Source organism: Hydra vulgaris, chromosome 02, assembly GCF_038396675.1.
Source record: "Hydra vulgaris chromosome 02, alternate assembly HydraT2T_AEP".
In the NCBI taxonomy this organism is placed as follows: Eukaryota; Metazoa; Cnidaria; class Hydrozoa; order Anthoathecata; family Hydridae; genus Hydra; species Hydra vulgaris.
This window is the reverse complement of record NC_088921.1, coordinates 35706661-35778749: the sequence shown is the minus strand read 5'-3', so window position 1 is coordinate 35778749 and position 72089 is coordinate 35706661. Positions and strand designations below refer to the sequence as shown.

General features: G+C 27.9%; 5 protein-coding genes and 1 long non-coding RNA gene across 11 annotated transcripts; all 6 read right to left on the bottom strand.

The window, feature by feature from the left end:
* Positions 1-11893: 11893 nt before the first annotated feature.
* On the bottom strand, positions 11894-14713 carry LOC100209288 (T-box protein 2). The gene is made up of 5 exons (XM_065789862.1): positions 13195-14713; positions 12831-13098; positions 12578-12724; positions 12305-12428; positions 11894-12199 (listed from the first exon to the last, which is right to left on the bottom strand). Exons 1-5 carry the CDS (start codon positions 13215-13217, stop codon positions 11973-11975), a joined length of 789 nt encoding a protein of 262 aa, XP_065645934.1. The 5' UTR covers positions 13218-14713; the 3' UTR covers positions 11894-11972.
* Positions 14714-23554: 8841 nt separating this feature from the next.
* Positions 23555-39963, bottom strand: LOC100207048 (ruvB-like 2). The gene is made up of 14 exons (XM_065790731.1): positions 39835-39963; positions 39648-39703; positions 39301-39369; positions 34051-34123; positions 33815-33944; positions 33259-33325; positions 32800-32906; positions 31944-32037; positions 30170-30293; positions 27876-27970; positions 27508-27626; positions 24281-24400; positions 23909-24038; positions 23555-23802 (listed from the first exon to the last, which is right to left on the bottom strand). The coding sequence occupies exons 1-14, from the start codon at positions 39893-39895 to the stop codon at positions 23659-23661; spliced, it is 1389 nt and encodes a 462-aa protein (XP_065646803.1). The 5' UTR covers positions 39896-39963; the 3' UTR covers positions 23555-23658.
* Positions 39964-53327: 13364 nt separating this feature from the next.
* Positions 53328-54077, bottom strand: LOC136076031 (uncharacterized). The gene is made up of 3 exons (XM_065789492.1): positions 53941-54077; positions 53776-53841; positions 53328-53694 (listed from the first exon to the last, which is right to left on the bottom strand). The coding sequence occupies exons 1-3, from the start codon at positions 54075-54077 to the stop codon at positions 53328-53330; spliced, it is 570 nt and encodes a 189-aa protein (XP_065645564.1).
* Positions 54078-54558: 481 nt separating this feature from the next.
* LOC136076030 (uncharacterized) lies at positions 54559-56404 on the bottom strand. Its single transcript, XM_065789491.1, has 3 exons — positions 56335-56404; positions 55619-55952; positions 54559-55231 (listed from the first exon to the last, which is right to left on the bottom strand). Exons 1-3 carry the CDS (start codon positions 56402-56404, stop codon positions 54559-54561), a joined length of 1077 nt encoding a protein of 358 aa, XP_065645563.1.
* A 4550-nt stretch (positions 56405-60954) lies between these two features.
* On the bottom strand, positions 60955-63034 carry LOC136076497 (uncharacterized). 4 transcript variants are annotated; one of them, XR_010636314.1, is made up of 5 exons: positions 62617-63032; positions 62073-62167; positions 61783-61948; positions 61516-61662; positions 60955-61411 (listed from the first exon to the last, which is right to left on the bottom strand). It is a non-coding gene; the product is annotated as an uncharacterized LOC136076497 (long non-coding RNA). The 4 variants fall into 4 exon arrangements; XR_010636315.1 differs by lacking the exon at positions 60955-61411 and having other exon boundaries at positions 61418-61662; positions 62617-62727; positions 62816-63034; XR_010636313.1 differs by lacking the exon at positions 60955-61411 and having other exon boundaries at positions 61418-61662; positions 62617-63029.
* A 2305-nt stretch (positions 63035-65339) lies between these two features.
* LOC136076904 (uncharacterized) lies at positions 65340-69931 on the bottom strand. Of its 3 annotated transcripts, XR_010636671.1 has the most exons (7): positions 68250-69931; positions 67884-68096; positions 66679-67693; positions 66257-66447; positions 65872-66132; positions 65692-65763; positions 65340-65530 (listed from the first exon to the last, which is right to left on the bottom strand). XR_010636671.1 is itself a non-coding variant. In XM_065790730.1 (3 exons), exons 1-3 carry the CDS (start codon positions 69844-69846, stop codon positions 66696-66698), a joined length of 2808 nt encoding a protein of 935 aa, XP_065646802.1. In that variant the 5' UTR covers positions 69847-69931; the 3' UTR covers positions 66557-66695. The 3 variants fall into 3 exon arrangements, 1 of the variants encoding a protein (XP_065646802.1); XR_010636672.1 differs by lacking the exon at positions 66257-66447 and having other exon boundaries at positions 65348-65530; XM_065790730.1 differs by lacking the exons at positions 65340-65530; positions 65692-65763; positions 65872-66132; positions 66257-66447 and having other exon boundaries at positions 66557-67693.
* Positions 69932-72089: the final 2158 nt, after the last annotated feature.

The following is a 72089-nucleotide window of genomic DNA, read 5'->3' as shown; positions in this document are numbered from 1 at the left end:
ATCTGTTTTCTAATCTTTCACCCCATCACCTAAACAAAAATATTTTTATTTTGATACAAATACTTTTTGCTAAATATTTTCCGCATTAGTAAAATATGACTCGGATGAATGCTGGAATAAATATATGATTGGCATATGTTAACAGCTCTAAGGTAGGTCGATATACTCGCTCACTGTATTTTTATTTTTTTAGTTTCTGCCGCATTATTAAATAAAATAAAGATAAATAATAGAACAGAACCAAGTTTAAAAGCTTATAGTTTTAAAAAACACACGCACACATGGAAACAAAACTTTGATGTTTTAGGCCAAAAAATTAAAGTCAACTTTTATATATATTGACTTTGTTATGCTATATGCATAAATTTTTCGAACAACGCAAAAGCAAATGTTAAACTAGATCTCTAATGAAGGTAAGATCATTACTTTCTACCATTTGCTGTAACACATTAAAAACGAGTAAAAAATAAGTGGAAGGTGTGAGTCAGACCTCTCATGACCCGTTTACGGGTCCGGACTTTCTACTATCATATGATAACCTAATATCATTAATACTTCACGTTATAAGTATAGATTTTTAGAACACATGTGTTGTTATAACTTTTATCAATGCAATGAAAACTCAATCAATCAATATATTTCATACAAAAAAAAGTAGAGTAAAACCGCACACTTATCAATAAAAATTAAATAACTTTTTTATTTTTTATTTTTTTCATTTTTTTTTTATTAGATAGATAGTAAAAAACTACATAAGATAATATAAATATATGTTTTAAAAATTATTGAAAATGTTAAATGTAAAGAAAAAAAAATTGTGCGGTTTTAGGCAACCTTTTGATAAAACTGCACACTTGAGAAAACATTGAAATTTTTAAATTATAACTTTTTTTTAATTATTTTTTTTAACACAACTTATATTTAGGAAACTATATTAAAGTTTATACATTTTTTGCAACTACAAAATTTAGTTCCAACCACATATTTCTTTGGTAAACATGTTTCTTTGCACAACCGTTACCGACACATCGAAATTTCGCATTGCAACATTTCTGTGTGTAACTGTGCTCTACACTTTTTAAATTTTTCAACTTTTAATCGTTTGGCTGCTGGTACTTGTTCTTCATTATTGTTTTGCTGAGGTTACTCAGCCTTGTTATGCTCAGGCATTTGAGTGCATAGCATAGAGAGTCTACGCTTTGCGTTAAGTTTAGCAACTTTCACGGCTTCCTTTGTTGCTTTTTCTTCATCTTTTTGTTTGAGGAACTCAATCACATTTTTTTCGGTAATACACTTTCCGCCAAGTTTTGACATGTTGCACTGCTTCAACTTCTTAACATGCGATTGATTTCTTGATTGAAAAAACTGCTTCAACTCTATCTCGATACTGTTTTTGCAAAGCTTAACACATGCTTGATACCTATCAAAACTTTAAGCTGGTGTAGTTGAGAAAGATGGTAATCGGTGTGTAGTTGGAGTAGGTGCTGCGGCAGCTGTTGAAGATGATGAAGCTGTGTCTCAGCAAGATGGTGTAGGTGCTGCGGAGTTTGCTAAAGTTGATGAAGGTAGATTAAACGTTTGTGTGATTGCTAATGCCTTATGATTTATGTTGAGTTTTATTAAGTGGAATTAAGCCAGTGTACTGAAACCAGTGATTGCATGAAAGCGTGTGAAACATTTACCACTCTCGTACAGCAGTTTGAGCAACGGTGGAAAATTTTGTTTATCTAAATTCTTAGATTTTTGAGTCTTTGTAATACTATGTAAGAATTTCTTTCCATACTTGTTTGACATGACAATAGACACCTCTATCCGATGGTTGTAGAATATGTGAAGAATGCTTTGGTAGACAAATCAAGATTATATCGTGTTTTTTGCACAGCAATACCGCTTCCAAAGCTATGTGAGTTGTATGCCCAATATAATATAAATAATAAAATATAATAACAATAAATATAATAAAATAAACAATAACTAAAATATAAATACCACTAATTTGCTCAGTTTTAGGTATAAGCACTTCTTCCAGCCATTCAATAAACGTATCCATCTGCTCCATCCAACCTGATTTTGAAATTGAATATTCGGTACCAACTGGACCACCTCTTGCCCAGTCAGGACGAAAGTTTCTTTGGCTTTGTATATCACAAATGGCGGTGCAAAATGTCCATCAGCGTTGCAGCAGTTGTTTACAATATAATGAACTTTTTTCATTGTTGCCAGTAAGTTTAAATGCACGTCTTGTCCCTTTTCGACACACTACGGTTGCTTTACCTTGATCACCCGAAAAACCTGTTTCATCATAATTCTAAATATGCGACCTCTAAGTTATAACAGTCTGTTGATGTTGCTTAGCAACGCATTCAAAATAGCGATCAATTATTTCTAGTGTACAAGAATTTTTTTAAATGCTCTTTTAAAATTTTAAATTAAGGTATCCGCTTTTCTTGTTTAAATCTCTTCATAAAGGCATAAAACCAGTCTTTACCAGGCTTGCCATTTTTGAATAAGTGCAAATGATCTTCGCGTTTAAGGTAGCCACATACAAATTTTAGGATTTCATTTCGGGTTAAACCATGACCCCGGTCACCAAATAATTGGAACGCATGCACCATCAATCTTTCTGTTTCATTTGAGAGTACTGTTGTTGTACCTGAGCCATGGAAGCCTTTGTTGTTTTTATTTTTGCAATCTTTGAGCGTTGAGACTATGTTTGAATGCAGCTTTTCTCAAGTGATGTTTTTATCTTTCATATTAGTTAGTGCAGCTAGTATATCGTCTTCCTTATATGCTTTTGCTTTTTTAATTGACATGTTAAAGTGAGTGAGTTAAAATGAACTGAGTGAGTGATGATTATATCGAGAAATAATATAATAGTTGGTTTTTAATGAGTAAGGGATGATTATGTTAACAAATAACATTATAGTTCATTTTTGATTAAACCGGAATTAACACTAAGTTGATTAGATAAAGATAGTTTACGTCACTTGTGAAAAACTAAACTAAGTAATTAATCGAGTGTGCGGTTTTATCAGAAAAAATAGTGTTTTTTTACTTTTTTGATTTTTTATTTAGCTTTTTGTTCTAGCTGCATAAAATTTATAATATCCGATTTAAAATTAAATTTCCAACAAGATAGTGCTAAAATTATTTTTATATCAGTTTCGGTTCAAGCGCTATTTTGTTAGATGAACGATGTAAAAACAGAACAGAGAAATAGATTGACAGATGAACACCTTACTAATACCCTTCGAATTGCATCATCAAATATAAAAGCAGACATAGATCATTTATGCAAAAAACAGTGTCAAGTTTCACATTGATCGAACTTTTGTATAACTTCACTTTGAACCTTAACTATGAGTGTAACTGTTTATTTAAATTTAAATAAAAACTTCAAATTTAATAATTTTTATTTTGGGTATTTTATGTTTGTGGCCCTCAAGTTGATTTTGAAACGAATTAATGGCCCTTACTGTAAAAAGGTTGGACATCCCTGGACTAAAGAATACGCAAATAATTTTGGGCAACATAACGCTAAAAACATATTTTATTTATCTATATCTAGATATTTATATATCTATATATTTATATATTTATGTATATAAATTCTATTTAAATAAAGTGGTTTCAAATACAAGATTTTTTTAATCAAACAAAATTGAAATTGAAATTTATTTACTTATCACTTAATACAAAATCATTTATTTCAAAGCATGTAAAACATATGTGAAATTGGTGTTTATTATGCGCTTATAGGAAAAAAGAATCTAAAAAAATGGAGGTGATCTTGAAGTTAAAAATAAATTTTTTAAATGTATAATCAACTATATAAATAATGATAATAATAATAGTAATAATAACACAATCAGGGGTGGATCCAGACCATCGAGTAATTTGGAGGAGGCAATTTTAAATTTTTTTTGATTCGGCCCATCTTGACCATTTAGGAAAAAATGGGGGGGGGGGTGATTTGGTTGACCCTAATTATTAAATAAAGGGGGGATGCACTTTTCAGAATTTTTTAGTTAATTTCTTTAGAATTAGTCTTTATCTATGTAACTATGAAATTACATTAAATATCAATATTCTACGGTAGATGATAGAATCAAAAACCTATTCCAACGTTTGAAGTTTTGTGTAAATTGATGACCCCATAGTAAATCATTGTTTTAAATGATTGCGTAGCGTAATAAAAAAAGTACATACTTATAATTTTCTACTTAACAGATATGGATCGTGTAACGGTATATAATTTTGACTTGTCGCCCGGCGACGCGGGATCGAATCCTCTTGAGTGCATATGTTTTTGTGTATACTTTTATGTTACATTTTATTATGTTATATGTTTTTGTGTATATTTTTATGTTATATTTTAAAGTATTTAGCTCTAGTTTTATGTCTACGATTGTTGTTATGAAAAAGTTAGGTTATTTTTAAAATTTTATTTATTATAAAAATTAGGAAGTGAGCACACTTAGACTGACTTAAACATTTTGAAGAGGCAGGGAGTGTACATACATCAACTGACTTAAATAGGTAAAACATGCAGGGAGTGTACATACATCGACTGACTAAATAGGTAAACATTCAGGGAGTGTTCATACATCGATTGACTAAATAGGTAAACATTCAGGGAGTGTTCATACATCGATTGACTAAATAGGTAGAACATGCAGGAAATGTACATACATCGACTGACTTAAATAGGTAAAACATGCAGGGAGTGTACATACATCGACTGAATAAATAGGTAAACATTCAGGGAGTGTTCATTCATCGATTGACTAAATAGGTAGAACAATCAGTGTGTGCAAATACATCAACAAAGGGTTTCGGTTTAAACACTTAAAAAAATAGTTTGTGTTAAAAAGTGTTTAAAAATCAAGGCAAACAGTTATTTCGTTATATTACGGTCATCAATTTTTACAAAACTTCAAAGGTCGGAGTAGGTTTTTGATTCTATCATCTACCATATTCTATTAGTCCGGCTTTTTTGCGCGAAACAAACTTATTAAAACATTTTATAACATGTAAACAGCCTGCCTAATTTACTTTTTGTTTTCAAACAATTCCTAAGTTAAATATATAAATTAACAAAAAAAAATTTTGGTCATCTTATATATTCATAACTAATTTCTATTTGATACCAAAACAAGATTTATAGTTTTCTGCAGTTTTTTACATATTGCTTTGAATTTTTATAACGTGGTTAACATCTCTGATTAATAATGACTAAATGGATTCTATTATTTTAAATATTTATGGTTAGAGTATCCAAGCCTAAAAATAAATATGATTGGTGTATCAAAGCCTTAAAATTTGGCATAGAGTGCTTTCTACTCATTATACTTTTTAGCTTATTATAATTAGCTAAAATTATAATAAATATTTAGCACACTACGTCAGTTTTTAGGCATTGCGCTAACCCGCAATAGAATTGTATTTAAAGAAAAAAAGGGCCAGTCTAAATTCTAAGTCTACTTAAAAAAAAACTTTCAATTCTATTGAACTTAGTTGCTATTTAAGTTCAAAAAAAAAAAATAGTGCATTTTTTTCTAATTTTTATCTTTTTTTTTTTTATCTAAAAACATTCTACAAAAAAACGATTATTTATAGTTGAATATTATTTTTATCATTTCTTTTTTTTATATAAATAATTTCTATTTTTTATTTACAAAATAAACTATTATTTAAAGCTTTAAATAAAATTTTATACATATTTACATAAAATTATTATAAATGTAATCGCATGTGAAATCTGGTCTTGCAACTGTTTGATTGAAACCACAGTAATTTGAGTTAGGCTGGCAAAGAATTTCCAGATTTTTTCTTGCAGTTGATCCTGGAATGGTGAGTTCCTCAATTAACTTTTCAGCAGATAATTCAAACGTTTCCGATGAGGGTAAGATTAAACGTGTAAAAATAGATCCCTCTTCTGCAATAGCAAATTCGTCTGCAATAGCAAATTGTTTAAAAATATTTATTTTGAATATTTTAAAATTATTGAATTTTTGTGAATTTGTTGAAAGTAAGTTAACGAAAATATTTTACAAAATTACAAAAAAAAATAAAAAATTAAAAAATGGTTCCACGAAATGAAAGCTAACTAATAACTATGACATTATGATAAAAAATGGTTAAACGTTTTTATGCCATAATGATAATTTTTAATTCTCTAATGTCGGTTAATTCCTAACTTAATCTAAATTAATTTTAATCAAAGATTAAAATTAAGATTTTTTTAAATTTGATCTATCTATTTCTATGAAGGTATTAAGTTAATTAAAGAGGTTTCATTTTATTAACTGAAGTATAAATTTGGTTAATAATATAAATATACACAAATGCACACAGACATATAAATAAGCTCTCGAATATGAAATAAACAAATAAAAGACTTTTTAACCTTCTTTTTTTCTTTTTTTTATAATTGACTGTTCAAAGGAAGACACTTGTTGTATTGGGAACTTTCGTTTTCTTTGATCGCGAAATCCTTTTGCAAAAGGGTTGTATTTAATTTTTAAGTTTGTAATCTGAATTTCGAGACAAAAAATATTTTTATTCATTATAAGCTCATTGGTTTATCAAAAAATTATAGTTTTATACTTTCATTTATTATTTAGTTATCAAAAAATCAATTATTTTGTACTTGTATATAAATAGCTTCTATTTTCATAATTAAAACAAAATATCTACCTTCGGATTTTGATATGCTGTAACAGCGATAAATTGACATTCTGTAAAAACAAAAGTGCTGATGGGATGAGAATTATTCAAATACACATCGCAATCTGGTATAACGTGAACACGAGGCTGATATTTGTGCATTGAGCTCAAAACAATCTAAAACAATTAGAAAAACTACTTTTCAAAACATTTTATAATACATCCCAGCAAGCACACAACGTTGAAACAACGTTGAAATAACGTTGATCGACGTTGATCAACGTTATTTCAACGTTGTTTCAACGTTGTGTGCTTGCTAGGATCTAATTGATTTAAATTTAAAATATTCCACATGCAAAACCTTATTAACAAAAATATTACATTTCCAAATGAATTTGATGTACTATTTGTGAGCTTCATTGTCTTAAAGTTAACTATTTTTTTCATCCATTGCGCACCAAAAAGAGGACTTTCTGGGTGAACGAAAGTATTTGAAGACCAATCATTATCCCTTTCACCGAGCGAAACCCAATTTTCTTTAGACCATTTATATTTTGCATTGTCAGCTGCAGTAAAATCTATAGCCACATAATATAATATATTTGGATCTAGTCCTGACAGAGTAATCTCAGGTGATGGAAACATACGTCTAAATAAATAAAGTATTTATTAATTATGTTTTCTATCAATGTTTTTTTAACTAGTTTTTAAGTTTGAGAATAAGAAAGGAAAAAAAAAATAATCAAGCAAGTAAGAAAACACAATATTTAAACAACATCAATAACACTTGCTTGGATTAAGTTTACCTTCCTTGTTTAGTCACCACCATTTCTGTTGTGTTTTTTTCAAACTGCTCAAAAATGCAACGATTTTCAAGCACAGCTCTTACTTTTAAATGACTTGCATTCTTATTTACACATACTTCATTATTTATTGGTTGATTAAATACAAATTCAGCTTCAGGCTCTAATAAATATAAAGAAACTAATAAGCCAACCCATTTACTTTTTTGTAAAACAAACTTTGCAAATGTAGTATAATAGAGAAAAAGTTTCTAAGTCTTACCATATATAGTGTCTGTCAAGTTATAAGACATAATATTAGATTTAATAAACTCATAACATAGATTTTCGTTTTGAAGTTCGCTTTGTTTTGCATTGCACATTTTGTACAAGTTGTTTTCAAAAGCATCAGAAATCAATTTTTATATTTGAATTAGTATTAACACTTTTTTCAGTTTGAAGTTCAGAAACGACAGAAAGGCTCTATTTAAAGCAAGTTCAGAGTCGTAAAACCCCTAATGTGTTTATTTTTATAAAAGCAACGGAACAAGGGTTGTATCACTTCTGGTAATTAAACTTCACTAATTTAATGCGTTTTTTTATTTATGCCGTTTATATCTTTAATCCGGAAACGAATATTTATTTTTAGTATATAGTCTTTATTTATAGTATTTTAATTTATATTTTTAGGCAAATAGCAGGGTTTTTTATCTACTTATTGAAATTAGATTTTTCTCATTTTTTTTAATTAAATTTTGAATCAAAGCATAATAATTTTGTAAATAAACATACTTATAATTTGAGTGAAATTGTTTGCAACAATATTTTTTTGTGGAATAAAAAAAATGTTGTCAGAGCTCCTTAAAAATAAGACTGATTTTATACTTTTAATACAACTGGAGCTGCTATAAACTCTAAATATAACTTTTTACTAATAGTTTATCATTCTTTCATCCTCTAGTTTTATAAATAGAATAATGCCATAAAAATTATAAAATTCATTTAAACAACAAAAATGTTTTAATACATATATATCCTTTATACTCTCTCTGTGTTTTAAAGTTCATTTTTAAATCAAAATTAATTTTTTTTGTATTTCATTACTTTATCAAAAGATTAAAAAAAAAAAAAAATTAATTAATTATTTATTATGCATCACATTTGTTTTTACCAGTATATTAATATCTATGTATCTATGTATTTATATCTGTATTTATATGTATCAATTATATTTCTATACCTTCGTACTTGTGATCCACCTATTTTTTTTTTTTTTTTAAAGTTAGTTTATGGACAAAAGAGTATGTGCGTCAGTTTAAAAGAAGCTTTTTAACATTTTAACTGTGTTTTTGCAATGTTGCAAAAGATTAGTTAGAGGTTGTTGTACATGCCGAATGAACAAACAGTTAGTACAAGAGCTTCTGGTTGTCCATTTTTATAATGGCATCATTTAATAAAATCTCTTTATTATTCAAATAGAAAGATTTTGCTCCAAGAGTTAAACATGATGAGCTTCATTGGAAAGTCTTCAGAAATTTTGTTTGTTGTTGGGATTTTTGTGGGTCTTCCGGGGGTTTTACAAGATTTTCCGATACCTTGTTGTTGTAACTTTAGGAACTAATATTAAACTGAAGTAAAAAAAAATGTAATGAGCTAATGGTAAATATTGTTAAGGCATTAATGCCACTTAAAGAAATCTAATTTGAGATTATGAAACAATTTGCAAAGACTCTTCACATCAATTTGGAGCATTAATTGAAAGCGTGCGAGGTTTTTAAAGTACTCCAACAATATTGTAATGAAAAACCATAGTACAGTATTTAATGAGGAACGTTTTATCTGAGAACAAACATCAACAATATTAATCATCCGAAAATTACAGGTGATGACATATTCATAGACATTGGTTAACCCCATCATTCAGCTACTCAACAACCTCACTTATTTTGTTATAATGTATTATATACCTACTTTTGTTTTTACAATTTGACATGGTTTATACGCATTTTTTAATAGAACTATGAAAATAAGTTTTTTATAAGATATTTAAAATGTCATGATTTTACCATGTTATCTAATATCTAACCTTAACACTCGGTGTTTAGAAAATAAACCTCCAAGTTTTTCAAAATTACTTTCAACCTGCTACGGTAGCAGGTGAAATAGCAGTTAGTAACTGTAAATCCGCTATACCAAGCATATAAAAAGTATATATTTCTCCGTTGTATATACCATGCATATGCAAAGGAGAAGAAATTTAAAATATACTTTTATTATGCTTTTTATTGCTGTGAACAACAACAAAAATTTTTTAGGCGTATGCACTCTTCTCCCTACCCAATACCCATAGTTTTTATGGAAATTGCAGGCTTCAAACCCCAACCAAAAATAATTGTTCTTGAAGTTTTATACTTTTAAGACAAAAAAAGAAATTTCTATTAATGTGGATTTCTTGACTAATTAAATAGGACAGAAACTAAATAAAAGAATGCTGAAAAATGAAGGAAAGTATTTTCCAGGACTTTTTTTTGGTGGTGAGGGGGGGGGGAAGAGGCCTTAAACGGTCGAAAATTGCGTGACGTAATTTGTGGACGACTCCTTACGCACTTTCTGACCAAAGTAAAGAAAACACTGAAACATATAAATATAGACGTCAAATTAGATATTTTAAAGCAAAATTCAGTTTAAAATGTTAAATATTTTGTTGAAACTCCTTTATAATAAAATTTCATTCCAATTGTAAACAAACCAGTAAGAATAAACATTTAAAAGCATAATTTAATAATAGCATATTTTATACATAGGTGTTTCTCACACTGTACTAATACAAAGTAATATCTCTACATGGAAATGTAAAAATTATTACAAAATTTACAAAATGATTACAAAATTTTTAAATATAAGCTTTAGCTTATAGTTTAGTCTAAGCTATTAGGTCTTTACTTTAATATGAAGTTCAAATTTTAAGTCAAATGCAATTGTTTTGGGTTTGATAATATTTGTTCGAAATTTGAAACGAATTTTGAACAAATATTATCAGAAAAACTAAAATTTTTCTTCCCGGGATTACTGAGGCTAAACGGTACAAACATACATGAGAACTTACATTAACTACGTTAAAAAGGCAATTTTTACCAGACGTTACTAAAACACAAAATTTAAGAATTTCATTTTTGAAAATTTTTTTCCGTTATTGAAACAGATGTCAAACATCAGTGACAAACTTTTCAACGTTAATACGTTATTGCTAGATTTCGATATGGGTTGCTTAGACTAAACAAGAGCATCAATTAACTGTTAATGACATTGCAAATTTTCCTAAAAAAGAAAAACTGAGAACGATTAGCAACTTATACTGCTTAAAGATTGATTGAACTTATATCACTTAAAGAGTACAGCATAACAGATAGAGGGCCTAAGATACGGAACAGTATTAAAAATAACTATTTCACAATATAGTGAAATCAGTAAACTCATTTGTTTCCCATAAAATGCAAAATTTAAATGAAATCAAATGAAACCTCTGAAATTTGATATATGCACTTTTTTTTTAAACCTAATTTCTTATATTACATTTTATTTATCATCCTTTACTTTATATATATATATATATATATATATATATATATATATATATATATATATATATATATATATATATATATATATCGGAGATGGTTATTTCATATTTTAATGGAGTTTTATAATTTTTTATAACAACTTTATTTTACTTTACACATGTTAAAAGCCCAAATAAAAGTTCTATGAAAAGATTGTGGTGACTCCGGTCATCCGTATCTTCTTTGAACCCCTATCTATTTATATAAACTTTTATTTTATTTTATGATTATGTTTATTTGTATTTGAAGACGTTTTTTTGTATTTCATTTTATTAATTGTATGAACAGCAAAAAATATCTTAAAGAAACAAAAAACTGTAGCCAAAAAAGAAGTAAATATTTATATGAAATGCATAACATTATCAGCGAATAATAATATTCATGGATGTTGTTTTGCAAGAATCCAAAATGATGTTATGATGTTATACAAGAATTGCAAAACTGCGATTCAGCAATAAAACATATTTGATAAAGAGAATTTTAATGGTTTTTTATTATTGTTGTTGTAAAAAAGGTAAAACTTAAATCAACTTTATTCCTGTAGCTTAAAAAATATATTTCAGATAGTTATCTTATAAATATTTTATCAAATAATAATGTTCTTTTGCAAATTAATACTTGATAAAATAAAAATGAATTCGATGTCGATTGTGAAGCTTTGCACCAACTCCAAAAGCTTCGGTTGGTTTTTTGTTTAAAATTAGACCTCAAGAAAATAACTATGAAGTTGTATGAACAACGGGTGAACAATATCTAAATTTTTTTTAAATACTTTTTTATATTCACATTATTTACATAACTATTAACTGTTAAACTATTATTTAAAACTGTTATCGTTTATCACTTTTCATAAAAATATTCAAATAAAATTTTACATGAAACTGTTATTATAAATTGATTCTTATGTGAAACTTGATTTTGCAATTGTGAGATTGAAAGGGCTGGAGTTAGAATAAGGCTGGCAAAGAAGCTCCAAGTTTTTTCTTGAAGTTGATCCAGGAAGGGTAAGTTCATCGATTAACTTTTCAGCTGACAGTTCAATCCCTTCTGATGACGACAAAGTTGTTAATTGTTCAATATTTGGTACCAGTTCTCTTTTTACTAAGGTTTGTTTTATGTTCAACTTGTCTGTAGAAAAAAAAATATTTAAAATTAAGAATGAAGTTTTCTAAAAAAAAAGAAATATAGTAATAATAGTTTTAAGTTATTTGAATACAAATAGAAAATATTTACCATCGATTTTTCGTTTTTTCGTAGACGGCTTTTTGGAACGCACTAGTTTGAAAGGAACCTTTTTATTGAACTCATCTCGAAATCCTTTTGCAAACGGGTTGTATTTAATTTTTAAATCTGTAATCTAAGTTTAAAAAAAACAAAGATAGTAAAGTTAAGCATATTTTTATTTATTATAAATTTTTAACTTATATTATATATGATTTTTTAATGATCGAAAAATAAAGTTTTTTAGATGATTTTCAAATAATCTTAATACGATGACTAATCCACCTTAGGGTTTTGATATGCTGTAACTGCTATGAACTGGCATTCTTTAAAAACAAAAGTACAAAAAGGCTGAACATTGATTAAATGCATATCGCAAGTTTGTGTAACATGAATACGAGGTTGATACTTGTGCATCGAGCTCAAATGAATCTGAAACGTTTAAGCAAATAAAGTATACTTATCGATACCGTTTATTTTTCTTTTAAACTTTAACTTGATAAAATAAGTTTAAATGTATAATTTTAAAAAATATTACATTTCCTTTTGAGTTAGATGAGTTGTTGGTGAGCTTCAGAGTCTTGAAACTTATTGATTTTTTAATCCATTGCAAACCTAAAAGAGGACTGTCTGGGTGAACAAATATTTCTGAAGACCAACAACTGTCGTTTTTATCATGCATTATCCAACTTTTTTTTGTCCATTTGTACTTTGCATTGTCAACTGGAACAATATCCATAAAAATAATATATGACTTATTTGGATCTAGTCCCGATAAAATAATCTCAGGTGCTGGAAACATTCGTCTAAAAAAATTATAAATTAAGAGTTAAGCTAGAGAAACCGTTTCGCTAATACAAACTCATTCACATTTAAAGAAATTAAACTCAAAATACAAAAACCTTCCTTGTTTTGTCACAACCATCTCCGTTGTGTTTCTATGGAACTGCTCAAAGATGCGAGAATTTTTTAATACAGCGTTGATATTTTGATGCACATTCTGATTTACACATAGTTCATCGGTTATTGAATGATTAAAAACAAAATCAATACCTGGTTCTTAAATTAAAAAAACACATATAGTTTCCATTAGTATTACAAAACAAAAATGAAGCTAAAAGTATTTTACCATTATTTACTTCTATTCTCTGATCAGACGTTATGTTAGAACTAATAAACTCGTAGTATAAATTGTCATTTAGGAGCTCGTTTTTTTTTGCATCACTCAAAAAGTTAAAGTTGTTATTAAAAGTTATAAAATTCATTTTTGCATATTTAAAAACTAATTGCACCACGTAACACACACATTTGACACCTTGTTCAGTTTAACATAGATTAACTATTAAGTTAATGACTAAAAAGTACTTTTCAATGCTCGCAAGAGGATCTTATTACTTTTATTGTGTTTATTTTTATAACTGGAACGGATCATGGGAGGTACTAATTAGGTATTAAAGCTAGACCAATGTAAAAGTATTTGTATTGATAAATTTGGAAATAAATATTTACTTTTACTCTTTGACTGCATTTAGATTTATTTTTAGGTTTATTGCAGATTTCCTGTCTGTGTATGGAAACCACTTGGTTTTTCTTTTAAGTTTTTCCATTGTCTAACTTAATATTTTTAAATCAAAGTTTGTCCCAAAAAACTAAAACATGTTGAAAAACCTTTTATATAAGATAAAAGTTATGTCATGTAGATAGCTGTGCTATTTCTGAATAGTAAGCTCCGGTTATTGGCATTTGATGTACTTTTTAAAACAGTTTTTTATGCCCCTTCTGATTAAAAATATAGCTATTAACTATACTTTTAATAAGATTATCATTATAGTTATTTGTTTTACAACGTAAAATACGTTGCAATTTTTTTTTCTTTTTTTCCAAAATTACCATGTTGTTATCTTTTATCACGTATGTTGTTGTTGTTATTACTGTTTAAACGTAAGTTGTTGTTGTTGCAGCTACCTTTTAATACGTATATTATTGCTGCTACCTTTTATTACGTATGTTGTTTTTGTTACCTTTTATTACGCATGTTGTTGATGTTGTTGTTAACATTTAATTATAGCGTTTAGAGTTTTTTTTTTTTTTTTTTTAAATAAGCGCATTTAGATTTTTTTGTTTAAAGCTTCTTTAAAGTAACAAAATTATAAAATAAAAACTAAAGAAGATATTGAACTAATTTTTTATTTATTTGAGAGAAAAAGTTTCTTAAAAAAATCTAGCATCTTGGATGAGATACTAAAACATGCAATTGTATATAAAAAAAATCTTGCATCTTGGATGAGATACTAAAACATGTAATTGTATACAAAAAAATCTTGCATCTTGGATGAGATACTAAAACATGCAATTGTATATAAAAAAAATCTTGCATCTTGGATGAGATACTAAAACATGTAATTGTATATAAAAAAATCTAGCATCTTGGATGAGATACTAAAACATGCAATTGTATTTTAAAAAAATCTTGCATCTTGGATGAGATACTAAAACATGTAATTGTATATAAAAAAATCTTGCATCTTGGATGAGATACTAAAACATGCAATTGTATATAAAAAAAATCTTGCATCTTGGGTGAGATACTAAAACATGCAATTGTATATTAAAAAAATCTTGCATCTTGGATGAGATACTAAAATATGCAATTGTATATAAAAAAATCTTGCATCTTGGATGAGATACTAAAACATGCAATTGTATATAAAAAAAATCTTGCATCTTGGGTGAGATACTAAAACATGCAATTGTATATTAAAAAAATCTTGCATCTTGGATGAGATACTAAAATATGCAATTGTATATAAAAAAAATCGTTATCGTATATAATAAAAATTAAATTTTCAAAACAAAATCAAAATTGTCGCAAAAAATATATATATATATATCTAACGGGAAAAATATAACGGAAGTCAAAGCCTCCGCTGCACCCGGAAACCATGGGTCCCACAGTTTTATAGAAACAACCTCTGAAAATAATTATGTACGCATTTAATAGGTAATATTAAAATGCAATCTCATCAAATGAACAAATATTTAGCAAAAAAAAACTGGTCAAAAATGATTTCAGATCCATAATGCATCCTGATTACAAAACTTAAAGCTTCTTAATACTAACAATGATATGTTTATTTAAAACTGATTTTTAAATTGAAAAGATATGTTGAGTTAAAATTGAAATTTAATAACTGATTTAAAAAGGGTTGTTGAAAACAGAGGCAGTTCTACTGTAAGGGGGTTGTGGGGCGTGAAAAGAAAGTTAATTTTCAAATTGTAGTCGGTTTTTTGAGGAACATAGTCGATTAGTTTGGCCGTTGACACATTTCAGTCTGGCATTTGACACCTTTAAGTTGGACATTTGACACATTTTTTTAAAGACTAGTGGGTACTTTTTATGATTTTCCCCTCATTTTAATTCTAGAATTGCCTCTGATTAAAAAATAAGCGTCCGTAAAACAACGGAAAATTAACGTTTACTTGAGTACTTTTTAAACCAGATGTGAAAAAACGTTTTTTGACGTCTTAAAGAAGAAGTTTTAATTGACAACTTATCATTATTTTAAATATTCTTTGTACTTGGTTCTTTTGTAGTCAACGCTACTAGAATAATTGCAATTTTATAAAAAAAATTAGTTAGCATTTTTGTCTATTTATACCTCTCTCTGCTATAGAAAAGCAGAACATTCTAGCGGTAAAGTAGAATATTTGAATAAATTTAAAGTTTAGAAATGTTAATGCAAAATTGTTCTTCGAAAGCAAAGGTCTTTAATTATATAAACAAAAATATACATTAATTTACAAAAGTAAACATGTATACTTGGACCTCACTAACGCTACTGTACATTTAATGTGTATTTTCTAATGTATACATTACATGCATACTCTTTTCAGTATACATACGTGCATAATTTCCATTTCTTTGTTGTATGTATGCAGTACATATGCACGCACCCTTTCTATAATTTATATTTTAAAAATATAAATCAAACCATAGCGTAATTAATAAAATAAATATGAACAAGAGTTAGAATGTCATTGCCCGACAATTGGATTATTAAGGTCATTATGTGTCAGTGCAACAATTAAATAATTAGGTACTTTACATGTTACAAAACGAAACAGTTTGTGTTACCTGCATCTTCGTAGTATTAATACACACTTCGCAGTAATAATACGCATTCTCAAGATAACCCATAAAGAAATATTTTGACACTTTGACACTTCAAAAAAAGCTGCGTTAAACATAAAACAAATAACAATGCAATATATATATTCTTATGATTTTAGAACGTTACACAATATTTTATTTTCATGATTTGTTAGTTACTGTATGTTTCACAATACACTGGAATCTCCATCTTTACTTTATAAAACGGACAGCGGCAATTGGAATCTTAAACTAAATTACAAAACTTAACTTACAATCTAACATAAAAATATTTAGATTAGCTCTCAAAACTCAAACACTTTTGTATTTAAGTTAGGCGGCCGTGGCGCAGTGGTTAGAGCGCTTGCTTTAAAAGCAAGAGATCTTGGGTTGCAAGCTCTGAGCATATTTCGCTGTGAACTTCCTTGTTAAATGCTCTTCCGCTGTGCTCTGTGACAAGACCGTTAGATCTTTGAACCATTAGTTCAAAGTTTAAAACAAATTTTTTTTTTTGTTTACAATAAAAAAATTTTTCAATGACATTACAATAAAATAGTTTTTTTTTATTTCGTACATTACATTTACACTATACACTTCACATTAATTTTACATTATCTTATTGAACTAAGTACTTTTGTGAAATAGATGAAGATTTAAAATTTAACATTTTTATTTTTATTAAGTTAAAAAATTTTTAAATAATTTAAAAGATAAAAATAAATGTATAAAACAAATTCATAAAGCATTTGCAATTCAATCACGTTATACAAAACTTATTAATAATTTAAGAATATTTAAAATTTTAAAACATTTTTTTTTTTAATTATTATTTTTTAATATTTGTTAATATATTTTCGTATACTACATTTACACTATACACTTTACATTTACTTTACCATTATCTTATTGAGTAAAGTCCCTTTGTGAAATAGAAAAAGATTAAAACTTTACATTTTTCTTTTTACTAAATTAAAAATTTTTTTAAATACTTTAAAAGTTAAAAATAAATGTGTGAAATAAATTCATAAAGCTTTTACAATTCAATAATGTAATAAAAAATTTTTTAAGAATTTAAGAGTATTTAAAATTTAAAAAGACTGTTTTCTTTTTTTGCTGTTAATTTTTTTATTTTTAATAATGAAGAAACATACCTACTGAAGATGAAACATACCTACTGAAGATTTTTTAGTTAACATAAAAGTTCAAAATAACTTCTAAAAGTAATGTTGAAATTATATTATAAATCAATGTCTCCTATAACTTGAACGATGTTTAAAGTATAGCAGACATATTGATTTTGTTTCACAAAAGTCTCCTAAATAATATGTAGAACATGCATGAATTATAATATTTAGCAAAAAACCTTCATAAGTAAATAAAAACTAACAATACCTACCAATAAAGCCAAAAATATTAACGGTTCCAAATAAAATTGTTGGGTCTGAAAGGGCTGATAAATTTTGAAGTTTGCGTTTAGCATTAAAGGTTGATAGATTTATTTTTATGATATCAGAATTTAACTCAGTAGCAACAACTTACATCAAATTGGGAATAACTTAAAACATTTCTTGAAATTCTTATAATAAAGTCATAATTGATAAGTTATGTCCAAAAGATTTAGTTAAAGAACAAGATGCAGGTAGAGTAAGAAAATTTATGAAAATGATTTTATGTACAACCTTGTAGAAAAAGTTTAAATCGAAATAGTTGTTAATTAATTTTCTTTCCTACATTCTTTTTTATAAAGCAATTAAAATTAATGCTTAAATAAAACAATTTTAATAAAATAGTTTTATCAAAATAATTTTAATTATTAATTGATGATAATAAATTGTAGTTAAGTTAATAATTTATAACAACTGACAGTGTTGATCTCAACAAAGCTGAGGCCAATATTAGCAACCTAAAATATATTTATGTTCATCAAATATTTCAGGAATATTATGAGCAAAATGAACTTGATCAGCACAGTGACTCTTTTTGAATTTTGTAACTAAAAAATGATAGTCTTTTATAAATATATAAATTTTTTCCATTTTATAAACAAGCTAGCATGAGTTACCCGGCGTTGCCCGGGCCAATATTTAAACTGGCTTACCTGATATCTGTACACAAAAATGGGCCCAAAAAATGGGCCCAAAAAATGGGCCCCCCTGACCCCGGGGTCAAGGGGGCCTATTTTTAGGCCCCCTGACCCCGGGGGTCGGGGTACGGGGTCAAAACCCAGCTAAGAACCTTCTCCTCCTCGAGGACTACCCCCATGCCAAATTTCATCGAGATCGGTCCGGCGGTTAGGATTTCTATAGAGAACAAACAAACACACACACAAACACACATTGCCCTTTATATATATAGCTGGAGTTACCCGGCGTTGCCCGGGCCAATTTTTAAACTGGCTTACCTGATATCTGTACACAAAAATGGGCCCAAAAATGGGCCCAAAAAATCGGCCCCCCTGACCCCGGGGTCAGGGGGGCTCAATTTTTAGCCCCCTTGACCCCGGGGGTCGGGGTACAGGGTCAAAACCCAGCTAAGAACCTTCTCCCCCTCGAGGACTACCCCCATGTCAAATTTCATCGAGATCGGTCCGGCGGTTTGGATTTCTATAGAGAACAAACACACACACACACATTGCCCTTTATATATATAGAAGATTAAATACCAGCATACATTTATTTTATAAAAACCAAATTAATATATATGTGTATATATAATATATAATAATTTTTACAAACAACTTTATAATAAATGTGTATATATATATATCTATATATATATATATATATATAGATATATATATATATATATATATATATATATATATATATATATATATATATAGTATAAGATAATTTTTACAAACGACTTCATAAACACGTTTGTTTGTATAAAACTTCCACTTTAATGATAAAATAAAGATGAGCATCAGTTACAAGAACTTAGTAATATGTTCTTATTAAAGTAGTATAAAAAAAAAACTATAACCTTTAAGACCCAAGTTACTCGTCTAGATTTTAGGATCATCCTCTTTCTTATTATTAGCTTATTATTATTATTTTTAGCTTATTATTATCCATTACAGAGTTTTTTTTTATTTTTTGTAATGTTTACGTTGCATATACGTGTATTTTAAATAAAAAATGGAGCAAGAAGAAGGTACATTTTACCTTATTGCCGAGCCTCATTCAAAAAATTCTACGTAACTGTAACACACAATTATAAAAATAACAGTTAGAAATGATTCAATACGATTATTGTTTACGGATAAACCATTAGAATAAAGAAAATTAAAAAAATAAATAATTAAGAAGCGTTAAAATGCTTACAATTAATAAAATGTTTACGAAATATATAACATTTATTTGATTAAGTTTACTTTAAAAAAAATAGTCGGATATTATGAGATCAATGAACAATAATAATCGCATTTATAATCGCATTCATTTTTAAATTGCTCTAATGTAATCTTCTTTTTGTTAACAATATCTGGAAATTCTTTCCACAGATAAAGTCCACGGTATTCTATCGAGTAGAAAGTTAACTTTAACTTGTATTTTAGCTCAACAAAGTTGTTTTCTGAAAAATTTGTTGAGTGGTTATGCTTTATTTTGCGAAAACAAGATTGAAATATTTTATCTCATTTCTGTTTTAATCACGAATAACAAAACTTGGTGTATGTTGAGTTCATACACGTTAAAAGACCAAGCACACGTATAAGTGGTTCGCAAGGAAATTTTCTGTCGACTTTAAATACTATTTAGCACGCATATTTTTGTTTATTGAACATTTTCGTTAGTTTTGTATGGCTTGAACTAGCCCAGCAATATTACAGTAAGACATATAACTGTGAATTAAGGAGGAGACATGTAACTGTGAATGAAGGAGAAATGTAATTTTTTTAGATATTTTTTATTTAGAAAAGGTTTAGCCTAACTTTTAAAGACAAATATTTGACCTGTATTAACAAACGTATGTTTAAAAGACTTAGCGTTTAAAGAATCATTAGTAATTTCACAATTATTTACAATAAGTTTTTTCGGAAGATTATTATGTTTTAATAAAGTTTATTAAGTAAACCTAAATTATGCTTAACACCTTCATTATGCGCCATGATTTTTGTACATCATTTTTATAGTTAAAATAATTAGTACGTACAGAACTGGATTAAAGCATAATGGAGCCGTTAACCATCAGGGAGCCGTTAGCCCTCATATATGGAGCCGTTAGCCGGCCTCAGATGAATCATTAAGTTAAAAAGAATTTTAAATGATTATTAATAAGAAAAAATTTGATTTCAAAGTCGGTTGAACACTGTGTTGAACATTAAAGTTAAAGTTTCTAACTTTTTTAATTTTTTCATAATTGAGCAAGCTTAAATTAAAATCACTCATGTAATAAATAATTCCATTTGCTACATATAATTGTTTGAAGTTAAGCAATCAGATCATTTATTAAATGATTTTGTATTACTCGAAGGTGATAAATATATGACGTTTTTGCTGGTGCCGTCTATCATTTTAATGGCTATTTGTTTATCATTAAGCATAATTCTATGCGTAGTTTGAAATTTTAGGAATATGGATTAAAACACACACTTCTCCACCGGATTTTACATTTCCTCTAATTTGATTAATAACTTAATAATTATTAAGTTGAATCTTGGCACTAAGCTTTTGTAAGACAAAATATAATTTATAGCAGCTGTGGTGTTGTGTTCTAGCTTAAGAACTGAAGGCCCGTGTTTTGAGGCCGGCTCTGGTCATATAAGTATCATTAATAAGAAAAAAGGCGTGAACTTCCTGATTTTTTGAATTCCTTATTTTGCTTTGTGATTAAATTCTGATTAAATGCTATTGCAGGCTTGAACTTTGATTAAATGCTGTATATATATATATATATATATATATATATATATATATATATATATATATATATATATATATATATATATATATATATATATATATATATATATATATATATATATATATATATATATGTATATATATATATATGTATATATATATATATGTATATATATATATATATATATATATATAATTTGGAAGCATATTTTGACGCTAAACAGTGGTTTTTCAAATTTATCATATTTTTTTATGCATGCTTCTGGTATTAAGATGAAGAATGATTATTTCATTAGTATATCTTTTAGCATGGAAGGTTGGATTTTGTGATTTTTTATATAAAATATTTTGAAATACTTTTAATGACACAGTGCTAATATTTTTAAACACAATAAACGCAGTGCTCATATTTTTAGTAGCAGGAAAATGCCGCTATTAAAACGCCCTTGGCCTTTTGTGAAGCAGTAGTCCTGTGGCCAAAAGATGTGTTTTAAACGTATACAATACGTATTAATATGTATTACTTTTAGACGTCTTTCGCCCACTGAGTGGTAAAAGGTTATTATGAGATCTTGCACGGTTATTTGATTTTTATGGCCGGTGTAAATGCATTTTTTGTCCATTTTAATGTGTTTTTGTGGTTATTATGGCAACCAAAGACCATTTTTAAAGGATTTTGTTTATTTATATTATATTGATGTTTTATATTATTGATTTAGTTTCAAAGTTCTTATACTTCAGTATAAGACATTTGAAACTAAATCAATAATATAAAACAGGGGGTGGGGGGCTTCCCCCTTAATTGTCATTATCATGAAATCAATTTGACTTCGTAACACACATAACTAATATGTCAGTTACTGCTACTTAATATACCTGTATAGATGACATTTTAAAATTTAATAACCAAAAATTTTGTTGTTGTAATCGTCGTATTTAAGTTGCCCCAAGAGGTTTATACGATCTTATCACATAGCATAGTTTTACGTTAATGGTATTTCAGGCTTTTAAAAAGTGTTTCACCTGCATATAAAAAAATTTCATGGTTTCAATACATATTTTTGAATATTTTTTTATATTCTTATTAGTCTAGTATTCCAATTTATTAATCAATTTTTCTTTTAAAATGCGCAAAAAATTACAAGAGATTTTAACAAGAGAACTAAAACTGTTTGGAATTAGGAACTAATTAGAAATAGGCAAATCTACGATATATTTCTAAATTAACATTCAATTCACACACACACAAAAAGTAATTTCTAACGGAAATTTATTGTTTGAAAATATAGCGGAATATTAATAAGAATATTTATAAATTTTTAAATATTTTCAATTGGATGGCATAAATAATTAATTTGGGAAGACGAACGTTGATTTCTTCCGTTGAATTAGATTTGTTTATATATAGAAACACTAAATTATTGCTGGTTTATCACGTGGAGACAAAAATTGCTTTTCAACTATAGAGTTCAGTTTTAAGTTAAGAGAAAGAATTAAACGTTTGTCGTCAAGCAAAATTTTTAAGAGCCGTTTTTTTTTTTTAAAGAAAATTTCCTCTTTCCAACATTTAAAGAAATTATGGCCGAAGAAAGCAAAGAAACGAGAAAAGTCCAACAAGAAGTGGAAACACTTCTTTCTGAAATGGTAGATAAAATAATTTCAGATGAAGAAACAAAACAAAAAGATGACCAACCATTAGTAAGTAAAGATTCAACAATATACGATCATCATCATGTTACGACTAGCAATAACTTAAAAGAAGATCAACTTGATTCGTATATAGAAAGCGAGGAAATCGAAGCTGATGGGAGTCCGTGTGCAAATTTTTGCTTTGGCTTATGTCAAAAGCATCGTTTTTTTACAAAAAGTTTAGAATCAAAACTTTGCTATTTGGGAAACACAGGTATAGGCGCTTGGAAGACGGGCATAGTACCAAGTGATGTCATGCTTCGAAACCTGGTAAATTGAAAACTTTAGTCTATTTACCAAACACTATTATATTAGACTAATATATTTCACAACTTTTTAATCATTCTATATCAATAAAAAGTAAACTTACCAAATGAGGTATGAAATGCAGAAACCACCATTTAATTTGCCGTTTGAAGTATATAGAGAATTTGATTTGCGTAGATACAATTTTTTTAATGTAGTATTTTGTTATAAATAAAAATTGCACACACATCTATAGTTAGTTATTATATGAAAACATTTTTCACCCCATTTTTAAGGGAACTAAAATTTCAATAACTTAAAGCTTTTTTGATCTTCTAAACTATTTTACATCAACTTTACAAAATTTGTTCGGAACAAAAGAGATAAAAAACTTGAGAGTAATGACCTATAAAGAGTTATGAAATGTCCATAGATGGCGTTAATTCCTCCTCGTTAAACATGAACTCCTGTTGATATTCTCTTAAGAATTGCGTGGAGCGTCCTTGATCGAAGAAAAGCGAGTATACTTTTTTAATATCTTCTACGTCAACTTCTGTGCCCTAAAAGTCAATTTAATTTCTTATAAATTAAAAGGAGGAGTATGTAAAATTAAAAAAAGGCGCATAATACAAAAAAATGGAGTGAAAAATAAAAAGACGATTTTACCTTTCTTTTTCTGCAACATAAATTAGATGATGTGATAAGGTGAATAGCATATCGTAAGCTAGTTTCTTGCGCAATTTTTGTAAGAACTGTTAACGCATCTTCACTCATTTCAACATCTTCTTCTTCGCATCTATTAGGATAAAAAAAAAATTTTTGTAATACTTTTTATGTTATTTTAATTCGTGTTTTTTAATATATGTATATATATATATATATATATATATATATATATAATATATATATATATATATATATATATATATATATATATATATATATAAATGAATTAATAATAAAAGAAAACAAATTTTCAAAATAGTTATAAAAATGATAGCAATATATTTATTTACCTTATTAAATATATTTATATACCTTATTTTCAAAATTTGTTCCAAATCTTTCTCCTCATAAGGCGATGTTGATATTATTAAAAGTCTATCAAGTAGATCTATTGGAAGTCCGTGAGGACTTTTGTAATTAGTGCCACGGATTCTATAAAAAAGCTGCTTCAATTATTTCCTTTAGTTTTTAAAGATTGATGAGCTTTATTATTTCCTTTTTTAAAAAAATAACCTAAATAATATTGACAGAAAACATTCATTACACAATATTTTAGATGATTTATATCATTTTTAATTTTTTTTTGTTTAATTGCGTTTTCCATTACGTTGGTATCGATAGAAACAGTGAAAAAAAAAAATTAAAAACCATATATTTTGAGGATTTTTTATAAAACTGTAAAACGTTTCAATAATAAAGAGTAGGGCAGTTTTAAAAACAATTTTTTTTTTAAATGTCTGCTGACACCTCCTAAATATGTTCTATATAATCAAGTAATACTGGATTTTTGAATAAAAAATATTTTTAGAAGTTGTTACGGACCCTCAAACATTAAATGTTTCCCTTATATTATTGAAAAAAAGCGAAATTATATAAAAATTTCAAAATTATGAATCGCTTTAGAAATAAATTATTATTTTAGATTTTAGTGAACAGAAAATGACATTTTTTAAGTAATAAAAAAAAAAAGAATTCAACAAGATTTTTTGATTACAATTTTTTTTTCTCCATGTTTTTTATAAAATGATGATTATTTTTGTTTATTATTGAATGGGCAATGTTACCTAATCAATAAATAAACACAAAACATTTAATACTTTTATTTCATATTTATCTTGGGTCACGAAAAAACTTCCAGTGCAAAATGAGGTCGTGAATGAAAGTGAAAAAAAAATTTAAAAAGTCATTAAATATTTGAAGTTATTGCAAATGCAACAACTTCAATCATTTCAAAGTGACAACTTTAAAATAATTGAAGTTATTGAAAATGCAGCAACTTTGAAATGATTGAAGTTATTGCAAAAAGCTTACACGGATCTGATTAACAGAAAAGATTGCGAGCCAAATTACATTATCAAACTATGGATAAAACTGATGTTAATATGAATGCTAGTGATATATTATGCATTCTGTCTTTCTATGTGACCAATTCTGTCTTTCTATGTGATCATTGATAACACTGATTCACTGATGTTAATATGAGTGCTAGTGATACATTAGAGTCTTTCTATGTGATCATTGAAGATCTTAAAAATTAAAAGGTAAGACAGCAAGTAGTTTACACAACAATACTTTTGTAGGTTCTAGCACTGTGTCTAATGGATAACATCTCGACCTCAATAGATTGAGGAAAATTTAATTGATAATATGTTTGCATTGATCTTAGTATATAAGTTTTGTTAAGTTGACCAAACTTTTTTTATACATCATTCTGTATAAATACAGTTAATTTATAACATAAAAACTTCTATAAAAACCTTTAAAGTGACTTTGAGCCAAAGGATTTTAAAGATAACAATAAAGGTGATTTTTTCTCAAGAATGAAACTTATTATCAAATATTAATATTTATATCATCAGACAATAAGATTGGAATTAGGGGTGTTCAAGTAATGGAAAAAAAATTACTCAAGTAATTTTAAGTAATTTTTTTCAAATTACTTAAATAACTTAAGTTCTTTTAATTAATTTTAGTTATTTTCCAAACAATGAAAAATTACATCTAATATTACATTTTAATATGATATAGTATTATATAGGTATAACAAATCATAATCTAACTAAATTTAAGATAGAACGCTGAAAAGTTAAAATTTCTATCTATTTATCACTCAAAGATGTTCTCAAATTTGTAATAAAAAAAAAAGTCTAGAGCACTAAAACATCTTTCTGTAACAATTGATGATGCTGATAAAAAATTTAAAGTAAAGTGCAATTTTTTTAAACATTTTTGGACGGTCATCTGATCCTTTAAACTCAGCCTTTTCTTTTTTGATGCAATCAAAAACATTTAAGTGAGCTTCGTTTTTTATTAAATTGGAGTTTTGAGCAAGAAATGGTGAATTTCTTCAGTCTTATTCTTTTTTTGTAAAGATTCTTTAGTTTCAACATTGGAGGCTTTACATTCAAATGTTGATGCTTTAGGATCTTTAAGATCATAAGAAAGAAATAATCAAAATTTAAACTAAAAAAGTTTTGAGCTCATAAGTTTTAATTTTAGAGTTCAAAATTGAAAACCTGACAACTTTTATACATAATTTTATAAAATATCAATTTTCTGTTGATTTAATTTGGAAAAAAAAATTACTTGATTTTACTTAAGTAATAAAAATTTACTTAAGTATTTGGATTGTTTAAACAATTACTAAAGTACTTAAGTTACTTGAAACAGCCCTAATTGGAATATATTGTTTTTTTTTAACAGCCAATAAAATGGTAATATATTGCTGTCACTAAGTTTAAAGCAATTTATAATTTTAAATAGGAAAGTAACTATTGATAAATTATGTAAACAAAATCTTAAAAGCTCATAGATTTATCTAAACACAATAAAAAATTTTCTTTCGCCACTACTACCCCTTATTCTAAAAATTCAGAGAAGAGAAACAAAAAACGAACATGCTAAGTCCAGATAAAATAGTTCTAAATTTTCAATAGTTTAAAATTTTTATTAAAACATCAGTAAAAAAGTCAGTAAAATTTCCAAATAAAACTTTAAACCTTTTTAGCTCTTTACTGCAACAAATTTAAGTGGACAAACTCAAACAAGAGTAGTATATATTGCTGTATTGGATTAATGAGCTTAGATAAACAAGACAGTTTACTTCATTTCTGGAGTAACAAATTCAAACAAAACTGGAGGATGTAGTTTCATAAAGAATATAAGCATAGAATTTTGAAATTTTTTGAAAATGAAATTTGAAGAGTTTTTTATTTAAAAATGATACATATTTATACAATCATTCAAGATTTTATAAATCTACAAGATTATAAATCTCTTACATATTTTTAGGGGGATACTTTAGCTCCCATGCTCTAATCATCATGAACCGTTTGCAAAATAACCAAATTTAACATGAATATCAACATAAAAAAGAGTTTTAGATAACTTCCTTTATACTTAAAAGATATCTATTTCCAGTGAAAAATAATCCTTCTATAATACTAACAATCACATAAACTTATCACATAATTCCCCAGGCTTTTTATGTTATAATTGTGGATAAAAACTACGTAAGTTTATTTAAAAAATAAACTTACTTTGTTATTCCTCTGTTTGTAGCCATTATTAACAAAGGAGCCATATCGCTTTCTAATGCTCGATTAAGAAAAGAAAAGCATTCTATATCAAGCATGTGTACCTCGTCTATAAATAATACCTAAATAAACCAAGAAGTTTATGTAAATAGAAAATATATCATACAAAATAAAAAACAAAACACAAAAGAAAAAAATCAATCTGATCACTCCACATACATTTCACAAACCATACAACTGTTATTGCTATTCCATTTAAAATTTTAACAACTCAAGAAAACATGAGCACAAACAATCAAAACATGAAACTTTAACAATTCAAGAAAACATGAGCACAATAAAAAATTAAAACATTAAAATATAAATCTAACCCCAGGAACAATATCTGCTTTTCCTTCCTCTCTCCATTCTGCAACTTTAGTGTTGATTTGTTCTCGAACCTCGGTTTTGATTTCTCCAGTATCACCTACAAATTATTTATTTAGGAATCAACAATGATAAAATTTATGTAAAAGACAAAAATTATTTAAAAAAACAACCTATTGAAATTTATTATAAGTCCATTTATTTAAAATATATTATTATATTTTATTATAATATATTATAATAATTTTATATAAATATATTATAGTATATTATAATATATATATATATATCTATATATATATATATATATATATATATATATATATATATATATATATATATATATATATATATATATATATATATATATATATATATATATATATATATATATATATATATATATATATATATATATATATATATATATATATATACTATATATTTTATTATCAGTCCATTTATTTTTGTTGAAATGGATTTATTGAATAAATCTTACCAATTTGTTTAATAAAACTAAAGGTATTTAATATTTAGCTAAAGATGCAAGAGCTTCCGTTTTTAATTCAATGAGCACCACTTAAGAAACTTGTTTTAGAATAAAAATGGCTCCATCTATGACAAAATTATTTTAAAACTAACTAAATAAAAAAAAATTCAATTCTAGTTTAGAAACAAAACAAAACAAAAACAAAAAAATCAGCTTGAGCTGTATAAAAATTCTATTGACACTATTCTTTAAAATAATTAAACAACAATATTGTTCAAATTGATTCATAAAAAGATTTTATTTAAAAGTGAACTGAAGATGCAGACTTGAAGTCAAACTTTTTCCTTTTTTAACTAATTTTCAAATTTTTCAAATCATAGCGAGTTAAGTAAATCCCAATGAACTGTTATTTCAAGTTAAAACTTTATTTTACATTTTTTCCTGTCATTTGTCTATAAACCTTAAATGTTAAACCCTACCTTTTTTTATCCAAATATCTTACTACATCCTTTCTACAAGATTAAGAAGTAAGATGATTAATTCCAGACACCAATTGTGTGTGGTAGCAACAAAGATATTTTTCTACTGCAGCTTGTGCTATCTTATGAAGAAAAACTTCAAACAACACATCATAAAAACAAAGTGATTTCAACGAAGTAAAGAATGAATATGAACTTTTGTAACTAATCAAACCAGTAGAACTGTTTCATCCATCAAACAATCTATGCTGAATTTTTTTTCTTCAGGGTATGTCTAGTTAAACTTTTAACCAAATAAAAATACTTATCAAGTTTTTATTTATTTATGGATGTATCTAATTAAACATTTAATTAAATAATTAAACTTATAATCAAGTTTTTCAAGACATCCTTTACCAAGACTAAATGACCTTTTTTTTTCTTAAAGCAATATGTCTTCCTCTTTTTCAGCATCCAACTTTTCAATATCCATTTTTATGTCAGCCAACTAACTATTAAAAAAATTATGTTTATCCTTGTTAAGAAAAGTCGGAGGAAGTTGCATGTTAGCATTCAAATTTTTCTAAACAAAAAAATTTCTGCTCATAAAGTTATTATTTTTTTCGGAACTATTTTCTGTTGAGCATAAATAAGCCAAATATTATTTTCTGTTGGACTTAAACAAGCCAATATTATTTTCTGTTAGGCTTGAACAAGTCAATAATATTTTCTGTTGGGCTAAATAAGTCAATAATATTTTCTGTGGAGTTTAAGCAAGTCAAATATTAGGAAGTGTGAGAAGTAAAAACATAATAATGATAAGTCCTTATTAACAGGACTTATCGTGGCTGGATAGCAGTTGGTTAGAGCGTCAAACGAAATGTTAAAACCTGGACTGTTGTTCGATACGATACCACCAACTCAGCGCTTGAGTAGTACTTCTGTACGCAAAAATATTGGTCAATAACGGAAGCTTCTTTGGATTAGCCTTAATGACTATTTGTGGCTGTTCCTATGCTAAGCCAACAATATCTTCGGATATAACATTGTATAGCAAAATATAGCATGAAACTTTAAATAAATTTAAAAAAATAACAACGGTGGAACAAATAAGTTTAACAGTAAATTAACATTAGAAATCCTAATGTCACAAATCTGTAACAATCAGGAATTAAAGATTTCTCTTTAGACATCTAACTTACGCAAACAAAGAAATTTTTGTAAAAACATATACATATAAATTTACACAAAATTTGTGATTCAAATATCTTATATACATTGTATATATTCCATATAATTTCTTTATGTTTGAGCTATAAATATAAACTTTAACAAATGGAAAAAAACATACCAGAAAATAGAGCAAGGAATCCTTGTGTTCTGCTATTGATAACATCAATCTCATGCAAGCTGACTGTATGTACAACTTCTTTACGTTTCTGAAGCTCCCCTTCAGGACATTGAACAAACTTTGTCTAAAATACAACAGCTGCATATATAATTGTTATTTAAAAGACATTATTTTAATTATTTCATTTTTTTTTTTTATATTTATAATTTCTATTTAGTCTTATTTGATTCTATGAAAAACTGTACGGATTTAAGTCAACATATTAAACTTTCTACCCAAACTTTAAAAAATAAGTAGATACAGTTTTTTTTGTAAAATAATGAAAAAATCTTTTTTTATTTAATTTTGTTAAAGGTCACCCTTTGATTTAAAATGCTGGGCCATATAACAAAATTATTTTTTTCAAAAGTTCATTTTTTTTTCTTTCAAACTACTATTTTTGAAAAAACATTTTTTTACTAATATAATTTAATAAAAAAGATTGTTGTCTTTGTACTCGCTATGAAATTCTTCTGAAATATTTTAGAGAAAAATATTTTTACTGATATATGAAACAATATATGTATTCAAAAAGTCTTGGAGAGGGAGAAGCTTTTATAACAGTAAATAAAGCTAATGCATTCTCTATTACTTTAAAACAAGAGTTTATTATACAAAAAGCTGATTTTGAAAAATAACCTCAATACATCCACTAAGCTTTTACATAACTTAAAAAAAAATTCCTTTCATAGTCATAAAGGTCATTTCATTGTCATAATGATCATTGTCATAGTGATCTGAAAATACAAAAAAGATATACCTAAGGTTTAGGCAGAGTCAAATTTAAATGATTTTAAGATTATATTTGTTTTTTCTATATCTTTTTATATCTGTTTTTAGAATGTTGTCACTTTTTTTTTTGCACAAAATGATAGGACTTTTTAAAAACTAAATTAGTGAGTTGTATGTTCATGTTATAGAAATATATTACTAAGTATATACTTTGAGTATATTATATAAATTATAAAAATAAGAAGAAAAAAAATGATATAAAAAATAAATTATATTAAAAAAATTATATTCATGAATTACTCAGGTCAAGAGATTTTGTTGTTTAATACTAAGCGTAACCTATATAAAAATGTTAACACATAAACCTAAACACATTCTTATTTTTAAATTTGCCTTTAAAAAATGCTAATTTATTTTAAAATTTGTTCAAGTTTAACATGGGCATATTATATATTAAATTAAAATAAAATAGAATCAGAAAACCTTGCAACTTTCATATTTTTCACATTATAGTTTTATGGTCTAAGGTATTCCTGTTTGAGGCAATTGATTTTTATGAAAAAAGTTAAAAATACATACTATCCAAAACAAAACCCTCATGTAGCAGCACTCATTGCATGTTCTACATGATTGTCAGTCAATGTAGCTGCACTCCTTGCATGTTTACCTATATGTCAGTCGGTGTAGCAGCACTCCTCCCATGTTTTATTTAGATGTAGTAACACTCATCGCTTGTTCTACCTATTTGTCAGTCAAAATAAAAACATTCAGAAATTTTTTGTTTTTTTTAAAGTAAAAACATTAGAGGAGCGATTTAAAAAAAAATGTGAGGAGTACAACTAGATCAATTGTTAACGTATATATAATGTATATATATATACTTTTTTTTTTGTTTGTTAAAAATTTAAAAGTTGCAGTTTAAATTTTTATATTGCAATCTTTTTTAAAAATATATAAAACAAGAACAACAAATTAAAAAAAAAAAAACATAATATATAAATACTTGAGGTCCCATAGCATCATAATCTCTGGCACGCGTAAAGGATCTTCCTAACCTTGAAATTTTTCCTGTTGCTTTGTCTATAGTTATAACATCACTAAATGAAAAAAAAAATTTAAACATATGTTTGGTAAATATCTTTACAAAACTTTAATACTAATTATAACATGTTCAAATGCAAAGTTTTTTAGATTAATTCTACCTACTCATTAAATACAAACTGAGCAATAGATAATTAATTTTGAATTTGCTGAATTCAAAATTAGTAAGAAATACAAAATAAGTAATAAAAGCAATGTCTAAAAATAATTATATTTATAAAATATTTCATATTTTAATTAACTCATTGACTAAAACTGTTGCTACGTTTCCAAAATTGCTATTTGAATAAATAATTTATTATAAATTAGTATTATTTGATTCTTTCAATGTTAATAATAACCTATTTCAATGTTAATAATAGTAAACATGTATAACATGTCCTAAGTGAGAGATAATTTAACCATTAATATCCTATATTAAAAGAACGCAGAATATTTTTTATAATGCCTATAAAAACAAAGAAAACATGCTGTGTTAATAGCAAAACAAAAATCTCCACTGTACATCTACGGTGTGATCTAGGGGTTACTATAAAAAATAGAAACAAGGTAAAAGATTTTTTGCTGACCTCAAACACTTTTAGGTCAGCAGTATATCTAATTACAGAGAGCTGTATAAGGTAATTATATTTCTATGTTATGAAGCACCACTTTCACTGTAACCTGTAAACTTACCACTAAGGTTTACCTACACAACACTTGTTTTTACCAATATTTAAGATGAAAAGTTTGGTCAATTATTTTTATAAACAATGTACCCAGCTTGAACTTTTTCTTTTGTAACAGATTCTATCATTTTTGTACCAAGATCATATATGGTTTCCATTTCTGTAGTTTTAAGTGTTAGCTTTCCAACTTTAGCTCCCTAATACAAAAATCAATTTTTATAAACACAAAATATAACCTAAAATTCAAATCACAAAATTAGGAAAGAAGTCAAATAAATTTATACAAATTTGCAAAGAACTATGAAAAAAAAAACTTTAAATTTTGATATGGTTTAATAAAATTTTTTTAATAAATTTTTATATTAATCATTTTTAAGCAAAATAATAAAGTAATAATATGATAGGAGGAGAAATATATAATATATTAGAAAGATTTTTTGTGTTAGTTTTACAATTAAGCATTTTTTTTAATATCTAAAGAACCTTACATTTAAAAAACTTTAAAAATCAAAACAAGTAAAATTTCGAAAAAAGAAAATGAGTTCATACAGTTCCTGTAGCAGGTCTGTCTACTTGTACTTCTACTACTTCTCCTTCGATAATCTCTGACTCTTCTCTAAAAGCATTATAAAATTATAAAATAAATATATCAATTGTTTTTGAACAGTTTTTATTATGATTTATCTTTTAACAGTTTTATTAAAGCATTAGTTTACGTCTGATAATAATCTATTCTATTCAGAACTAAATAAAATTAAAAAATAATGTAATATTAGGATACAATTATTTGTTTTATATAGAATTTTTTTAAAAAAGTTTTTATATTATTTTTAATTTCTTTAATTCTTAAACAAAAAGTTTGAGTTTTCTGAAGAAATTTACTAAAAGGAAACAAAAAAATAGTTTGACTTAACAAAATTCGAGTTATCCAAGGTTCGACCAGAGTATTTTAACAATAATCGATTAGACGATTTCAAGGAACCAAATGAAACAGTTCGAGTTAATAAAAGTTTGAGTTAAGCGGTTTTCGACTTACCAGGAATTTAGTAAAGTTCACTAACCTCTAATTTAGTTGTAGAAAGGTTGAGAAAGGTAAAATACTTACTTAATTCTTACTCCTATTGATTTTCTGAATGCTTGTGTTAGAGCTTCAGTTTTTCCCATTTCAAGAGAAAATATTTCACTACCAGACATAGCTGTAAAAGGTGTATCCGGACCAAGTGATTGAGCTATACCTACATAGTTATTTATATTTTATTTGAAGTGAATCTACTAATATGCTTCAAGTTAGTGGAGAAAATATAAACAGAAAATAAATATTGAGAAAATTTAAAAACTTACCCATAGCAATAGCTGTTTTTCCAGTTCCTGGTTGCCCAGCTAACAGTACAGCTCGACCGGCTATTTTACCATCCTTAATATAAAAAAGCTTTAACGTGTTAAAAATGAACTACTATTATATCGAAAATGATTTATGAATTATTTCTATTATTTTTAGCATTTGACAAAATTTTGTATTTTAAGGGAAGTTGTACCTGTTATACACTGACATAAAATGTCAGGCTAACCAGCAGTGTTATAATCTTTTTATTTCTTAATTTTTTTTTATCTTTTATACCTGTAAACATTTGATTAAAATAGTTAAGAAAATCATCACAAAGTAAAGTAATAGTAGTCAATACATCAGATAAACTTTTAAACGTTTAAACTTTTTTTTCCTGATAAGTTTATTTATCTGAAAGGTTAGACCTTGCAAATCGATTGCTGCTTCGATTCCAAATTTAGTAAGAAAGAAATAGTTCAAGCTTTTCTATTTCTTTATTTTTAGTGTTGCTAAACCATTTAAAATAAGACGATAAAAAAAATTACTTAGAAAAGCATCTAATAAGTGAGAATCTGCTAAAATAAAATAAAAAAGAACACCAATAACATCATTAAAAAAAACGTTGTGACTAGCGCAACGCTACCGTTGCTTTAATTTTTTATCTTAAAGTCACGTTAGTAAAGTTTGATTGGTTTATTTCAATTCACGGCTGCAAATATTATTGGTTGATTTTGAAAGTTGTATTTGTACACATTTAAAGAGATGCAACTCTATATTGTATGCTTAGCATTGCGGTATCTCATTGGTTTAACTTCCACGGTGATCCGGGATCAAGTCCTTCACTTAGAAAAATGCTTTCAAATGTTTTTTAACTATTTTTTATTGAAAGTTATTATTATTGCTGTAGATTGAAAGTTACATTGACTTCTATTATTTACATACATTGACTGATATAGGCGCAGTGAAGCGCACATACATCGATTAAGGGTTTTGATTTGGGCATGTATTCTTTGAATTTGCAAAAAAAAATCAACCAATCAGAAATTACTACCGTGACTTTAAGAAAAAAATTAAAGCAACAGCGTAAAAAAATCAGATTCTACACTAAAGAAGGAAGATTCTTTGGTTCTGGATCTGACTTCATCAGTTTATACCTATACAACACCCAATATGCTATACACACTTGCACTTCTTGGAATTGATTGGCTAGACTGTTGTGCATACTAATTCTAATTTTTTGTAAAATAAGTGATAATCAACAATAAACTTTAAATTTAACTGATTCTCATTATGTTAATCAGCAAGGCTCATTTTTTTCATCATCAGCTGGACAACCAGTTCTCGAAAATCAGATTTTTCAAAGTGATTTAAAGCCTTTGATGGGTGTGTGACTTCAAAAATAAACTTTAAAATGGGTGTGTAACTTTAAAAGCCTTTGATGGGTGATTCAAAGCCTTTGATGGGTGATTCAAAGCCTTTGATGGTGTGTTACTTTAAGTTAACTTAACTTGCTCAATTAAACTTAAAATTATACTCTTTATAATAGTTGCCACACTAAAACCGGAGTGAATTATTAACAGTATTCACTCCTATACTGAATGTAGTATTTGAAGTCACAACATATTAAAGAGCAGAACAAAGCATAAGAACTAGTTTGGTTTTACCATACATTTTACATTAAAATTATGTTTGAATTATCTTTTTTCTATTGCTTCTTTGTTAGCCTTTTGATTTAAATCAGCTTATCTTGGCAAAGACAGTTGTTTAATATTACTTAATTGTTGAATATTACATAAGGGATCATCCATAAAGTACGTATGCTCGTAGGCAAGAGGGGGTCTGCAGATGGCGTAAATGAGATGGGAGGGCAGTGGGTTGATTATTTATGAAAGGAGACCCTAAATTAAAAAAGTATATATTATAAAATATAAGATAAATAGGTAAAATAAGTTATAGGGTAAACTAGTAATAGGGCCTTACTGATGGGGTAAACTAGTTAATAGGGCCTAACTAATGGGGTTAACTAGTTAATAGGTCATTACTGATGGGGTAAACTTATTTGAAAAAAAAGTAAAGTTAATTGAGCTGAGCCTATACTAATGAAAAACTTTTACATTTCTTCCTATTGCAAATTACTTCACCATTGAAATATAATATAAATTTCAAATATGCCAAGCAACTTTCCATCAGTTGAATCTTACCTCTTGCAAAATTTACTAAATTTGCTTGCTTTTAGTGAGACCAATATAAGTTTTGCTATTCCCTCTTCAGATCTCAACAGACTCCAACAGTCATATGCTTAGCTTTGGGGTATACATATACATCAATTCACCTATTTGTCAAGAAATCATGTTCGAATCCTTTGACCATTCTTTTATGTGCTTTCACTTGGCACCTCTTCACTCTATCAACTTTTTCTTTGTTCTTTATTGTTGAACATGCCCTCTCACTGCCAATATTGTTGTTATTGGTGACTTAAATGCTCATCACACTGGCTCGCCACTGACCATGCTAGCACAAAAGCCTATAACCTCTGCATTTCTCAATCTCTTAATCAGATAGTTAACTTTGTGAATTGTTTTCCAGACAACACTAATCATTTACCTCAAATCAATGTAAAAAGGTAATGTCTGATGCTAAGCCCCGTTATTCTCATCTGACTAAGTCTTGTATCTTATCTTAGTTAGACTCTATCAGGCCTTGTTAAGAAGCGTTACGCAGCTCGCATTTTGCTTGCGAAAAGGCGATTTGCCTACGCGTTCAGCAGTTTTGCTCTACGCAAAAACTTATATCTTTTAGAATATTTAAATTATCTTTTGATTGTCGTTAAGGGGACGTAACGTAACGTTTATTCAGAAGAAATAAAGTCTGTTAGTAAAAGCTTTTAACCGCAATTGTAAAGTAATAGATTTTTTGTTAAAGAAACAGTTTGTTTCCTAATTTTTTTTGTTGTTGTTAAATATTAGTTAAAAAAAATAAAGTGTTTTAAGTTTTATCTTAAGGAATTAAATATATAAATTCCTTTTAAATATAAAAATTATTTTTAGTCATAATAGTTTAAAAAATGCACGATATATTTTGATGTAAATATTTTATTAATAAGATATTTTGTTTATGGTTAATTCAATAACGTAAAGTTTTAAAGACGTTTGTTTAATTTCTGAAAATAAATTATGATCACGAATATGTTATTGGTAACTGATAAATAACAAAAAAAAAACTCTTTATTGTTTAAAAACGTTATTAAAAAGAGTTCACAAATTAAATAAGGCAAAATTTATTAACAGTTAATAAAATAACCAAAAACCAACTGTAAAATCATAAGAAAATAAACAAACATTATTTTACGTTTCATGAAAAAAATATTTTTTTTCAAAATAAAATTTAGTTCATATTTGAAAAAAATAATAATAATGATTTTTTTTAATAAGAACTTAGGTTTTATTTGTAACTTGCTATAGCGAGAAAAAAACAAACTGTTTGTATGATTTTTAACGCGTTAATAAAATAACTTTAATTACAATGCGGTACTTGAAAAGACGCTAGTGACGCAATATAACTTCTAACGATGCAAAATATATTTGCTGAGTTGAGTTACTTAGAAAATCGTTACGCGTTTTCGCTATGCAGCGAAATCTCGTAACAAGGCCTGCTCTATGTATGTGTGTATGTATGTATTTATGTATGTATGCATGAATGTATGTATGTATGTATGTATGTATGTATGTATGTATATATATATATATATACATATATATATATATATATATATGTATGTATGTATGTATTTTCTCTAAGTTAGACTCAAGAGATTTTTGGAAAATCTTCAATAGCGTCATAAACAAGGGTCTAACATTCCATCTCTCATTCATGGGACTGATCTTATTACCTTTACCAAGGATAAGGCAGAACTATTTGCAAAGAACTTTTCTTCAATTTCAACTCTTGAACTCTCTTTCCAATTAAACAGGTTAAGACATTGTTAGACATTCAAATCACTCCACCTTCCATCGCTAAAGTCATATCTCAATTAAACTCTTCTACGGCTTGTGGTCCAGACAACATTCTTGCCAAAGTCTGACAAAATTGTTCTCCAGAAATCTTTTAAACTTTCCTTAAACTATTTAATAAGTGCTTGACTGAGTCTCGTTTTCCTGTCTGCTGGAAAATGGCATCATGGTTGTATTAATTTTCAAAAACTTTACTTTTTTATGATAATTGGAGGGGAACATTTTTCAATTATCCCCTCCAATTATCGTCTTACCAGTCTTCTTTCTGTTATTAGAAAGGTCTTTGAGTCTTTGATCAACAAATCTCTCACATACCATATTGAGTCAAACAACTTACTGTCAGATAATCAACGCGATTTTCAATCTTCTTACTTTATGCCTGACTTGCTATCTGCTGTGACTGAAAGATTTTATTTTGCTTTAGACGGAGTCGGAAAGACTAGGGCTATTGTTTTTGGCATATCTAAAACTTTCGACAAAGTTTGGAAAACTGGTCTTCTACATAAGCTTATTTTATATGGTGTATCTGGGAAAGTTTTGGAGTACCTCAAGGTTCTATCCTTGGTCCTGTTTTGTTTCTTATCTACATTAATGATCTTCTTGACAACCTTACATCTAAAGTAGCTCTTTTGCTGATGACTCAACTTTATAATCCTGTCTTGACAAAAAGTCTTCTCTTTTCGATTGCTTAGAACAGGCAGCCGAGTTTTTCTAATGATGTTCTTTCTCTTCTAGACAAGGTCCAAAAATGCATTAAAAAACATATTTTGAGCTGTTGAACACTTATGGTGGTCTTCTTTGAGGAGGATTTTAGATATACTAAAAGAAAATTTTGTCAAATACTAGTTCCAGATGCCAACCAGGCAACTAAATTTTGTTTACAGTTTTAATTTTAAAAATATAACTTTACTCTTAAATGCACGAAATTAATAACTGTTTATTTTTTACTTTATTGGCTTATATCTATAGCTTGGTCATATGTTAAATGGTATGCTCCAAACAATTTACATTAATAAATGAAAAAATGAAAAAATATTCTTTTGTATTTTTTTTTTTTTTTACCATAAAAAATGTTCTTTATAAGTAAACTGTGTCTGCCTAAATTTAAAATGTAAATGTGAGTGATGAAACCCTGCTGATGTAATTAATTACGCCTGTAATTAATGAAAATCCTGCTGATAGCAGATAGATATATGTTATATGTGTGCGTATAAAAGAACTATAAAAGTATAAGGTATAAAATTATAAATACAAAACCTTTATCATCTTTGTTATAATGCCAGCAGCGCGACGTGCTTTTTTTTGTCCTACCATTCCTTGAGATACCTTAATGAATAATAAAAATGCAGTTTTCTAGCAATTTAATTTCATGGGGAAAATATACCATTTTTATAATAAACATTGTGGCAACACAATCTTTAGAACAAAATAAAAACTACTTTTTAATAAAGATAAAAGAAAACACAAAAACTACTTTACTTAAATTAAATATAAAATAGCGATCATTAGAAAAACTAATAAAATCTTGAAATAACTTTTTCAAAAGTAATAAGATATACTACTAAAAAAATATTTTACCTATTTATACATTAGAAATAATTTACCTGTCTAGCTTCTAGAGCATCATCAAGACCAAGTCCTCTAATATGAGAATGAGCACCTAAAATTTACACTTTAAAAGTTTGATATTTTTTAACAAACACCAAAAAATGATGCATCCACCTCTGCTAATAATTAATACACCCTAATATGCATTTAATAGTACTTATTTATCAACAATATTTAACTTACCAATTCTCTCCATTCTTGTGATATCTCGGACTTCTGGAACTTTAGTTGTTGGTACTTCCATTTTAATTCTTAGATTAAACTATAAAAATTTTAACTTTTATAAATTACAACTATAGATGACAAAAAGAAGTGTTTTTTTCATTAAATAGTACCATTGTTTTTATTATACTACAGATGTTACTATTGATCATTGACTTTATTAATGATTAACTAATAATAATTATTACTTAATCATTAAAAAAAGGCGATATATATATATATATATATATATATATATATATATATATATATATATATATATATATATATATATATATATATATATATATATATATATAACTTAAATAAATCTAAAAATAAAAGTAACGTAATGTGATTTAATAGTTTGAAAATAATCAATAAAAATTGGAAATAATGAATTATTAACAAAAATAAATTTAGGAATAGGTCATCGTGTGTAAATTACATTAAATAATGTACGTTCTCGAATTATCCTTTTAAAAATACAACGCACATGTTTGAATTCTTCATACTAAATTCATGTTAATTTCGATTTCTCTTGGCAGCGCCAACTTAAAATTACGGTACTTTAAACTAAATTACGGCAATCAAAATTGCCGTTAATAAAGCCAACAGTTTTCTATCCATAAATGATGTCAAAGATAATTTTAAATTTTTTCACCCGCCTCCCCCCTTTGTCAAACTCGGTTAATTTTTGGCTACCCCTTATATATGATGTCAGTTTTTGCATCCCTCCCCTTTATCCCTAAAATAACAATTAAAATATGCGTAAACATCATTGATTTTTTTCTGGTTAAATTATACATTTATATAATAGTAGTTCAAATTATATTATAAAACAGTTGATATCTTATTAAATGATAAACAAACTAAGATTTTTTTTATATTTATAATGTAAATTCACTCACTCATCATCTTTCTATGGGTTGTTGTAGTGATCTTTAATTGAAACAATTGGTTGTGAATCCTCTCTGCGAACTTACTGGTTATCGTCCCCTTGAGGTAATCAGATCACATGCATCAATTTCATTTTCATCTAACCACTAAGCAGTTTCCGAATTCTCCTGCAAAGCGACAACTGCCATAAATTCTGTCTGACACTTAGCAGCGATGCGAACTGGTCGTACCCTTTTGATAGGAGGGAGTGTTAAGGCGGAAGAATGGATAAAAAACGTCCTTTTTCAGCATAGCTTGAGAGGCAAAGTAGATATTGCACTTTTTACAAATTCTATCAGCTAGACTAGACTGAACTGATGGAAAAAACGCATCATACAGAAAAATTGGAAATATTTTAGCTGGTCGAGGCAGAATACTTTCAATGTTTGATGCGATAAGCATAAACAGGGATGATGGAAACAACTCTTTAGCTCCTTCTGAAACATCTACTGCTTTGAGATCATCTCTTGTTTGGCTGAACAGGACAGTTAGCGGAAGATAGCGTGCTCTAGTTAGAGTAAAGTATATTTTCATAGAGCTTCTTATAGTCCGACAATAAGAACGATTTTCGCATTTCACAATTTGAGTAAAATAATGACTCATATGAAGATGATGGGCAATCCAACATTGATCTTGTGATAAAAGGTTCCTTGACTCAAGCTCTGATTGCTCTGAATTAATATACTCTGCGACAATTGGATAACCGTCAATTTTTAGGCCAGACTAAATATCTGCTAATGCCTGACCGGCAAAACTAAAGTTCTTTTTTTCAAAATCTTCATCTCTTGTCCTGCCTGATTTGAAAAGATATTTTGGTTATTAAAGGTTAAAAATTATTTTATATATTACAAATTAACTTTTTAGTGTTCGTCATGGTGAAAAGACTGTCGAGGTTATTCTTCAAGAAATGGTGAATTCCGATTTCATTACTTTCTGGAACTTAGGATTTTTGTTGGGTCCCCATCGACACTAAACACAACAATAAGCTTAACCATATTAGTTTGAGAACCTCTGGTAATATAGTCGAATTCTTTGATTTCCAAGAGCCGCTGAAAGTCTAACCCATGTGTAAAAGCGGTTGAAGATGCGTGTTTTTCTTATCAAACAGCAATGTAGGTAGGTCCAGAATAAGTAACAGCATCTGTTTTTCCGAGCTTGTGTTTAGCAGCCACAACCCAATCGAGGTCTGAAAGAGTTAACCGGTACTCCAAATGCATTAACAGCGGCATTTATTTTTTGACTGCTCTGATTCCAATCGGCACTCTGGCCTTGTCGTTTTGGCTAAAGAAACACACTTCATCTGGTCCCAAGATAGAACAAAAATTTTCAATATATTTTTTAGTTAAACTGCAGAAGAGTCCATCAACATGTTTTAAATGAGATTTATTCTGATTTTTTTAAATGAGATTTATTCTGATTTCTATTTTTTTATTCACTGTGCTTTAAATATGAAATAATATATCTTATATAAAAACAATATAAATACATTTTTAAAGTTTCGATTTTATTAGTAAAGGACCACCTTAATGACTTTATTAATGATCTTTTCCAATGATCTTTGAACAATGATTACATTGCTTCTCTTGACTTTAGGCTGAATAATCCAACTGAAGTACCGTGGCGTTTAATGAGTTCTAGAACGAGGTAGAAAACAGTATGTGCTTTAGGAGTTGCAGTGACTGGAAAAAGAGACAGAATTGCTTGAACTGTTAGATTAGTTACAAAAACTGTCATACAAAGTTAGTCCAAAACATGAAACAGCTACGCTTCTAAAGAGCTTGAATATTTTAACTAAATCTTCCTTAAAATGCACCGGATTCTTCTGGCATTTTTTGAAGTATATCAACATTCTTTAATAGGATACTGCGCTCATTCCCTACAAATTGAAAGTTTTGTTTTCTAGGCCAGTTTCTTGCTCCTGGCTAACACCATAGAAGCTTTTAAAAAAATAAAATGGTTAACACCCAAAATAAAAATGAAGCTCCACTAGAAAGGTCAAATCAAAAAAAAAGAACAATCTCAGAGTCTTCAGTTTTAATTAAAAAAGGTTCAATCACGTTGTTGAATTGCTTGGATTTGCTTTTATTTGATCCAGGCTACAAACTTATTGTAATTTGACGTTAGACTTTAAAATGCTCCTTTGGAAAGATTTTCTGATCAAATGTCAGACCAACAACAAATATGTTTGTTTAAATGTGATTGAAACCCACACAAAATGTGGTTAAGAAACCCACACAAAGGATTAGCAATTTTATGTTTGCATGCATTTATGAACCTAAGATTGTTTTATTAATTAAATCTAGTAACGCCTTAATATTTGTAGAATTCTTTCAACATGATTGCTTAGCTCTGTCAAGTTCATGCAATTGACAATATCTGTTTTTTTGGCTACTGTTTCAAGTTCTAGTAGTTTTTCTTTTCGCTACTAGTTTTTGTACAAAATACGGCTCAACAAGTCTGAACCCTGTTGACTTGTTCAAAATAGATCCTAATTTCTATATTTGGGTGTTAGAAAGGCTAGTATTAAGCTGAATATTGACCATGATCAATTTTCAATATTTAATATTCAATAATGATAACCCAAGACATACATGTCTTGAATTATAAGAGTATTTGCTGAAAAAATTGTATTTTTAACTGCAAATCCAAGTGGCACATTATCTGAAATTTGTAATAAACTTTACCAAAGAGGTAATAAACATTGTAAGAGTTAAAAAACATTACCAGAGGTACAATAGTCTAGCTATATTACACCTTTTGGTTATCACTGATCAAATTTGACAATTTTATTTTATTTTATTTTTTTTTTGCTTTATTTTATTTATTAGAAAGCGCTTTTCCAAGTAAAATGTATCTCTTGTGGAAAAGATTTTTGATAGTGCGGAGGAAACCAGAGGCTGCCTTTGAACTTTGGAGGCCCTGGGCAAGATCAAAATGTGAGGCCCCCTGAAATGAAAAATTTTTTTTTTTAAGTATATTTATTAAATTATTATTAAAGTCATGACTTCATTGAAACTTGACTTAACGAGCTATAATATTAGCAAATAACTAATGTACTAATATCTATGTTCTTTAACTCGTCAATTTCAATTGATATCTCTGCTAAGCCTGTAAGTCTGCACTGAGACATATTTGACCTTAAGTAGGTTTTAATTAATTTAAGTTTTGAGAAACTTCTTTCTGCGGAAGCAACAGTGAGTAATAATGTCAATAAAATTCGCAATGCTATAGGGTCATTCCACGCCAAACGGTTCAATTTCCGATATAATCCCCGCACTACCGTCTCAGATTTTGATAAAATTTTGTCAGTATGTTGTTAAACATGTTTCATGAAGATTACCAAAATTTCAAATCAAAATGTTTATTATTTTGGACTTTGTGGTACTTTTTGTAAGGTTTACCCAAACTTCAACTTCAGTCAGTAGCTAAAATTCGTATATTCGTATTGGGGTCCTATATTTTTGCAATGAAAGAATAATATATCTTAAAAACGTGGTTTCTTAGTAAACCGAAGGTGCAGATCACAAATAATTTATTACAAGTTTCATATTATGCCTACAATTGAGTCTATGGTTCGCCAAATATCGTTACAAACCCAACACTATTAATATTTTTTATTTATTTGTAGGGTCATATCTCTAAAACTAAAGGTTTTTGAATATTGCTATTTTTTCTAAAGGTTCTACATACTATCATAATGATATGGATTAAAAATTTGCTTTTTTAAAAATTTCTCTGCTGAGTTATTCTGAAAGCAATATGATGAAAAAAGTGAAAAACCCTAAAATAACATGTGTTTGAACCCCTAAAACTTGATGTGGGCAAATTTTGTTTGTTTTTTCAATTGCATTATTGGAAAGACCTTATTTCAAAATTTTAGAAACAGTAAAAACTGTCTTGGAGAGATCTTTCTTATCAACGAAAAAAATCTAGTTTTTATAAGCTAAGTTAAGTCTGCAAAGCCTTTGATATTTTAAAAACGATGTATATTAAGATGGTAGGTCCGTATATTAACTATTGCCATGGTCCGTATATTAACGTAGATCCGTATATTAACTATTGCCATGTAGAGGTAATTTTAGTAAGTAAATATATTTTTATTCTACGGACAAATCTCTCTAAATTAATTTCAAATATTTAAGTTCATCACAAACATCTAATATTCGAAAACGAAAATTAGAATAGATGTTATAATAAGAGTTATTTTAAATTTATCCTGACATGTCTGTTGAACAAAACTTAACTACTTGTTTTATTAGAAAATTTGGTGGAAGTTTATGTCATTTAAGTACTTATTCTCGAAAAAAGGGTTTTATTGACTTGCTCAGAACTTTCGAACGAGGAACAGAGTTTGATTGTGAGGCGAACTTTAAAATATTACTCTAATTTGTTTCCACCACAAATCACTGCTGTTGGTTAAATACACGCATTTACAGCGTCATTGTTTAAACCCTTTTGGTATCGCCAATCGTTGCTCAGTTAAAGGCTTGAGATGTATTGACCAAGAGACTGCAGACAGTCTGCAGTATTAATAGTCTGCCAGACTGTCTTTCGAATTTAACAAATAAAGTTATTTGTCCAGGTCAAAAATTGTGTCCAAATTGCCGCAAAGCTTATTCAACCACAAGCTCTTCAAGTGAAAAAATTGACGATATTGATGACATAGATGATATATTTTGTTCAACTGACACTATTAATACTTGCCTTTCTGAGCTTGGAATTTCACCTTTAAGAAAACGTGTTAGTAAGAGAGATCATGCTAGTTATGTAAAAAGCAAAATTTCGCAAGTGCAAATAACAGTTGCAGAAAAAATAGCTGTTGTTAATGGTTTATCACCAGATAATAGTGTCCTACTATTAAGCAATGCAAGTGTAGAGTGTGAGAATTGCATTGACTGGTCAGATTTGATATTAGAATTGAAAGATAAAATATCTACAATCAGTAATCCACGTGAAAAAGTTCAAGTTTTAACTCTTATACCAAACAGTTGGTCAAGAATAAAAATATGTAGTGAGTTTAAAGTATCAGACAGAATGGCTAAAGCAGCAAAAAAGTTAAAAGCAAAAAGTGGAATTTTAGCACTTCCAGAAAGAAATGCAGCAAAGAAATTGCCAGAACATGTTAAAGAAAAAATTTTGAAATTTTATGAACACGAAGCTTTTAGCAGAATATGTCCAGGTAAAAAGGATTTTGTATCTGTACGCATTGGTGCAAAAAAAGTGCATATGCAAAAAAAATTACTGTTAGTTAATTTAAAGGAACTTTTTTTGGAGCATAAAAAAGAAAATGGAGCTGAAGTCGGATTTTCTAAATTCTACGAGTTACGTCCAAAATGGTGTATAACTGTTTGATCTTCATGTACCCATCCTTTTTGTGTATGTACGATTCACCAGAATATAAAATTAATGCTTGCAAGTAGCCCAGTTACGGTAGACTATAAATGTCTAACTGAAAAAATAGTTTGTGATATTGAATCTAAAGAATGTATGCTTCATCGTTGCGATAAATGTCCAGGGAATGAAATGTTAAAGACTTATCTTGAAGAGCAATTTAAAGACTTTAAATGTGATGAAACTATAACATTCAAGCAATGGATAAAAGTAGATCGTGAAACTTTAGAATGTTTGCAATTACCAGTAGACGACTTCATAGATGATTTAATTTCAAAAGTATTTATTTTATCTAAGCATCATTTTATTGCCAAAAACCAAAACAAATATTTGCCATTATTGAAAAATGAACTGAAATCAAATGAGTTGATCATTTTGATGGATTTTTCTGAAAACTATTCATTTGTTGTGCAAGATGCTGTTCAAGGGTTTTACTGGGAAAACAGCCAAACAACTATGCATCCTTTTGTTGTTTACTACAAACTTAATGACATACTTAAAAATAAATGTTATTGTGTTATCCTTAATTGCATGCATCACGATACTATTTCTGTTCATGTATTTCTTAGTAAATTATTAACTGAACTTAAAACTTTTTATCTTTTGAACTTATTCATTATTTCAGTGACGGTTCAGCTGCACAGTACAAAAATTTCAAAAATTTTATGAATTTATGTCACCATTATACTGACTATGGTATTAGAGCAGAATGGAATTTCTTTGCAACTAGTCATGGAAAATCTCCCTGTGATGGAATTGGAGGAACTGTAAAGCGTTTAGCAACACGTGCCAGTCTTCAACAGCCAATTGATAATCAAATTTTAACGCCCTTAAATTTATATGATTTTTGCAAGGAAAGTATCACAGATATTTCATTTATTTATGTTGATAGTGATGAAGTAGACAATATTAAAGACAATCAAGAGAAACGATTTAGCACTGGAAACACAGTTGCAGGTACTCGCGATAATCACAAATTTGTACCTGTAAATAAATATCAGGTTTGTGTCAGTTGTATTTCAAATGACAATACATCTTTTATTGCAAACGTTAATGAGAGTTACAACAACAACTCAACCAAATTAGTTTCACTGTCTGATCTTAGTCCTGGAAATTTTGTTGCATGTATTTACGATGCACATTAATGGGTTGGACATGTTTGTGAAATTTCAGAAGAACAGGAAGATGTTTTCATTGATTTTATGCATCCACATGGTATGGCTCAGTCATTTTACTGGCACCTAGCACCAAGGACAATTGTTGGGTTCCTGAGCAGCATGTTATTGCAGTCATTCCAAATCCAATCAGTTCTGCAACAGGTCGATATTACAATTTACCTTCAATTGTTGTTTTAGACATTAATTCCAAATTTGAAGCTATTTTAAATATGTAATTTGGAATCAAGTTGATTATAGTTTCGTACAACTGAATTTTTTCTATCACAAATTTTTTTTTTTTGTAGATAAGAAACAATATATTAACATAAAAATATTTGTTTTTAGTTTTTTGTTGCAGAAAATGTGTTGTAAAAGCTGTATTTTTTAACTAGATTTTGCATCTATAACCAGGACCGCATTTGTGACGTGTTGAATTGACGGTGCTCTTAGGCATATGAATAATCGTCGCCTAAAATTTCGTAATAAAATTTAAAAAAATACATATATAACAAAAAAAACAAGCGCCCCTTTTTGGTTCAACTTCTCTAGTATTTTAAGTTGCCAATAACATGCATTTATTCGCAGTATTTTATAATCTCTTCAATAAATCTGTTGTAAGTTTTTTTCTTTTCCTTGGCGTAGTACCATTTTCAAGAGATTAAAATAGCTCGTCTAAATCTTGAATTTAATGGCTATATATTCTAGTTTTTATTGTCATTAATAGCTCTCTACTTAAAGTACCATTAGATTCTTTTAATTTTCTTAACATAAAATCAATTACTAATCGGGCTGTTGCAAGATCAGCAGCGTTTCAACTAAAAGCTTCAACATTTAATTTAATAGGCTTTAGCGTATTGTCAACTCATGTTCCATAATAATATTTTCTTAAAGTGCACACTTCCAATACCTTGAAGAGTTTCTTAAATGATACAAAATTGTTTTAAAATACATTAGAAAATATTATAATTTATATTTTGCCTCTTTCTGGATTAGATTTACTCAACTATTTTGTAATTGACAGTTTTGATCCAACCGTTAATTTTATGAACTTTTTTTACCGTGGGTTGCCCTAGCAATAATATAACTACAGCATTATCTAAGCATGCTATTATGCATCACATACAGATGACTAGAGAGGTCAGGGATTCAAAAAACACCCTGATGCGTCCGAAACAAGTCCAGGCATTCAAATCACGAGACTCCCCGAGTCTTAGACCGGGTATTCAGCCACAGACTCGCCGTGTCCGGGTACCCAGACCCGAAAATCCCTAGAAATAACTCAAGCAAATGTTAAATAATATTTTTTGAACATTAAAACATTTTGATTTTTGGCACAGTAAGCTTTGATTTTGATGCAGTATGATAAATCTTTATGTTTAGGACGAAATTGTAAAACTCAAAAAATTTATATATTGACCAAGTTTTTTTCGTTCATAAGAAAGATCTCTCCAAGACAGTTTTTACTGTTTCTAAAATTTTGAAATAAGGTCTTTCCAATAATGCAATTGAAAAAACAAACAAAATTTGCCCACATCAAGTTTTAGGGGTTCAAACACACGTTATTTTAGGGTTTTTCACTTTTTTCGCCATATTGCTTTTTTTTTTTTTTTTTTTTTTGTTCTTTTATCTTTACAATATTGTGATTCTATCTATATAACTGATACAAATTTACAATTTTTATAAAATATATGATGGTAGGAGAAAAAATAAAATCTCACAACTTTATAGAATACAAAGAATATAACTGCAGGGTATCATTATTATTAAAAGAACGCGGGAAACTTGCAGAAGACCAGATGGTCTTGTCATCAAGAAACCGCTTGTACTAGTAATATTTTTTGTATTTTTGTTTTTACATGTTTCTAGTTTCACAAAATATAATGGTAGTTCATTTTATATTGGATTCACATATAATAAAATGTAAGATAAAAAATAATTGATAAATGCTAGATTTTGCACACATAAATATATGATTAGGCATAAATAAAATTATTTTTGATTTATATATTTTTTACATTAATATTTGTTATTGAAGTTTTTTGGGATTTTCGCTTCAACGTTAATTTTGGCTCTAGTTTCAGTATTAGTTTAGTGTAAGTTCATATAATTGTTTATATTTAAAACGAATTTTTTTAGTAAGATTTTCAAACAATTTTGGTTATCTAATTTTGTAATTATGGTATTTCTGGATATCAGTTTATTATAGAGATAGGGACCGCGATATGAAATTGTGAAACGCGATAGTTTTGTTTTTCTAAACGGTATATTAAAGTTTCCTACTTCTCGAGTGTCATATCTATTTCTATTGCTTTTAAAGAAATCATTTGAGAAATGTGATGGGACAAGCCCGAGTTTATATTTCAGCATAAACAATAAGTTTTGATAAATGTTAATTCTATAGACGTTTAGTGCATTAAGGAGTTTAAACAAAGGTTCAGCATGAGTGAATTTGTCTTTTTTTATAGACAATTCTAAAGGCATGTTTTTGACGTCGATAAAGTGATTTCAAATTGGATTTATTGGTACTTGCCCATGCTATATTACCATATGTATAATAGGTCTGTATAAATGAGAAATAAAGATGTTTTAGATTTTCTTGGAATAACATTGGTCTAGCTTTGTATAGCACGCCAATGTTTTTGGTTATTTTTGTATTTAAATAGTCAATGTGTGCTTTCCATGAAATATTTTCGTCAATTAGTAAACCTAGAAATTTTGTTATTGAGGCTCTTTCAATATTTTTGTTTTCTATTTTTAGCAATGGTAATATATTAGGTATTTTTTTTCTTTTTTGGTTGGGATGGAATAAAATGTAATTGGTTTTTTCTGTGTTTAAAGATAATTTATTAGATTTTAGCCAGATATTAAGTTTTTCAAGTTCGATATTCGTTGTTTCAAAGAGTTCTTCAATAGACTGAGATGAATAAAATAAATTAGTATCATCTGCAAACATTATTACATCAAGTTTGTTTAAGACTTTTGGAAGATCGTTAATGTATATTAAGAACAATAAGGGAGCTAGAATGGAACCTTGGGGAACGCCACATTTAATCTTAAGCAATTTTGAACAGATATTTTCATCAGTATTAACACATTGCTGCCTGTTTAGCAAAAAATTTTTAAACCAGAGTAATGCAACATTTTTTACGCCATATTTTTCCAATTTTTTTAGCAGGATAGCATGATCAACAGTATCGAATGCTTTCGATAAATCTATAAAGATTCCTTAAACAAATTCTTTATTAACAAATGAGTAGTTGATGCTATTTACAAGATCTACGATTGCATGTTCGGTTGCATGTTGCTTTTGAAAGCCGAATTGTTTTGTATTTAAGATATTGTTGTTTGTTATATATTGGTATAATTTATTATAAATTATTCGTTCGAGGAGTTTTGAGAATACAGGAAGAATTGAGATTGGTCTATAATTGTTTAGTAAGTATGGTTCTCCAGTTTTATATATTGGTACAATTTTAGCAATTTTCAATTTCTCTGGAACGGTTCCTGTTGTAATTGAAGATTTAAATATTTCGAAGAGGGGTTTCTTTATTATCGGAAAGATACTCATTACAATATTGCTACAAATTTCATCAATTCCTGGTGCTTTGTTGATTTTTAAAGAGTTTTTTGCATTTTCGAGTTCTTCATAGCTTAATCCGTTGAAAGTTAGTTCGCTATTTAGATCAGTAAAATAATTTTCAAAGGAGTTATTTGCGGTTTGAATTTTAGACGCCATGTTAGGGCCAATATTTGCAAAGAAATTGTTGAATTGTTCGGCAATAGAGTTCTGATCGTTGTGTTCTATTTCATTTATAATAATTCTATCTGGTAAGCTGTTTGTTTTTATATACTTTTTTCCGATTATTTCTTTCATGATGTTCCATGTTTTTTTGGTATCTCCATTAGTTTTTTGAAGTAATTTAGAATAATAAACTTTTTTAGAATGTTTTCTGATTTTTTCGAAAAGATTTTTATATTGTTTATAAGTAGATAGGTTTTCTTCATTTCTGTTTTTCAAATATTTAACATATAGTCTTTGTTTAGTTTTTGAAGATTTTTTGATTCCGCGGGTGATCCATGGACAGCTCAAATGTTTTACTTTTATTTCTTTTTCTTTGATTGGAAAATGATTATAATAGTGTTTTAGAAAAATATCTGTGAAAGTATTATATGCAGAGTTTGTGTTCCCAAGGTTACATTCTTGATACACTTTAACCCAATCTACTGCCGATAGTGCGTCTTTAAAACATTTAATAGAATTTTTATTTATTTTTCTTTTATAAATTTTTTTTTTCGAGTTATTATTTATTTTTGTATCATGTTTTATTGTAAAGTAAACTGGAAAATGATCTGTTATATCAATTTTTATTATTCCTGCTTTTAAGGAGGTATCTAGAAATGAGTTTGTTAGTATGTTATCTATAGCAGAAATAGTATTCGAGGTTACCCGTGTGGGTTTATTAATAATTGGTAAAATACAATGTTGAAACATGTTATCAAAAAATAATTTAGTGATCGGACACTCTTTGTATTTTAAACAATCTATGTTTAAGTCCCCGATACAGAACAACTTTTTTTGCTCTTTATTGATTTTAAGAAAAATTTCTTCTAGATAATTAGAACATTTTTTAATATTACCTTCAGGTGGCCTATAACAGGTAGAGACTATAATATTTTTAAATTTGGAGTTGATGATCTCTATTGTAAAGACCTCACTATCGGGGTTAGAAATGGAGTGATCTTTTCTCACTTTTATCACTTGATCATTCCGAACATAAGTTGCAATCCCTCCTCCTTTTTTGTATGCTTTCCTTTCAGAAGATAATAATTTATAATTTGGAATTTGAAAGTTAGAGTTATTTTGGATTGATTCATCAGAACACCAAGTTTCTGTTAGGCAAATCATACTGAATGAATAATTGCAATCAATTAGGAAATGTTTAAGTTTGTCAAAATTTTTATTTATGCTTCTTATATTTATGTGAATTATCGTAAAATTATTTTTATAAGCTTCAAGTTCAGTTTTGAAAGTTTCTGTTTCAAAATATCGAGAGTTAAAATTATACGTTTGAAAAATTTGCGTATCAGCGTCATTGAGAATATTATTCGCGGTTTCAAAGACATTAAAGCGCATCGTTTCAAAATCTATTGTTTTATTTTTTATTGCCATTATTTTAGAATGTAAAATTTAGAACGCGTTTAACTCAGTAAAACAAAAGTGTGTTGCGCTATTTTTTAAAATCTCGTGTAAATATTTTATCGTATTTTAAAATGGCGTATTTACCTTCGCTTCTTAGTTTTTTAACTTCTTCCCAGAGCTTTCTTCGATGATATATTGTTTCTTGAGCGAAGTCTTCATTTATGTATAGGCCAGTTCCTTTAAGATACTTTACAGAATAACTTCCAGAATAACTCAGCTTCCAGAATAACTCAGCAGAAAAATTTTCAAAATAGCAAATTTTTAATCCATATCATTATGATAGTATGTAGAACCTTTAGAAAAAATAGCAATATTCAAAAACCTTTAGTTTTAGAGATATGATCCTACAAATAAATAAAAAATATTTATAGTGTTGGGTTTGTGACGATATTTGGCGAACCATAGACTCAATTGTAGGCATAATATGAAACTTGTAATAAATTATTTGTGATCTGCACCTTCGGTTTACTAAGAAACCACGTTTTTAAGATATATTATCCTTTCATTGCAAAAATATAGGACCCCAAAAATTCAATTTTTAGCTACTGACATATATTGATGTTTGGGTAAGCTTTACAAAAAGTACCACAAAATCCAAAATAATAATTATTTTGATCTGAAATTTTGGCAATGTTTATAAAACATTTTTAACAACATACTGTCAAAATTTTATTAAAATCGGAGATGGTAGTGCGGGGACCTCTGGACCACCTGGCGTGGAATGACCCTATAACTAAATTTGGAAAATATTGTTCGTAGTGATTTTCTAAAATAAACTTAATCAGTGCCTAAGGGAGGAATTTTCCAGGAACCATACTGGATATTGCTTTGATTTTATCAAATAATTGATTTGATATCACATCTGAATGTCCATCTTCAGTTAAGGCAACCTCTAAATCCTTGCTATGTTTCTTAAGTGCTTCAGTATTTTGGGTGACTTCTGGAATTTTATATAAGAATCCAAAAAGCTCAGAAAGTTCTTTCAGTTGATTAAATCGACTTGTTAAAGATGATAGCACTTGATCTAAATGTACATTGCAAACTTCCACTACATACTGTGTTTCTGGATTTAAAATTGGTTCATCTGCAAATTCATAGGAAAAAAGAGTTTTTTTCTTTCGGGGACGAATTGTGTTTTCAGCTTCAAAATGAGGACTTACTTATAATTTTTCTGCAATTTCCATAGCAAAAAGTTTGACATTCTTATTTCCTTTATCACGAAAGTCATTAAAATACTTGAGTAGTTGGTCAATTTCACTTTGTGCCGTTGATAGATCATAGTCTGGAGACTGCATTTTTTTGCTGACCAAATTTACTTGAAATAATATGTCATACCATACACTCAAGCTTACCAAATATCAGGCAAGATTATTTGCCTGATATTTGGTAGATGTATCATACTCTGAACTGTTAGCAATTTCAACTAGAGCATCATAAACTTTGGAATATTCATATTTTAATGTCTTTAAGCTTTCCACTCGATACTCCCATCGAGTATCAGACAGTGGCTTCAAAGTCAAAGTTTGCACTGATTTCATTCAAATGGCCCACTGATATTAGAACCTGAGAAAAAGTTAGAAACTTATTGTACCAAACCAAAAAATGACACTGCTTTTGAAGAAGATTTTGCAGCATCACATACCATCAAATTCAAACTGTGGGCACTACATGGCACAAAAAACGCTCTAGGGTTAATGTCTCTTATTCTTTTTTGCACTCCAGAATGAATCCCTTTCATGTTTGCTTTATTATTATATGATTGACCTTGACAATCTATTATATCTTGACCTGCTTCTGTGAAATGTTTCAGGAAAGTTTTTGTTAAAACTTCACCGGTCGTCCTATTTACATCAACAAATCCAATAAAATGTTCTTCAACTGGAAATAACTTGCAGTTGTAAAATTGAAGAACTAGGGTTAATTGTTCTTGGTGAGTTACGTCTGTATTGCAATCCATAATTATTGAATAATATTTTGACAATTTAAAATTATAGATTTCTTTATCTCTGAACCCAAAAGTTAAATAATTTGGTTTTGAATGTTTTTCCCAAGATAGTGATCACTTACTTCGTGTGATTTAATTTTTCTTAGATGCTCTTGAAGTATAGGATCAAGTTCTGAAATCATTTCAATCAAGCCCAAAAAATTTCCATTGCCTTTAGAAAATAATTTATCAGTGTGTCCTTGGAATACTAAATTGTGAGATGCAAGAAATTTTATAACTGAAATTATTCTCTTCAAAATGTTTTGCCAATACTCCACTTCTAATTTGATTTTTTTTTTTAAGTTGCATTCATTGACAGTCTCATTTTTCTTCATTCTTGCAGCCAAATCCATCCACTTTATAAAGCATTCCTTGTGGTTTACGGACTTCTCATGATCCTTGAGATCTGATGTTATATGTTTCCAATCAGAATATCCATTCTCAGTTAATTTTGTGCTCTTTTTTCCGATAGAAAATGTTTTGCAAGGAAAACAAAATATGCTGTTTGAATGCTTGGAATAAAATAACCATTTTCTTTGATAGGTTTCCCCATTTGGAAAATGCCCTTTATAATACATCACAGAGAATTTTTGTCCATGGTCATCTTTTGGAAAATCTTCCTCCTTCAGTTTTATAAGACCTTGTTGAACCAGAATTTCTCTAAATGAATTCATTAAGATTTTGGGCAAAAGAGCAGGATCCTCAATTCTGAAATGCAACAATTAAGGAAATTAGAATTGGATCTTTCATAAGAGAATAAAGATTTATACAGTAAAGTCTTGATTATCCGACTAATAGGGGACGAAGAGGTGTCGGATAAGAGAAAAAATTTTCGGATAACAAGGATATGGAGAATGAAAAAAAAAATTATATGCATAAGTAGGTTACAGTTCTTAATGTGATTTTGCGTATTTATATTATTTAAATAACGCAAAATAAAGCAAAAATATGCAAAATATCAATAGAAACTATGAAAAGGAAAGGTAAAATAACAAATAAAAAATAAAAAAATGGGAAAAAAAGTTCTTTTCGGATAAACGTGTGACGGATAACAGGGACTGTACTGTTTTCATACAAAAATAATTTCCTACTTACTGTGATGTTGATGGAAACGTAATATTTTCTTCAACAAGATTATTTTCTGGAACATAGAGGGGCTGTTGATCATCTTCGGTTTGAGGGCCATAAATCCTTATGATAATGAGATACACTACCTCATTATCATAGAGAAGACCTTGATCGTCTTCTCTATGATAATGAGGTAGTGTATCTGGATCTTCTTCAAGCTGTATTGGACCTAGATAATCTTCTCCATGATTATGAGGTAGGGTATCTGGATCATTTTCAAGTGCAGGAAGATTGTCAAGACCATCTTGAGGTTGTGGATCTTCAAGATGTCTGTCTGATGAGTTTTGATAAAAATGTTTGTCTAATGAGTTTTTGTAAAAATATTAATTTTTTTATTAAAAAATATATATTTAAATTTTAAAATTATGAGGCCCTAAAAATCCTGAGGCCCCGGCAAAATCTGGAATGCCCCCCCCCCCCAAAGGCCGCCTCTTGAGGAAACTGATAGTGTTAAACATGCTATTTTGTCACCAAAAGTGTTAGTTTAAATGGCAATACATGAAGATTAAGCAGGAGTTTACGATTTTTTGGTTTTCTACAGCAGAGTTTACCAGATAATGTTAAAAATTATTTAATTGCAGATAGTATTAAAACTGATAACACTAATAAACAAGTTGTGGAAATCTAATATGTGGTTTATATACTCTAATGTAGTTTTTAGCGCTGATTTCAAATCTGAAAACCATTTTTTTGTATCACGTCAGCTTTTTGATATACTTGTAAAGTTGTATTTTCTATGTTTTTACTAAGCATAGAAATATTTCTATTTTTTGTTGTATTTTATTTATTTTTTTAATTTATTCTAAAAGGTTTACATAGTTTTATCATTATTTAAACTTAAATTGAACTGTAAGTTAATATTATGGCTTTCAGAGGCTGTATTAATTCAAAAGATATGTTTTGTTATGTCAGCAGCTATCTAACAGACAAATCTCATCGGAAAACCTTTACACCATTTCTAAAAAAAGCGTATGAATAATATTTTGATTCAAAAGTACATTTGGATAAGGCTTGTTAACCAAAATTTATCTGCTCAGCATGTGCAAGCAACTTGCGTGGTTGGGTAAGAAAAGCAAAAAAGAACAACCATTTTTTGTTTGGTGTTCCAATAATATGGGGGGAGTCTAACAACCATACTACGCGTTGTTATTTCTGTTCTGTAAACATTGCTGGATTTTCATATAAAACTTGATTGTCTGTTAAATATCCTGAAGTGGCATTAGTTTCAAAGCCAATACTTCATAATCCTGCCACTTTGCCAATACCTACTGCATCTACTGAATATAATATTGATATAGAAATGTTAGACGAACTTCAAGTTGCGTCTTCTGTCAGTAGCTCAGACTCTGATTACAACAAGCACGACGAAAACGTCCATTTAATTAATAATGCGGAACTTTGCGATCTTGTGCGAGACATGGTGCTGACAAAACGCCGAGCTGAATTACTTGGATCTCGACTTTAAGAGTTTAACTTATGGGCACCAGGTACAACAATTTCTAAATTTCGAAACCGTCACAAAAAATTGGTAATGTTTTTTACAGTTAATGAGAATATATGTTATTGCATCGATATTGAGAATCTTATGAAAAACCTTGGCATTGAACTCTATATATAATAATGGAGATTATTTATTGATTCATCAAAAAGCAGTTTAAAAGCAGTATTGCTTCACAGCGGAAGTATACATGCGTCTGTACCAATTGCATATTCTGCCAATCTAAAAGAAACATACAATACAATGACGCTGCTATTAAATAAAATTGATTATGGTAAATATAACTTGAGAATATGTGGTGATTTAAAAGTAATTACAATTCTCATGGGAATGCGAACAGGCTACTCAAAGTATTGTTGCTTTATATGTGAATGAGACAGTAGAGATAGAAAGCAATACTACATAAAGAAGGATGGCCAATCAGAGATAGAATGCAGCCAGGAAAAAAAATGTCCTTCGATTGCCATTAGTTGAACATGATTAAATAATTATGCCACCACTCCATATAAAATTACAACTTATGAAAAAAATTTGTTAAAGCGCAACACAATGAATCAAAGTCGTTTATGTACTTACGTAACAAATTTCCTGAATTGAGTGACGCTGAGGTGAAAGAAGGTATATTTATAGGTCCTCAAATAAAAAAGATTTTTACTGACATCCACTTTGAAAATTTATTTAGTGGAATTGAAAAAAATGCCTGGCTGGCATTTAAATCAGTCGTTGCTAATTTTCTCGGAAATAGTCTGTAAATTTTGAAGATGTGGTTAAAAATGGCATAAATGCCTATAGAGATATGGGATGCAACATGTCCCTCAAAATTCATCCTTGACTCGCATCTTAATTTCTTTCCAGAAAACCTTGGTTCTGTAACCGACGAACATGGTGAACGCTTTCATCAATATATAATGGTAATGGAGTCGCGTTATCAAGGTCGTTTGAGTGCAACAATGTTAACGGATTACTGGTGGACACTTCAACGCAATTTGCCGAACGTTCGTCACAAATCTAAAGCCAAAAAATTTAAACCAAACAATATTTATTAACATTAAACCTTATTTTTAATATAAAAAAATGGTGCTTTTTTTTGTCTTTAATCGAATTTAAAAATAAAAAAAAGTTTATATATAATACAGTTATAGTTAAAAACCATTTTTAGGATTTAATTAGATACTAGGATTTAATTTAATTAGCTACTAGGATGGATTTAATTAGGATTTAATTAGCTTTAAATTTATAATCACGAAGTTAAACAAATTACTTAAAGCAATTATAATATTTTACTTAACTTATAAAAAACAAAATATAAGATTAATGATATATTAATAACTTAAATTGCTTAAAATTATAATAAATAATACATGTAAATCATTATAGTAATGTCACTATAAAGATTTCCATGTATTATTTGAGAATAGGAGTTTTTAGTTTTTTCTCGATAAAACAATAATGATTTTGGTTTATTTTTTTTCTATTTATTAGATAAATACATACAGAATACAAAATTTAAAAAAAAATTACAAAAAAAATACAAATACTAAGTAATAATTAGGTACCACTACATGGTATTAAAAAAATAAGACAAAAAAAATTATTCATAAATTTAAACGCGCGATACAATAGGAGGCGTAATTTATGAACCAATCAATATTTTGTGTATCCGCCTTTTGCTTTAATACAACTAAGAAATCTTCTAGGCATAGGCTCAACAAGATTTTTGCACATCGCTTCTGGGACCCTATACCAGGTCTCCTTAAAGATGTCCTTCAGCTGGCCAAGTGTGGAAATTTTAACCTTTGCCAATTTACGGTCAATCCAAGCCCAAATGTTTTCAATTAGGTTCAAATCAGGTGAGTATGGAGGCCACGGTATTGTCTTCATATTATTATCGTTTAACCACTCCTTTGTATAGTGTGCAGTATGTGTAGTAGCGCCATCTTGTTGAAGTTTCCATGGTTTATCATTGAGCATAACCAGGTCAATTGATGGAATTAGCTTGTTTTCCAGTACTTCTACGTATATTCTGGAGTTGATTCTTCCGGTGTATGTTTGGCACATACTAACACCTTTGTAATTAAAGCATGACCAGATTCCTATCGAGCCTCCTCCATTTTGTACAGTCGGTCTAATGTACCTGGCGTAATACTTTTCGTGAGCCATTCTTTTGACTGTTATGATTTGCGATGGAAAAGCTCAAAGTTACTCTCATCACTCCACATAATGTTTTTCCATTATTCTATTATCCAATACCTTCTTTCACAACACAATTTTAGTCTTCTTTGTTTATCATATGGACGCAGGAGCGGTTTCTTCAAAGCAGAGTAGACTCCAATCTTGTATTTGATAAGTATTCGGCGGACTGTGCTTTTAAAAAAATAGATGTATTTCGCGTTGTATTGAATTCTGTGGTCAATTCTTTGTTACTAATTATTGGATTAGCTCTGACAGCTCTAAAAAGGGCACTATCGTCCTTTCTGGTGGTTGACAAGGGTCTAACTGGCCTCGTTTTCTCACTGGCACCACCAGTGTGAAGAAAGTTTTGCATTTCTCAGAAACTCCAATTGACCTGGCGATTTCTTTATTACTTTTGGTTCCTTCTTTGATGTGAGCAAAAATTTGCCATCTTTCACCTTGAGTGGCACGTCTTTTGCCCATTTTTTGCGTCTATTTAGCGCAAAACTAACTTATTTTTTGTTTATTTATTAAATAATGATTAACTAATTCCAGGTAAGTTATATTGATACAAGGTTTTTTGACAAAATCAATTAATTTAGGCCTATTAATGAGAAATATAGGAAATAAACTACTAATTAACTATCAATTAACAAGATATTAGACTTTTTCGGTTGTGCGTCTAAATTTATGAATAAAATAAAATCAAGCTTATCAATAAACTTTTTTGTGTTAATTGGTATAGAATGAGTAATAAACATCCTGTAAAAAAAATTAAGGTACTCTATAATAGAGTTTCACTTCCTCTATTAAATTATATATCAAACATAGCGGTAGCACTTTTATTTTATTATTATTTTAAGTATTTTTTTACATATATGTACAAAAAATGAGTGCGTCTAAATTTATAAAAACCACTGTATTATATTAAAATTGATTTAATATGCATAAATGCGTTATGCCTATATTTCAAAAACTGAGGGGGATAGAAAGAAATGGTTTACATATTTGAAATCAACATATTTAATTTGTGCTAGTTAACAAGATTTCAACAACAAAAAATTTATTTGTTAATCAGCGTAATTGTAACAAAGATATTAATTTTTCTTCTAACCTTTTAAATAGTTTGACATCATGTATGGTTGCTTATTACTTAAAACTAAAGACGGCACATCTGGTTTTAATCTCGGATTTAAAACCCGTATAAACACGTGTTTGTTACGATCCAGGCGTAAACCAAAAACACGTGGATTTCACGGGAAGTTTAACTGGAGTTTTACACGTGTTTTCTAAGGTTTCAAACACGAGTATTTTTATGTTTTAAATACGTGTTTTGAGGTTCTAAACTCGTGTTTTATGAGGTTTTAAATTTGTGTTTTCTATAGTTTAAAACGGACTTACGGCATTTAATAAAGTTTCCAAACGGAAACTTTAGTTAACGTCATAAGTTAGTTCAGGCATAAGTTTTCCAAATTTATGCCTGAACTAACAGCTGTTCAGCACGGTTTAATGATAAACCAAAAATACGTAGGTTTTGTTAGACACGTATAGCTTTAAACCGTTTAAACTTTTTTTTATATATACTACATTATATTTACGACAATTTAGTTGTTTTATTTTTGTTTTTTAAGGTAAATTATTTTACAATAATACTACAAAGAAAAAATAAACAAAGAAATAAAAAACCAAATCATTAAAAATAAGCTAATAAAAGACGCTTGGCACATGGTTACCATACATAATATTTAATTTCGATTGATCGCCTCTTACGTCATTATAAAATCTAAAATCGTATAACAATACGCTTTCGCATTTTTACAAACAATTCCAGTAGCATCAAATGTTCTTTTTAATTTTTCTTAAAAGTCGGATCTCTAACTTTACTAATTCTTCAATTGAGGTAACCTGTTCAAATTTAATTTCATTCAAATCTTTATCTAAAAACTATTGCAGTAGCCCAAATTTCTTTTTATGTAATGGTGTGACAATCATTTTACGCTAAAACATGGCATCATCCACGGGAGAAGTTTCGTTTGTCTGATTTTTTGGTCGATCTGTATTGGTAATGGTTTTTGATGATTCGCCTTAATCTATTTTAAAAAAAAAAACAAGTTTTATAATAAATAACAAAATAAATGATTATCTTAGTCTATTGTTTTGTATTTTATCTAAATAAATGCACTATAAAAAATACTGTTTGAAAAAACCAGAGTAATGATTCGATGGAAGAGTAAAATTGATTTTTTCCATATTAATCACGCTTGTTTGTGTCTGTACATTTAAACGGAATCAACCCTTCATTCTTCTTTTCAAATTGTTTTTCAGAGCCACCAACTTCAACCTAAATAAGAGACGCCCTTTAAGAATTTATGAAACCCATTAAGAAACATAAATCATCAAATATACTATTGTACTTTTTAAATATTATAAACTTTTAAATTAAATGCAAATAAGTTATTACTTTGGAAAGACCCAGAAGCCCGAGTATTCACAAGTATTTTCATTAGCATTTGTACCAGGATGTAAATCCTCTCTTAATTGATTTTTGCTTATAAATATAGAAATCTTTAAAGGTTGATTCGAAACCATCTCATTTAGGTTTTGTTGCTTGTTAAAGTGCAAATATCCTGTTTTAAGATAAATTAGACTAATATACACTCAAATATAGGTAATAAATATAAATATAAAATATACATAATATTTAAATGAACCAAATGCACACATGCCCCCTGTTCATTAATAGTCACCTACCTTAATCAACATTAATATTATTATCTTTATTAAGTTTCTGAAGTCTTCTTTAAATATATTGTCTTCATCTAGATTATGTGACAACGGTAAAACTCCTAAAAGATAAAATTTGCAAAAACAAAATTTACCAGAAATATTAGTGTCATTTTAAATTTTTTGAAGTTAAAGATAAATAACTAGAGTTTTAATACAAGTATTTTCATTAACAGTTGTACCACCATTAATATTTTTTCTCATTATCTTTTTCGTTGAACATGTGAAAAACTTAGTAGTTGACTTTTAGTAGAATTAGTAAGATAATTTAGTAGATTATAAGTAAGTAGAAGACTTATAGTAGAATCTTTTCAATTTATGCTTTGTTGCTTATTAAAGCCCACATATTCTGGTTTAAAAATGTTTTATATATATATATATATATATATATATATATATATATATATATATATATATATATATATATACATACACTCAAACAAAACAAAAAAAGTTCAATATGTGCTAATGCATATCACTAGCCATAGTCTGCTTGATAATAGACCCTTACCTTTATCAGCAAAAAAAATATCATTTCTGCAATCAGATAGACTATGCAAGAAATTTTCTTGCTGGCTTCGGCTCATGCCATATTTTTTATACTGCTGACTCTTTTTTGTATCTTCTCAAACAATTAAAAAATAATTTAACATTTACATAATAATTTTCAAATATAAACAATTGATTTACAGATAAGTAAAGTTACTTACGGACAGTATTTTGCAACAAAGTATTACTAGATTTTGCATTCAGGAAATAAATTTCCAGCTAAAACTGATCGATATTTTTTCATATATTCTTTCTACTATGCTGAACTTGTTCTTTTCATTTTTGTTAAATAATTATCATTAATAGGATATCCTATAGCATTTAGTACACACACATTTATATAGGAACAACACTAGTATTTTTCAAATATATATAAATAATAACAATACTAATAGTAATAACAATAATACTATTAACACAAAAAATGTATTATATATAAATATATATATATATATATATATATATATATATATATTTATCGCAGAAATACACACACATATACAGATACAAATACACACAAATATACATACGCCGAAATACACACACATATGTGTGTATATGAGTTTATATTACTCATACATAACATATACATTTACTTATAAGAGTATGTATGTATATATGTATATATATATATATATATATATATATATATATATATATATATATATATATATATTTATACATACATACATAATATATAGACTTATACATACACACATATATACATATGAATACATAAATAAACACATACATATTTTATATATGTATTATACATACATATATAAAATATACATTGTATAAATTATATAGATACACAAGTGTGTATGTATATAGATACACGTGTGTGTATATATATATATATATATATATATATATATATATATATATATATATATATACACATATATAGACACACCTGTATATATATATATTTGTGTGTGTTTGTGTGTGTGTGTATATATATGTGTATATATATATATATATATATATATATATATATATATATATATATATATATATATATATATATATATATATATATATATATATATGTGTGTGTGTGTGTGTATATACATGCTAATACTTAACAAAAACTGAATTTATTTAAAATATAAATATTCTCGACAAATGTTTTCCTGAAAGTTCTTGTTACACAATCTAAAACCTTCCGAATAATAAAAATGCAATAAATTTGAAAAATCGTGTGCTTTTAGTAATGGTTCTACATTCGTTGCGAAAACTTTTGATAATTTAATACTCCATTTTTGTAACTGAAAAACCATCACTAAAAACTTAATATCCAAACTGGTTTTTTGGTAAAATATAGTAGTTAATTTCACGGAATCAAAACTGTATTCTTGACACGTGTTATTCTTAGTGTTTTCGGGAGTTTTAAACACTCAACAGAAACCACGCGTAACTTTTAAACGAGTTGTGCCGTCTGCAGACGTGAAATTAACTACTATATTTTACCAAAAAACCAGTTTAGATATTAAGTTTTTAGTGATGGTTTTTCAGTTACAAAAATGGAGTATTAAATTATTACAAGTTTTCGCAAGGAATGTGAAACCATTACACGCGATTTTTCAAATTTATTGCATTTTTATTATTCGGATGGTTTTAGAGTGTGTAACAAGAACATTCAGGAAAACATTTGTCCAGAAAATTTATATGTTAAATAAATTCAGTTTTTGTTAAGCAATAGCATGTGTATATATATATATATATATATATATATATATATATATATATAAATATATATATATATATATATTTAAATATATATATATATATATATATATATATATATTAGGTACGTGTGTAAAAATTTCAAACCATTTATTTATTCAAGTTTTATATATGGTTCGAAAGAGCTTTAAATTTGTAATAAAATGGTGAAAAATTTATGAAAAAAGAATCATTACAAAAAAAGTTATGCTCTTTTAAGTAACATTATTTTTTATGAAGCATTGCTTAAGAAAAATGCAACTTACGTATAAAACTCGCGTTCGGCTAACGGCAGCTTTGTAATAGAATCATTGTTAATTTGCGCTTAATTTTGCATAGTAAAATGTGCAAAACGATTAAAAAACGTAATTAAAAAAGTTTTGAAGTAACAAAATATTTTTAATGATTAAAACGTAATAGTAAAATTTATAACAAAATTTTATAAAATATGCATAAAAAAATATCGCGTTTTTTTGCAATATATATATATATATATATATATATATATATATATATTTTTATGGTTAAGGGTATATATATTTATTTTATTAAATATGCACCAAGGATAGGATTTCTATAGCGTATGTTTAAATGCATATAGGTGATCTTTAAATACATTAAAAGCCTTAGCGTTTTCGCCTTATTTTTATCGTTACTAATGATTTTCAATGAAAGATATATATATATATATATATATATATATATATATATATATATATATATATATATATATATATAACATCGGAAATGGCGTGATATTTCAGTAGGGGCCGGAGTACAAAAAAATAATCATAAAACACCATATAGTTCAACTAAAAACCTACAAAAATATATCCATCTAAACAATGGGGGAGAAGGGGACACGTCCACCACGGCTCTCCTTCATTTTCTCTTCAGTAGTCCTTATATCTATCTAACTATATATAAATTCCAAGAAACCGCAACAAATAAAAATAATTTTTTTAAAAACATACTTCTTTAACAAAAAATTTAGAGTATAATAATTATTTTCTTTTTTGCTTAATAATGTTTTTAACAGAATTGTGGCTTTGAAGAAAGCCTAGTTTTTGAAGCAAACAAAACTGTGACATCCATAGCTAGAAAGAATCGATTCTTTAGTACGCAAAGGAAACCACATCCAATGATATCTAAAATAAAGTAAACCCCTAAATTAAAATCGCCATACCTATTTATGATGCTTTATGTCGCGGATAATAAATAAGGATGCCTTATGGCGCGGATAATAAATAAACATATAACTGTTATTATTGCATTAATAAACATAATCAATCTCTAAAAAAATATGAACCGGTTTAATCTTGATATGAAAAAGATCAACATCCATCGAAGCAATCGTGTGGTTTTCATCATGTTGCGTAACCTTGCAATGATAGATAAGATAAAATATATCAGATATATAAAATTAAAAAAAAAAATTAAGGCGAACAATTAACTAATGTATAATAAATTAACATGTAACTGTTATTACTGAATTAATAAATATAATCTTGAGGTCTTTAAGATAAACATCTACAGTAGCAAGCTGCCATCATAGTTAAAACCTTGCAATAAAAGAAATTATATTAGATATTTAGCACAATAACTGAAAAACCCATTATAAATTAGAGAAGATAAGAATGATTTCCTAACTTAAAAAAAAACTCAAAATCACTTAACTCCTGATACACAACACATTTTCCATTACCAAACAGAAAATTCGATAGAAGTAGACCCTTCAATACTTTTTAACCTGAAATATAATAGATTTGATTATAAGTTATAATGAAAAGAAAGTTATGTGTTAGTGTAACTATCTGGTAATGGCATATGCCATTTGCCTAGAGTGTACTGATTTATTGTAACTAAACACTTACATCTCTCAATCCATGCAAGCAAAAGTCTGTCTTTCTGGGTAGAAACAATGTATAGCCATCATTATGATTAACATTAATTGTCATGAGCCAGGCAATTTGCTTATGTCAAATAGTAAATGAGCTTTGGTTTCCCATAGCTCGTTGCAACCAGGTCAACCCTGGTTGTTGGATATCGGTAACTAACCGACTACCTAAAATTACATTTCTATATACATATATGTATATACATATATGTATACATAAAAAGAAATTAAATAATAATAAATCTTTTCATTATCTTAAAAAAAGGGGAGGGTAGAGAATATGATATACATTAGGCACTGTAAAATTTATTATAAAAAACAAAGATTAACCTACTATCTGTAAATAATATCTGTTAATGCAAGTTTATAAGACATACTATTATTTAAAATAACATATACCTTATTACACATTTCTATTATGTTATCACCATATCACCACTTATTATGTCTGCAGAAAGTTGATATTTGCTCACATCATACTCAACACCATCATCATCTTCATTCTCTTTTGGTTTCCAATAAGAAACTATATATACATCACTTTTTTTCTTTTTAATGCCAACAATTCTGCCGTAATATACATCCTGGGTGTTAGTGGCATTATCGAACCACATGTGGCAAATACTTCTTCCAATAGAAGCTCCAATAAGAATTTCTTCAATATCTGAGGCCTCATTATTTTCTAGGTCAGGAAACATTTCTTTTACCTGATCAGGCATGCAATTTTTTAATATTTTTTCTACATTTCTGCGTTCTTTGTTTTCTTTTTTCTGAATTTTATCTGCTATTCGTTTTATCAATTCTAACTTCAGGTCATTATGACATTGCATATTTGTAAACCGCTTTTTTCTGGCATTAGAGATAGCCCATAATATCAACTTGTTTTGAATATCATTTGGCTTTTTGCATAGCAGAGCAGTTGTTTTATTTTTGCAAGCACGAAGTTTTGAAGAAAGAAAACAAAGAGTGGCATTTGGAGCTTTGTGCTTTGCAGCGCTAAACATACCCATAAGTTCTTCTGAATCAATGTTGTGAAGCCTAGCTGACTTAGTCTGGTCTTTAAGGTGATCATTAGAACTCATTTCAAATTGCCGCTTATACTGCCTGTCAATGACGCTAATAACTGCATTAAGGCAGTCAGCTAATGCTTTACTCATTTCATCAGTTACTGGGCAAAAGCTGATTATTGAATCAAAAACTACATCTTCAATATCATTACCAAAGAAATCAGTTTTTCGTTTAAGTAGAGATAAAGGATTCTTGCTGCTCTCAATAAGAGTGTTCCGAACATCTTTTACTACCTGAATGCCAGATATGTAGTCAAGTCCCGTACCTGGTGCAATATAAAATTTTGTCATCCAAGGACCAGAAAGTAGCTTTCCAATTAAAGCTAAAACACACAACTCACGGATACCTAAGGTGAAAAAGTTAATTAGTAACAAAGAATAATCTTTGTTTATAATAGTCTTTACTCCCCGTTAATCTTGCAAGTGTCTATTTGTAATTTGTATTTGTAACTATATTTGTAGTTAATTCTATAGCCTATAATATTGTGTAGCACTTTATCAAATGAACTGAACAGGTATAAAAAAGAAAAAAGATACCTGTTTCAGATGTAAAGTCTTGAAATAAACTATTTCGCAGACCTCCGCATAACGCCAAGCCAGAACACAGAAATATCTTCAATATGGCATAATGATGGATCAAAATACCACATGTGTGAAAAAGCATATGTAGTCTGTTGCCTCTATAGCGCGGTAGCAATCCTCTGGGCAACTCGTGTTGGTCCAAAAAGGTTACAAAACCTTTTGGATCACCTATGAATATCATAAAAAAGCTCATTTTGGCAAATGCAAGAAGAATGTGAAATAAAAACATGCACTAGTTATAATATCTTATTTTAACTCGAAATTTTATTCAGAAAACTAAATATATTTAAGTAAAAGAATGGTTTAGATTAGTTAGAGTACCTTTTGCATCCTTATAGCGAAGTTTGTTCAGCTGTATAACAATGTTTGCTGCAATGCAGTCTCTTCCAAAAAGTTTCCCTTTTGAAGTCTCTAATGCTTTAAGTGAAGACTTACAAGAGCTGGTCATTGTGTCTAAGGGGTGAAGGTGACAGTTTAGTTCATTTAATGATTTCTGCCAAACAAGGTTTAACTTTGCGATTGTTGCATGGTTTGTTGCAACTCTGTCACTCATTGTATTTGTTATGTTCCCAATAATAGTGCTTCTTACGTCAGTATATTTGAGCTGATAGAAATCACTATATAACTTAGCGAGATTATCAATAGACTTTGTAATATGACTCTGATAGTCATAAGCTGTACCGCCAGGAAGTTGATCAATAGCTACAACCATACATACTGATTCTGTTGTCAAGTGCACAGCATTTACATGAACACCCTCCTGGGTTGTTGCATCAAAGCCAAGTGTCAGATCCTTTGTTGTAAATGCTATCTCAGCAGCCTGTAAGTCTGAAAGCACACCAAGCTCACGCATCATTTGTTCTACAGTTGTACGATGTGGAATTTGACTAAATCGATAGCCAGTATGTTCCCCAATTTTACGGAGCAGAGATGGCACACTTTGTGTAGGAACTTGGCACACAAGCATGTCATATATAAGTCTCCTAATATCTGCTGAGTAGCATTTTTCATTTTTGGTGTTTTGTGTTACTTGCTGAATTTCCTCCAACTCTTCTTGTAAATTCAGAATGTCATTTTGCAGTACAAGAATTGCAGCATTTTTTTCAGCAAGTTGATGGCTTAACATTGCTTTTTGATAAGAAAATTTTCTTTGCGTGGATGTCAACTGTTGTTTCAAACAAAAAATATGATTTTGAAGTTTTTTTAACTGTAAATTTAAAAACTTTTCTTTTAATTTTTTTCTAAGTTGAGAAATTAACTTTTCCTTACGAGTAATAACTTGATTTAGATATTTAAATCTGTATGCTCTAGCCTTTGTCTTATCTTTTAAACCTTTAATATCCTCTTTATGCTTTCTCTTCTTAATTGCCATTTCGTTTGCCAAAATGGTTAATCTCTTTCTCATAACCTTTTTTCTGGGACTCAACTGGTCAGCTCTCAAACTGGATAGTGGTTCATGAGAAGAGGTTTTTAAAGTAGGACGAGATAAAGGAGATAAGTGATCACTATTTGATACAGATGAAACACTGATTTGTTGAGAAGAAAATGAAGAACATGTAGGAAAGTCAATTGAGGTTGCATTCGATTGCGATGTTTGTGCCACAGCAGATGTTGTTATTTGGTATGCAAAGAGCATGTTGCAGATGTCAACAAATGGTTTCGAATTTCGTGAAAAATGGTTTACAAAGACTTTCGATGTTCTAACTAGTTGCTGAATCTGACTTATACAAATTTTGATGTTAAAATACTTACCGATTAGTTCTACAGTTACTTTATATGAATCGTTGTTAGTTGCAAATATATGCAGTACATGTCCATTTCTACAGCCAATATTTAAATGAGCTGGTATTGGAAAATTACAAGCTAAATAAGTTTTAGCTTTACCATAAAAAAGATTTGTTTTCTTGTGAGGTCCCATGATGCACTAAATTAAATTCAACAATCATAATACTACTATTTAATTGGGTCGGCTATTAATCATAATTAAATAATTTAAAAAATCGCCATTAATCTATAAAAAATTTTTTAAATATACGTATAATTTTTATATATCATATATAGCTTAAGGTGGCTATATGGTAAATTATGGGTATGGAAAAAGCTGAGAAAATGCTGTTTTATGTTTTTAATGAATTTTATGCAGAATCATCGTAAAATAGTGTTATACAATTTTAATTTTAGCAATTTAAATTTTATTTGGCAGAATTTTGCCTTTGCACTAATTTTGGTGGGTGAAAAGAGTTAGTTATCAAAAAAAAAATTAATATATAACCACCTTAATACTTGTTAGTTTTTGTGTACATCATTTAACAATTTTAAAAAGAGAAAACCCAAATACCCTTAGTAGTAAAAGGCTATTAAAAATAAAGTTTGTATAACAGTTCTAATAAAATATATCATTATAATGAATAAAAAAATCAAAAATACTGAATTCTCCACTGTCAAAAACCGCCCCTCCCCCTAACACTATGTAACGGAAGTGGAAATACATACCTCCACTGCGCGGAACAATAGGGCATGTGGTCATGAATATTTTTTGATGAAATTTGGCAGGCACATAGAAAATAGATGTATACAGTTGCCTTAAAAATTTTAAATATGTACCAACATGCCTTCAATATTAACGCACCTCCGGAACAGAAACAAAATTTTAAAAACGAATGAAAACCACTGGTAACTGTAAAAAAAACTACAGAATTTATAACAAAAAGCAACAGTAACAATAGCAGAAACAGTTTTATAAAGTGTAACAGTAACAGTAACACTAAAAGAGGTGGAAATGGTACCTCCACTGGGTCGAAAAATACGGTATTTGGTCATGAATATTTTTTAATGAAATTTGGCAGGCACATAGAAAATAGATCTATACAGTTGACTGGAAAATTTCAAATGTGTACCAACATGCCTTCGATATCAATGCAGTGCCAGAACAGGAACGAAATTTTAAATAGCAATAAAAAAACTGAAAAATTTATTACACGTAAAAAAAAACCATAATTTATTCAAGATAAAACATTCTACTTTTTTAATAAAGTCTAAGCTGATATAAAATTCTAAAAAAAAAGACAAATAAATACATCTTTACCACACCGACTTCGAGCACGCTGTGAAAAAAAAGGTCACAAATTTTTACTTTGAAATCGGTGCCGTAAAAAGCCAGATACGCACGTACCTATATATATATATATTTATATGCACATATATATATATATATATTTATATGCACATATATATATATATATATATATAATATATATATATAATATATATATATATATATTTATTTATATGCACATATATATATATATATATATATATATATATATATATATACACACACACACACAAACACACACACACATATATAAATATTCACGTGTGTATACATGTGTCTATATATATATATACACATATATATACACACGTGTATCTATATATATATACATACACACGTGTATCTATATATATATATATACATACACACGTGTATCTATATAATTTATACAATGTATATTTTATATATGTATGTATAATACATATATAAAATATGTATGTGTTTATTTATGTATTCATATGTATATATGTGTGTATGTATAAGTCTATATATTATGTATGTATGTATAAATATATATATATATATATATATATATATATATATATATATATATATATATATAATATATGTATATATATATATATATATATATATATATATATATATATATATATATATATATATATACATATACATATATACATACATACATACATACATACACTTATAAATAAATGTATATGTTATGTATACGTAATATATACACATATACACACATATGTGTGTTTATTTCGGCGTATGTATATTTGTGTGTATTTTTATCTGTATATGTGTGTTTATTTCTGCGATGAATATATATATATATATATATATATTTTATATATATATATATATATATATATATATATATATATATATATATATATATATATATATATATATATATATATATATATATATAACAACACTAGTATTTTTCAAACATATATGTTATATGTTTGAAAAATACAAGTGTTGTTCCTATATAAATGTGTGTGTACTAAATGCTATAAGATATCCTATTAATAATAATTATTTAACAAAAATGAAAAGAACAAGTTCAGCAT

Excerpts from the sequence above, each read along its gene's own strand:
- LOC100209288 (XM_065789862.1), bottom strand. The coding sequence starts at position 13,217 with ATGGTTGTGACAAAACAAGGAAG. Across the intron at positions 12,725-12,830 it reads CATCTAACTCAAAAGGAAAT|ATTCATTTGAGCTCGATGCA; the intron begins GTAATATTTTTT and ends TAAACGTTTCAG. Across the intron at positions 12,429-12,577 it reads CAGCATATCAAAACCCTAAG|ATTACAGATTTAAAAATTAA; the intron begins GTGGATTAGTCA and ends TTTTAAACTTAG.
- LOC100207048 (XM_065790731.1), bottom strand. The coding sequence starts at position 39,895 with ATGGAAGTACCAACAACTAAAGTTCCAGAAGTCCGAGATATCACAAGA. Across the intron at positions 39,704-39,834 it reads CACAAGAATGGAGAGAATTG|GTGCTCATTCTCATATTAGA; the intron begins GTAAGTTAAATA and ends TGTAAATTTTAG. Across the intron at positions 39,370-39,647 it reads ATGCTCTAGAAGCTAGACAG|GTATCTCAAGGAATGGTAGG; the intron begins GTAAATTATTTC and ends TTATTCATTAAG.
- LOC136076031 (XM_065789492.1), bottom strand. The coding sequence starts at position 54,077 with ATGAAATCAGTGCAAACTTTGACTTTGAAGCCACTGTCTGATACTCGA. Across the intron at positions 53,842-53,940 it reads GAAATTGCTAACAGTTCAGA|CAAAAAAATGCAGTCTCCAG; the intron begins GTATGATACATC and ends AAATTTGGTCAG. Across the intron at positions 53,695-53,775 it reads GAAATTGACCAACTACTCAA|TCCTCATTTTGAAGCTGAAA; the intron begins GTATTTTAATGA and ends ATTATAAGTAAG.
- LOC136076030 (XM_065789491.1), bottom strand. The coding sequence starts at position 56,404 with ATGCTTAGTAAAAACATAGAAAATACAACTTTACAAGTATATCAAAAA. Across the intron at positions 55,953-56,334 it reads TGACGTGATACAAAAAAATG|ACAAACATTTTTATCAAAAC; the intron begins GTTTTCAGATTT and ends AAAACTCATTAG. Across the intron at positions 55,232-55,618 it reads ACGTTTCCATCAACATCACA|AATTGAGGATCCTGCTCTTT; the intron begins GTAAGTAGGAAA and ends GTTGCATTTCAG.
- LOC136076904 (XM_065790730.1), bottom strand. The coding sequence starts at position 69,846 with ATGGGACCTCACAAGAAAACAAATCTTTTTTATGGTAAAGCTAAAACT. Across the intron at positions 68,097-68,249 it reads TCGCTATAAGGATGCAAAAG|GTGATCCAAAAGGTTTTGTA; the intron begins GTACTCTAACTA and ends TGATATTCATAG. Across the intron at positions 67,694-67,883 it reads AGACTTTACATCTGAAACAG|GTATCCGTGAGTTGTGTGTT; the intron begins GTATCTTTTTTC and ends TTTTCACCTTAG.